This window comes from Salvia hispanica, chromosome 2, assembly GCF_029641045.1.
Source record: "Salvia hispanica isolate PSC_SH4W2 chromosome 2, Shi_PSC_v1, whole genome shotgun sequence".
Classification (NCBI taxonomy): Eukaryota; Viridiplantae; Streptophyta; class Magnoliopsida; order Lamiales; family Lamiaceae; genus Salvia; species Salvia hispanica.
Genome location: NC_142693.1, coordinates 42,743,195 through 42,804,142, shown reverse-complemented (window position 1 = coordinate 42,804,142; position 60,948 = coordinate 42,743,195). Strand labels below are relative to the sequence as shown.

Below are 60,948 nucleotides of genomic sequence, written 5' to 3'. Positions count from 1 at the left end.
GAATTTTGAAGTATTTTTATTTCAAACAAAGAAAAATCCAATGTCAACTTAAGAAATGGACCACTTACCCACTTAAAATGTCTTATAAAGCGAGTATTATCTACATTTATATAGATTAGATGAGATCTTCACTAATTGATAGGGCACAAAATTTAGACATTTACCAAGATTGCTTACTACATGCAACAATTTGATTGAAATGAAACTATCAGCAATTTATGAATTTGAAGGTCAATGTTTGTTGGACTCTGGATCTATTTTGAACACATGCATACATGTCTTTATTATTAATGATGGTGAAGGCCAATTTTATTGCAAGAGACAACAAAGCAAGTCAATTAAACTTTCCACAATCAAATCGGATATTCCCATTTGTGGCGGTGAGGCGGCCCAATTTGGTGATGGCTTGGATGAAAGCAGTGTTGAAAGATTGAGGATTAGATGCCCACGTTGAAACTGTGTTCTTGGACCTAGAATCTGTGAACAGAACCTGATCAGATGTGAACAATCCCTTGCCTTGTACAAGGTTCTTGAAGTAGGCGTTGTCGAAGATCCGAGGAGTGGCCGGGTCCATGTTGATGGCCACTCTCGGATCCACGTTCTTCGGGCACATCCCCTGAAGCTGGGTCGCGTATTGCGGGTCTAGGGTCGGGTCGACCGGGTTCTGTCGACTGAAATTGTATATCCGGTTCGCGAATCTACTACAGTGTGAGAATCCTACCGTATGTGCCGCTACAATCAAGAGAACGATGAAAGTTAGAAGCAGTATATAAGTGTTGTCTGACCCCAATCAATTTAAGATGTTTTGAGTGTGGATTTGTCCTAAAGCAGACAATATGAAACTAATGTGCTGACAATTCAAACCTGAGAGAGCAATCATGTCGGTTTGGGAGAGGCCTTTGGAAGCAAACATTTTATTTAGTTGATCCAAACTGAAACTTGGTTGAGGAAGATTGCCCTCCACACTTGCTGATGTTGAACTCAGCCCATCCAGTCTCCCCAGTTCCACTGGATACGTGGGCCCACCAGCCTACATGTACACCACACTTAATTAGTTTTCGTTCCTTATTGTTGGTTTGCAAATCCATACCACATCGGAGAATGGAAGAAAGATGAAAAGCAGTATATAAATGTTAGCCAGCCCGAGTTAGTTTAAGGTCTTTTGAGAGTGACCCAAAAATAAATCTGTGCGTGCTTAACCCAAAGTAACACTTATAAAAAACAAAGTAAATGAAATTAATGGAATGAAATCGAACCAAGACGATTGCGTCACGCGTTGCGAGAGCGAGAATATCTGCGCAAGAAACCTTGTTCTTGCAGCTAGACACAGCGTCCACAGCAGCTTTCGCTTTGATCACCGTATCGAATCCATCGCCGGCCAACGATAAGTTATCGGGGTGGTCCTTCTCCGCCGTATTCCCCGCCGTCGATGCCACTATCACAGACGCATCACACCCCTACATAATTCCATGCAACACACCATTTAGATTCAACCATACAGTGTATACTCCATCTGTCCCATTATGTTCTTTTTTTTTTGGATTGTTTCATTAAAAATGAAAATAATTTATTAACTCAAAAAACAACACTATGTCAAATCCAGTGTGAAAAACATACGTTTCATATTTATTGGGACTAAAGGAGTAGTAGTATATAATATAGAAAGGATAAGAGTACCGAAACGAAGCAATCATGGAAAAAGAGACGTATGGTTGCCGGGACAGTGACGAACGTTTGGGAGAACTTAGCAGAGACAGCTTTTTTCACAATATTCTCCACGTCAGGACACACCTTGGCGTAGAAGTTCTGACTCAGTTGTGCTGAGCATAAACCTAAGCCCCACAACAATATCAAAATTACTCTCAATATCCGCATATTCATTGCTGTCACACTCTAATTTCATACCCCTATTAACGTTGTCGCAGGGAACTCAGATATATAGAGGGGGAGAGCTCAAACAATGATATGCTGAGACAGAGCTAGAAATCATATTCTTAGCTCGGTCCTACAAATAATTAATGGGAAGGGCAACGATGTATTGGTGTGGAAGTAATTTATTAATTTGGAGATAAATATTGGTAAATAACGAGGTTCAAACTGATACTTTTTAATTAATAAACTGAAATGCAAAAATAATTAAAGAATGTGAAAATTAATAAGTTTTGAATAGGCTGTGTTTGATTGTTTGTCCTACTCCTACTTGTTAGGTGCCACAAGACCTCGTGGTTGACTAATAATAGTAGTATGCATTTTAGTTGCATGCGTTGAATGTGACAACCTTGTCTCCTACTAGAATGAGATGATTTAAGACAAAGGATAGGTGAAATTTTGAAACGTAACACATAATTACTAGTATAATTTTTTGCAAGAAAAAAGAAATTAGCAAACTACTATAAAACCGTCTAAAAATGAATACAACTCAACTATCTACAGATGGAAGAAGTATATGAAAACAGTTCGGCCATGAATTGACATAACCGTGACTAATAATTAGTAGGATACAATATTTGTATTTTTTTAATTTCCCTCTTTATCTCAGTATTTAATAAAACTAATTGTTAATTAATTACTAATAAAGGTACAAACACTTAAAATAGATTATCTCAAATGCAATAATGAGAGTGACTTATACACCACAATTTGATATTAGGATGATTCAATCAAAGGTGCCCACATATACAATACGAATGGATAAGCTTATGGTGTTAGGAAAAAAGATTCTAACTAATTTGATTGAGATATAATCATATAATAGTAGTATATTACATTTGTGAAGATGGAACAAGTTCCCTGTTTGATTAGTGTATAGCTAGTTTCAGCTGTCTCGGTCTAACTTTTCTTGCACTATATAAATTCAATTCTATTATTTTAATAAAAGTGATTGTGTTTGTGTTAATTATTTAAAATCTGTTTTGAGCCGCTACCTAGCTAGGTCTGCAATTTAGATTGTTATTGTGCCTTTTTAAAAAAAGTTTATTTATAAAGAAAAACAAACTTCAAAACATAATAATCTAATAAAGTGATGCTTGTTCAAAACTCATGAAACTCTATCCAGCATCACAGTTGAAGTTCCAATGACTAGCTTCGATAAACTTACCAAAATATGCAGAAAGAAAAACAACAATCACAGTTTCTTGTGAGCTCTACGCAGACATGATTTTTATAGCATTATAGAAGATGGTTACTCGAAGCAATTGGAAAAAATTGTCGTAAGAAGAAGAATTTAGAATTCATTTCCTGCAAAATAGAGAAACATAATTCCACCAAACACACACTGACACACACATACAGAATAACAGCTTGGCATAACATTTTTAGTCATATTATGCACCAATTCACAACAAATCAATCTCTCATAAAACTCCCAAAAAAAAAACAGAGAGACTGCAATACAACGGAAAAAAACTGACAGATCTTTTTTGAATGCATAATCCACCAACTCGTATTCTTCATACACAACCAGTGACGGAACTAGAAAATCTTATACAGTTCTACTATACAAAACTCTATTTTATATTGAGTACTAGCTAGTTGTTGTACATGTTGGGAATCTAGGGGTGATAATATTGGTTTGCTCTTTTGATGAATCTTATATTTAAGCAAATATGGGAGACTCATATCGTTGTAAAAGTTCCTATGACTTGAGTTTGCTCTAATATGTTTCTGCATGTCCCGTCCTTCCAACTTCAATCGACAAATAATAGAAGTTTGAATTGGTCTATTGCCATGTTTCGTGTACAAATAGCAATGTGATTGTGTTACGGACTCAATGTCCCACATCAGCCGTAAAAGCAACTGGTGTGGGGTTTATAAACTAAATGAGCTCTCTCTGCTAATAGACTAGTCTTTTGGGATGAGTTCTCCTATTTGGTCTGTAACAGATTGGGCATGCCACAAAGCCTAAAGGCTATCATGACGACGTAGATAGTCAGCACACGAGGAGGAGAACGACTTCAGACCAGGGTATTTGTGTAGGGCCGAAGAAGCAATGAAACGTGAATTTAAAGGTTTGTCCACATATCATCTCCAAGATAACTACATGGAAGATAGCTACTACTCTCTTTTCTTCTGAGATTTCTTAGCTAGAGTGTTGTGGTCCACATTGTCCACATATGGCTTCCACTATTGATTCTGAAATTGTGTTGCATGTGGATGAATTATTGTTTAATTGTTTGAATCATGAAATACTTATACCATTTCTCACTTGTTGGTTGACGGTAACGCACGCTTTATGTGCAATAAATCGTGGCCACTTTGGAAGAACTGAAATTATGCAGTACGGAGTAGTATTTGGCAAAGGTTGCGTTCACTGTAAAATTTCTTGCTCCTCGGAGCTTGATGTGTGGACATCACCCATTCACCCCTAATTTTTATAGTTACTCTTTTTACACTTCTTTCTGTTTATACTCCCTCCGTCCTATTATAAATGAAACGTTTTCCTTTTCAGTTAATCCCATTAAAAATAAAACGTTTCCTAAAATGGAAACATCTCCATCTCTACTTTTTCATATCTCTTACTTTACTCTCTCTTTATTAACTCACAAAACAACACTACATAAAAGTTCGTGTTGATTCCCAAACATTGCATATTTAATGGGACGGATGGAGTATTAGTTATTCCTTTTGCCATTTCTCCGTCCCATTAAGATTATATACTTTCTTTTTAAGTTTGTTCCAATTAAGATGACAAATTTCTACTTTTGAAAACTTTCTATTTCTAATTAATACGCTTAACCACTTTTTCTTCCATCAATTAAATATTCAACTCTCTTTCTCTTTCCATTTAATACATATATCCACATTTTCTCTCTCCAATTAAGCACATTAACCAACAACTCCTAAAATCCTATACGGACTAAGAAATGTGTTATCTTAGCTGAGACAGAGGGAGTAATACCCATTAATTATTCTACTCCATTTAACTAGTTTGAAAGACATGTTAAGATAGCATATGATTATTGAAATAAGATGAACTTTAAGAAAAGATCAAGATAAAATTTCTAATAAAAATTTAGTTGACTTGTTTGGTTGAGTAGATAATAAACAAGATAAAATGTGGAAGTGTTCCATAGACAAGATTGATTCATGGATTAGATTTGTAATGACATTTACTTCCCTTATAATTATATGAATTTAATTTCATATTTTTGAAATTAGTGTTTCTAATATTCATAAATCAGTGGTTATCTATTCTAAACCACAACTAAATTAATTAATCCTAAGGTATGTTAGTCATTACAACCTCCGTACCACTTTAGCAGTCTCAGTTGAGTTATGGGTGGCTTTTAGGAAATGTAAATGATTGTTGGTGTAAAAAATAATGGAATGTAGGTCTCATTATACTTCCTCTGTCCCATAAAAATATATGCACTTTTCAATTTCGTCTGTGCCACAAAATATGTTCTATTTTTCAAATGTTATCCCAATTTATTACCCATATACATCAACTTATACCACCATTAAATACTCTTAATAATGTGGGTCTCACTGTCCACTAACATTACTTTAACTATTCTCCTCCTCCTCGCTCTTACTTACCAATTTTATCTTAATTCTTGGCTCATATTTTTATGGAATGAAGGAAGTACGTGAATGGAGTTGAGTTAGTGGAATATGTGGCTTATTCTCATTTATGGAAGATTCTAACTTGGGCTATTAATATAAACTGTACTGAAATGGAAAATCAAAACTTCTGAAGTGGGACAAAGGGAGTACTTATAATACTCCATCAAATTGGAGAAGATAGAGTCGGTTCACCTCTAAATTGCTGATCAATGTATTCATCAATAGGAATCGTTTACTTACTGATCATTCTTTAATCACTTACCCTGAAGGGCCGTGATAAAATAATGCGGGCTTTACTTTTTGTTACTTGGGCTACCAAACATATGATAAACTAAAACTAGAGCTAAGTGAAAAGTTGGTGAATGGAAAAAAAATAAAGTTAAATTCCTTTTTATACAATTCTTCCAAACTTCAAATGTTGTGCTCGCTTTTTGATCCCCAAAGGATGTGGTGGGCGTATTTAGCGAAAATGCAGCTTCCTCTTTTGGTGGTTACTTTAGTGGTGGCTTCAAGCATTTTGAAGTCCGTTCAGATTGGCCAAGCTGACAATTTCCGCAGTTTGAAATTCTTTTATCTTGCCTTCAAAACATTCTGGGCCAAAATGATCATCTTCTGATGCAATCTCTGCTTTATTCTTCCATATTATTTTGTTCTCTCCACTTAATGCAAAATAAAACTGCGTAAAATCTCAGTCACTCAAGAAATGAGTCATCCCTCTTAGAACAAATAGAATAATAATACTAATACATAAAACAATGACTATATTCCATTAACTTTTCAACCCTCACTCTATTATATTTTTTAAAATCCGTGTTGTGTCAAAGTTATTATATTTCTTAAAATCCGTGTTGTGTCAAAGTGAGATACATGTGAAAGAATAAAGGAGGTATATAAAATTATGGTTCACAATACACTTAACTTTTTCATTTTTTTTTTCTTAATAAAATCTAACCAATTCTTAAAACTCGGATTAATAATATACTATGAGACTACTAATGGGGACATGATGAAATATTATTTTTATTCTTTAGTGGTTATAGAATCGTTTTCTAGTCGTATAATTGTTTTTTATCCGACATGACCAGTCAAGCGAATTATATTCAATCTTATTTGTGACCCCTCTCTTGTTCGAGTTATTGACATTGATCAAGAGACAATCCTCTTGACATTCTGAATAATGAACTATGATAATTATGGATAATATGAAATAACGAGAAAGTCAGATGTATTGCATTCTATCTGCAATGTTTATAGACTGAGGATATTGATGAGCTGGAAATTGGTTTGACCCAACAAATTGTCTGACAACTACGGTATTCTAATAATTATATTATAATAATTTTTTATTCTTTTCAATAATCGCCCTATAAAAATTTGATAAATTGGTTGACCTCCTACATTTTCTTATTGTTTTGATAATTAAGGTATTCAACTTTTACCAAATTTTTATTTTCAAAAACTAAAAATTGTGTTTATTTAATACATGAACTTTCAATTGTTTGAATTTTCAACCAGTTATAATTTGCCTGAACACTTCAAATGTCTACTTATATAGGGCTTAAAAAAAATCGATGCACTAATTTGCCAATTCAACTACTTACAATGTAGTCCATTCGTCTGAAAGTCATAACTTGTTCAAAATTAGTTAAAAGTTTGTGTATCCGGAGACAAATTTAGACTGAACTATATATCAATGAGAAAATAAAAATTAAAATTAAATGGAGTAAAAAAATAATTGAATAATGCACATCTTTTTTCCCCTCCATTGCTAGGTAGATAGGGGGGGTAAGATATGCCAATCAGATTGAAACAGTAGATCAAGAGAAAATGACTCGTTTCCCTTCACATAATTATTATGACTAATCTATCAATTATTCTAATATATATTTATATATATATATATACACCCCCTGCATTATGTTCATCAATTATCAACATTCAGCCAATATTGATGATCAATTACAGTCAACTCACAGCTTCATCTCTTTCACCCTGTGACATATATGTACAACTTTATCATAAGTTATTATGACCAAGAAAACGTTTTTATGATCACAAATTGTAATAGTATTTACTTATATGAAGAGTTTGTTGAGGAGGAAGTTCACAAATAAAACAAACAAATATAATAATCAACATATGAATTTGATGTAAAAAATAATTAAAACTATAGTAATTCATAACTTTCGCGTGCTACTCTTCTAACCAATGGGTCTTAAAATAAAATCTCATAGAAAATTAGAAGAGAAAGAAAAGACAGAAAAATCATTACCTTTTTCCAATCAGGAATTGCCTCCGACAATGTGGCTATATATTTCTCCATCGCTATCTCCTCACTTATACTCCCTACCTTCTTCCAAGCGTTCCTGTCACATAATTAATCAAGGTGTTTTATTTTTTCCTAGTTATGTTTAATTAATAATCAGCCCAATCAAATTAACATACTTCTGTTACAAAATAAGTATCGAACATTCGAACTAAATCCGTAGTATGAACTACTCCCTCCGTCCCACTTAAGATGACACGTTTTCCTTTTTAGTTTGTCCCAACTAAGATGACACATTTCATTTTTTGGTAACTTTCTCTCTCCAATTAATACACTCAACCATTTTTTTCTCACTCCTATTAAAATATTATCTTTCTTTATCTCTCTACTTTAATAGGTACACCCACATTTTCTCTCTCCAATTAAACACTTTAACCAATAACTCCTAAAATCCCATGCCAGCTAAGCAACGTCATCTTAGCCGGGACGGAAGAGTACTACAAATTAATTTTACACAAGAATAATACAACAAATTAATAGTCATATCTCCGTCCAAAAAAAAAAGACTAATTTTATCTTTTTGGATTGTCCCTCGTAGTTACAACAAGTCTATATATAGAAAGTTTTTAACGAATTACATGTCTCGTGAATCCTATAATCCACTAACAATACTTCCATTATCGTTTCACTCCCTTTCCTTTTTTTATCCCTCCCTTAATTTCAAATTGCACATTATAACCCTAGTCATTTACGAGTCTATCTATAAAAATTCTCCTAATGTAAATTATTTAATTCAATTCACGAGTTTAGTGGAGTAAATAAGAGTCGAACCACAAACTACTCAAATTCTTGAATAAAAATTCTCTACTGCAAAACTTTGAAAAACAAAATACCATTTGGATCGAGCAGATAGGTGCAATGCAGTGGGCCGCGATCCATAGCAAGGCCCTTGAAGAGCAGCCTTCTGAAGCCCATAGAGCTGCAGCTTCACATCTTCACCAATGCTTTGACATGATTCCACATAAACCATAGCCTCACCAAATATCTTCTCCAATTCGCTTCTCTCAACTCCCTCCCAATCCCAATCATCATTGATCCGATTACCCTCCGATTCCAGCCGCTTCTCACCCGCACCGACACTTTCAACTTCTCCTCTCCTCGCAATTACTAAATCAGAGCCGCTCTGTTTCGAAGATTGATGCGAATCGAGGGTGTCGAGAATCAGGAAAACCAAAGCAGATAATCCAACCAGGGCTAGCAGTAAAATTTGCACCAAATCCATGCGTTGTATGTATCTAGACTAGAAAGAGAAAAGAGAGAGATGGGAATAATGGGGAACACGAACAAAATAGAAAAAAGCGGTGGGTTTGAAGGGATATGGGCAGAGTATATTCGGGTACAAGCATTCACCGAGTGGGCCCCGCGGCCCAGGTGATAACGATTCGATTCCGTTAAATTTAATCATTATTTTATGTTGCGGTTTGCAGCAGACATTGTTAATTGCTGATGATATATATGGTTTGTGTTGTTTCCTACTGCTCAAGCAACACAGATACAGATTGAATAGATCACGAAATCCCGCAAAATCAATGTATATCTTCGATAATTAATAAAGAGATTAATTTATTAAAACCACTACATAGTAGTAGTAATTCAATATATTGCACACCCTGGCCTCATTTTGTATGCTTATTTAATTATTTATAACTAAAAATCAAATAATCTTTCTGTCTTTTAAAAATTACGTTATACTTCCTCCGTCTTTATTCTTTATGAACTATTTACTTTTACGTCCATTCCCTAAAAAAATGAACATTTGAATTTTGAAAAATTCAAACAACATATTACCAATACGCATCATTTTGTTTACTCTCTTCGTCCCAAGGAAGATGACCCTTTCCTTGGGCGGCACGGGATTTTATGCAGTTAATTTTTGTGTTAAGAGGAGAGTAAAATAAGAGAGAGGGAATAAAGTAGAGATAAAGTGTTTCCATTTTAAGTAATAGGTCATGTTGGTTGGGACAAACCAAAAAGGAAAGTGAGTCTTCTTCAATGGGACGGATGGAATACAACTTATACTATTACCATTAACAACTTTTAATACTATTATAATAATATTGACCTCACTTTCTATTAAAATTATTTCTACTACACTTTTTCTCTCTCTTGCTTTTCTCCTTATTTATTAAAATTCATGCCGAAATCATTGTTCATACTCTTTAGGGACGGATGAGTAAGTTTTAATGTACAGTTCGAAAAGTAAGAGCATCCCCATCCGTGCTCTTAGCTAAGAGCACGGAAGTGGGCCCGGACCCACTTTTACTGCTTGTCCTTAGCTAAGAGCACAACACCCACATCCGTGCTCTTAGCTAAGGACAAGCTCAAGGGTCCCACCATTCTATTATTCAATTTAAATATAAACATTCCCACAATATTAAAATGCATTAAAATATCCGAAATACTATTACAAATTACAAAATAATTAAAAATTACATAATTAAAATCCTAAAAATTAAAAATTACACAAATAAAATCCTAAAAATTAAAAATTACACTACTCGTTGCCGAATTTCGCCCAAATGTGATTGATTAGATCTTTTTGTAGCTCAGTGTGGGCTCTTGTATCGCGCATTGTGTGTCTTCTTTCCATCCTCTCGTTCACCGTCGTATGCACACCTCGACGTGGGGGAGACCTCGCGGTTGAGCTTCCGGCTTCATCCTCGTCGTAAAAGTTACCCGCCATCGGCCCTTCGTCAGCTATAATCATGTTGTGCAAGATAATGCACGTGTACATGATGTCGGCGATATTCTTAACGTACCAAAGCCGAGAAGGGAACTTCACAATGTTGAATCGGCCTTGAAGGACACAAAAAGCTCTTTCGACGTCTTTCCGAGCAGACTCTTGACGCTGCGCAAAAAGAATCCGTCTCGGCTCTTGTGGATTGCTGAACGACTTCACGAAAGTCGACCACCTTGGGTAGATACCATCGGCGAGATAGTAACCCATGTGGTATGCATTTCCGTTGACGGTGAAGTCGATCGCCGGTGCTACACCATTCAAAACATCATCGAAGAGTGGTGAAGAATATAGCACGTTCAAGTCGTTGTTGGATCCGGCAACACCGATATATGCATGCCAAATCCATAGGCGGTAGTCGGCGACTGCTTCAAGGATAAGCGTTGGGCCGCCACCTTTGTGGCCGCTTAAGTGTTGCCCCCTCCAAGCAGTCGGACAATTCTTCCACTTCCAATGCATGCAGTCAATGCTGCCTAGCATACCGGGAAAACCGTGGACTGTTTCGTGAAGACGAAGCAACCGTTGACAATCGTCGGTGGTGGGTGCCCGAAGGAATTCCTCGCCGAAAGCAGAACGAACGCCATCGCAAAAACTCTTGAGGCATAGGATTCCAGTTGACTCACCGACATGCAAATACTCGTTGAAGAGGTCAGCCGTTTGCCCAGTAGCAAGTTGTCGGATGGCACAAGTACACTTTTGCAATGCCGTGAGACTTTGCCGACCGGTTGCGTCTGCACCTTCTTGAAAGTATTCAACGCGGGTGGACAATGTGTTGACAATACGCATAAACAACTGTTTTGACATGCGAAAACGGCGCCGAAAGTAATCTTCTGGATACCGCGGCTGGTCGGAAAAATAGTCGGCAACGAGCCTTTCATGGGCTCCCTCTCAATCACGAGGGATGTAGCGACGTTTTGCTCTAGTTGGTTGAGGAGAAGGGGCGGGGGTATTGGCGGCGACATAGGCTTCATAGGCGGCATGATATTGTTCATAATATTCTTGTTCTTCGCGCTCCGCTTCCGCAATGAGATTGGTGAAATCCATTTTTGAATTTTTTAGAGAGAGTTTGGAAGATGTAGATGATTTAGTATGAAAAAGTATGAATGAGAGAGAATTTGATGTGAAAAGTGGATGATGAATGTGTGTATTTATAGATGATTTTGGGATTAAAAAAAAATAAAAAAATTCACAAAAATCCAAAAAAAACGTCTATAAACGGCTCTATTTTTTTGGGAATCCAAAAATATATTTTTTTTAATTTTTTGGTATTATTTTGAATTAATTATGAATTTTATAAAAAAAAAAATTAAAAATCGAATTTGCCAACGGCATAGCCGTTGGCCAATAAAAACACGCTGCGTATGGCTGCTCAGCGGCACGGACGTGCTCTTAGCTAAGAGCAGCGCCGTGCCGCTGGCATGGACGGACGAGCTCCAGCGGCGGACGGACGAGCTCTGTCCAGCGGCACGGACGGACAAGGCGACGGACGAGCACCGCTGCGGATGCTCTAAAAGAGAAGTGGAAACAAAAATTTATTATAAATATTGATAGTAGAGTATGGTTCTCATCTCATTAAAGAGAAAATATTTCTTAAAATAGAAAGTCTTTATTTTAAGAGACGGACAAAAATAAAAATAATATCTATTTTTAAATAACAGACGAAGTATATTATCTACATTAACAGAAATAAAATATTCTCTCTGTACCACAAGAGTATGCACTTTTTTCCTTTTTATTCCGTCCTACAAGAGTATGCACTTTCTAATTTTGGAAACTCTTTTATCTCTATTGAGGTGAGATTCATTTTCCACTAAAAATATTTAAATTACTTTTTCTTTCTACTTCTCTTTTACTTTACCAATTATACATTAAAACTCATGGTTGACTATACGAAGGTACCACACGAAGTTCTTAAGAAGATGAAAATATTAGTCTTTAGAAAAGTGAGTTTGAAAATTCTTGGATTCATTTATTTGTTTACTTTGTCTTGAGTTACTAACTGCGCTCCACGCAGCTCGACCCCTAGTTTGAAGATTGAAAAACAATTATAATACGGAGAAAGAAACAACTATGCATTGTATTTTATAATGGAATAAAAAATACAATGTCATATTTATAATACTAAGACCCTATACTACGTGGTTCGACGTCCTATACGTTTCGGGAAGAACTGACAAAGAAAATCCGAACGAAGCTTATTAATTTGCTTGACACTAGACATTAAATAAAATCAAAATAAAATTAATTAAACATAATAAAAAGTGATCAAGGAGAAACATAGTCCTCGTAGCGCTCGGGACGACGCTTTAGGCATCGCAACCTCTCTACTCAGGCGATCGTTTCTTCTGTCTCGTCTCCAATCATCATTTTTTCTCGGCGAGTCTCAATGCTCATTGTCATGGTCCCGTTGATCACTCATTATTGGACTTGTATCAGTGTCTGATGTTGATTCAACAATAATACTCTTATAACTTCTTGTCCACGTGTATTCATTGTCTGAAAATGTTGTGCGCATATCTTCAAAATCTCTCACATCTTGTGCTTCATCATTAGCTGTAGACTTTTGAGACATCCTTAAACTTTCAAGTTCGGTAGCCACTTCCTTCATAGTTGATCTCATTTTTCCTTTGAAATTCAAACAATTTTGTGCAAGCCTTGCAACTAAAATCACCTCTTCCTTTCTATCTTCCTCGCAAACCTTAGGATCCAAAATTGTGTCAAGACAATTTTCATCCATGCATGTAAGAAATCGTGCAGCTAGGCCCCTTTCGTCATATGTTTCATCAGAAGATATTGGTCTTTGTCCACTAAGAAGCTCGAGAAGAACTACTCCAAAACTATAAACACCACTTTTTTCAGTGAATTAACTCGCCTGAAAATACTCTGGATCTAAATATCTAAATGTACCTTTAACCATTGTAGTTAAGTGAGTTTTATTTGAAGCAACTGATCTCGACATTCCAAAATATGCCAGTTTGATAACATATTTTTCATCTAGAAGGAGATTACTAGACTTGATGTCCCTACGATATATAGGTACAAAAGATGCAGAGTGTAAGTATGCTAGCGCTCCTGCTATATCTGTTGCAATTTTTATACGCATGGTCCATGGAAAAGGAATCTCATTATTCGGATCATGAATGAAATCAAAAAGAGTACCATTGGGTAAGAATTCATACACAAGCATTGGAACCTCTGTCTCCAAACAGCACCCCAACAATCTGACCACATTCCTATGATTGATTTGCGATAGTATTGCAACCTCATTTATGAACTGATTGAGTTGGTTCTCTTCAACCAACTTTGATTTTTTTATTGCCACAATCATACCATCGGATAACATTCCTTTGTACACCGTGCCTTGCCCTCCACGTCCCAGAATTCGGTTTTCATTAAAATGATCAGTGGCTACCTCCAACTCTTTTGAAGGGAAAACTTTTGTTTTTCCAAGTGTTCCCTCATTTGTTTGTTTTTGTAAGAGAAGACCACCGTTTCTCTTAAAAAATTTCTCTTTAACAATTTTTTCCCTTCTATTTTTCAACATCTTATACAACCGAAAAGACATTGAAATGAGTAGTAGAAATCCTAATCCAGAGCCCATACCTGCATATATATTTTCTCAATTTAGAAAATAAATAGATAAATATATAAGATTATAATCAAAACAAGTATACATCTTATTTTAGATTGCAAAACCAATCATTTTTAGATAAGTCGAAGGTCATTTTTAGTTCGTTTTTAATTCATTTAGAAAATCCATATTTGAAAAATAAGGAAGTCATTTTTAGCTTATTTTAGGTTATCTTTTTTAAAATCACCTAAATATGAACTAAAAATGACCTATATGTTATTTAAAAAATTACTTGTTTATTCTGGTTCTATGTTTTGCATTAATATTGAGTTTATCATATATCACATTGATTTGAATTGATTCTTTTGGATGGTAAGAATTGTGTTGCATGTACGAGCTTGTATATTTCAATTTACATGATATTTTTGCTCGTTCCTTATATGTAGAGATGATTTTACTTGTACAATTTATGAAATAAGAAGATATTCTTACCTATAAAAATTATTGTCTTGGTCTTGGAGGGCGGCAACTGAAAGCAACCCCTGCCATCTTTCCTTCCATCACCATAATACCCTTTTGGATATGAGCAGTAAAATGATCCAAGAGTATTGATACAACTTGAATTTGAGTCACATGGATTAGTTGTGTTATCAGCACACTCATCAATATCTGGTCAAAAAGGAAAAAAAAAAATGCATAAAGAGATACACCATGATTTTGAAATGTTAATCATTTGATGACCTAACCTAAAAGTGAATGGTGACTTTAGTGTAAAGATTTGAATGTTAGCATGCTGAGGATCAATTGATCTTAATTTGTTGGATAGGTCGTTAGAAATCAAAATAAGTTTGAAAAAAATTAAAATAATACCAACCTTGACATCCCGGAGCAAGGTAGGGATCACCTTGATATCCTTTGGAGCACTTACAAAGGTAGCCTCCAATTGTTGCATCAAAATCAACACAATCAGTGTTATTTTGACACACAAAAGCAGTGGGGTCCGATTGCGCTTGCTTGCAATTAAGCGACCCAACCCTCCAATTCAGCGGGAATATTGAATTCTGTCTGTTTCTTTTTAGATGATAAGGTGAAATTTGTGTTCGATTATTGAAAATACCATATGATGCTGCAGATTGATCCTTGTGTCCAACGAAGGCAATGCTGCAAGAGAAATTCATACGTGGCCATAGTCCAATAAATTCACTCAAATTTGCTTCCACGTAAGAGGTGCCTGCAAATATCGACCATGATCTTGTCTTAAAAGAAATCTCTAAGGGTCCGTTCGGTACACGAAATTTAATTAGAATGTATGGAATTACTCCCTCCGACAGCTAAAGTGATTAACTGATTTTCGGCACGTGCTTTGAAAAATTGATAATAACTAGTTAATGTGGAGAGAAAATAAAGCAAAAGAAAGAGTAATGCATACTGAGGAAGTCTTCTTCTACATTATTCTCTCTCTTACTTTACTTTCTCTCCATTTTAACAAGCTATTACTATCATTTTTTCTGAAACAACGGCCAAAAAGAAATAAACCACTTGAGTTGGGACGGAGGGAGTATAATTCAATTCCAAATCCTTGGTTTGGAAAAAATGATGTAATTAATATGAAATTGAATTAAAGAAATCATGCATACACACTCACATGAGTGTGCAGTATGTGTAGTGACTGTGTGGGTGTGTGTGGCAGAGCTATGTGTGTGTGTGTGACTGAGATTGTGTGTGTATGTGTAACTGTATGTGTATGTGTGTGTTTGTAGTGACTGTGTGTGTGTGTGAGTATGTGTGTGTTTGTAGTGACTGTGTGTGAAAGAGACTTTGAGTATGTGTTTGTGTGTCCATGTGTGTAGAACTATGTCTCTGTTCATGTAGTGACTGTTTGTGTGAAAACTACGAGCGTGTGTGTGTGTGTGTCTTTGTGTGTAAGTGTGTGTGTGTTTGTGTTTCTCTCTGTGTGTGATTGACTATGTGTGTAAATGTGTGTGTGTGTGTGTTTTACTCTCTGTGTGATTGACTAAGTGTTTAAATGTGTGCATGTTTGTGTGTGTAACTGTGTGTAACATGTATTGTGTTTATATAATGTGTAAAACTATTCAATTTTATAACTATTAGAAAGTTTAATTTTTTATTTTTGATATGGAATTCAAAATGTGGACTTGGCTTCAATTTCAATTCCACAACCCCGATTCCATAATACCTAACGAAGCCTAAAATTGATGAATTAAAAATATATTACCTCCAAGAATGGGTGCCCTGCAACAGCCGTTGCCAGGATCATATGCATATGGACACTCTGCATGATAATTTGTCAGAAATTTCACTTGATTGGCAAAAGGCTGCGCAACTGTTCAAACTAGAAGTTCGATTGGCATGTCGAGTAACCCCAACCACCACATCATCGCATCCAATCATGGTGATCCAACTATCATTGGTCAATGTAAATTGAGTTTTGGAGAAGTCAATAATCAGGCTTCGATGCTCCGACATAGTAACTCTGCGCTCACTATCTGACCAATTGTAGCAGGAGAGACCTAGGTTTGGATAATTCACCCAAACCCTCGATGATTCAAATCGAATGACTTCTGCCTTCAAAATAGAGAGGTAGGCTTTTCGAGGGTTGGTAGATGTATTGCAAGTTATGTCAAAAGATGGCTCCAAATAGCAATTGGGCCCCACTCCAAATGGAAACGGAATTGGCAATTCTCCACATCGATCAAGGCATCTCTCTTTCGCAATTGAACTCAACAATACTTTTGCTTGTACATCAATTGTAAACAACATTAATTACTTTACTTTGTATATACAAAATTAATGCTTCCTCAGTATGAAACAATTTCCTAACTATTTCATCCCTGAAAAGCATGTACTTTCTAATTTTGGAATAGCAACACATTATCCCTACATTATTTTATTTAGAACTTATACCATTACACTGCACTACTAAAGATGTGGAGACCACTCCCCACTAACACTACTTACACTACCTTTTATATATTAAAACTCGTACTGAATCAAATGTTTATATTTTCCAAGGACAGATGGAGTAGTAGCGATTTTATACAACCCATTAATGGCACAACTGGTCATAGGAGAAAAGAAAAACAGAAATATTTGTTTATACTAAACCCCAAAGCTATAATAACAGTTATAATAACGAATAAAAGACGCATTTTACTACTTTGAGATAACATACATACGGAGTATTTATTTTTTTCTATTAGTGGTAAGTGGACATCACACCACACATAACTCGAAGGTAACAGAGTAGGTATATATAGCTTCTAAACGCTTGAAAAACCATTTTATAATCTGAAAATTAAAGAATAAAGCATTAAATGTCTTACATTTACAGCCTCCAGGCAGGTAGGGATTGCCCGAGTATCCTTCTTGGCAGCTGCATTGATATCCTGGTGCACCAACATCAACACAATCACTCTTGTCATCACGACATGCGTATGCATTGGAATTCAGCCGCGCTGTGCTGCAGTTCTTACTCCCAATCAGCCAGTCCAGCCGCACCACAGGTGGCCTCGTCGTTGATGCCCAATTATCATTTTGCAGTACCGTAGAGTTATGGAGGTAATACAGCGGATATGAAAATGCTTTTTCCTTACCAGGCTCCAATTCCTGGATAAAGGCATAGCTGCACTGGAAAAGCTTTCTAGCTCTTAATTTTCTGCTCATGTCAAACAATTGTGCTCCCACTGTCCCAGTGTCTATGATTAACATGTTAAGTTAGATTCAAAAATATTAATGAATCAGCACTGATACAGTTCTTATGTCATAAAATGATTACTTGTGGCGATTTTTCAATATTTACAATAACAAATTAGTTCTCCACTGCGGTAGTTGAGTCATTTCTTTCGACAAGGGATTGAGAAAGAGATGTATAGTGTATTAAATAAACACTCCCTTTCTTCCATAAAATATGTGTATTAAAATGACACGAGAATTAAAGAACAATTGAAAATGTAAAAGAGAAGATGAAAAATGTAGTTAAAATATTGTTAGTAGATAGTGAGATCAACATATTAGTATTTAATAAGTTGTAATAGTGGGTCATGGTTTACGTATTGCTTTGTCCATTTCTAGTTCTATTTTTTCTACAATAGAGTTATGGAACAAGAGCTAGATCATTGTACTTTTGGCATGACAAAAAAAAAACTTCACTCACTATAACATTCCTTATGATTCATTGAGAAAAGTGTCCTGTTATATCATCCTTGTTGCATAGCTTACAGTCATAGACTCTCATATTACTCATTCACTTCTTGCTATATTGTTCCTACATCTCATTTGTAGTGACTTATGGGGACTGCATTAGTTTTATCAAACAATGTGTATCCATACTATGTAACAATTGCTGAGGTTTGAACTACTATTTCAACACTTCAAATTGTATGTGGAAAATCAATCCAATCACAAAATAAAGGTGGAAAAATATCATGGTCTCATATCCTTAATGCAATATTCTAGGATCCAAAACTGAGTTTCCTTCCTTATACAGTACTTCCCAACAAAATGGGCTAGCAGAGAAGAAGCATTGTCACATTATTTGGAATTGCTTCTCAGTCTAGTCTTTCCAGTATTGGATACCCAATACTTGTTGGGTAACACATACTACCCGGTTCGCAAACCCCTGCTAATGTGGAACTCTGCTCACTTAACATAGTATAATATACAAATTAAAGTTCGTTAGTGAACCTTAAAAATTCTAATCCTCTATCTTTAACTCAATCCGTTCAGATATGAAACATTTGGTTTTCGATACAAGATTTTATATAGTGTTGTTTTGTAAATTAATGAAGAGAGAATAAAGTAAGAGAAAAGAAAAAGTAGTGATGACATTGTTTTCATTTTAGAAAACATTTTATTTTTTTATGGGACAGAGAGAATACTATTTATTTGGGTCAACTTGTCGGGAATAGTACCAAGTATCTCAGGATCCACTTTTGTGCCTCCCAACGTTATACATCGATATAACAAGATCCTCCTCATGCACAATGTATAATCTTGTACGCATCACAACATATACAATGCTACCAATGAGTGAATAAGAGCATCCACAATAGAAATCGGTCAGCCATAGGCCACTCTCTCTCTCTGCCACGTCAGCAGCACTAAAATTCCACCTGCCACGTCAGCATTTACTCAAATAGGTCAGCCATAGGCCAGCCGCAATAAAAATAATTCAAAACAACTACATTTACAGAATTAAATTAACGATTAAATTACGGAATTAAATTTATGAGACATATACGAGAAAATTCATTAATTTCATTTAAATTAAAAAAGTGCATCATAAAAAAATTACATAATTAAAAAAAACAAATAAATTACAATCACACAAAATACGGAATTCAATTTACGACACAAATATGGAATTAATTTAAAGTTAAATATGTCCATTTATTAAGATTCACTTTAATATTCATCTTTAAAATTTAACTAAATAAATTTAATTTGATAGCCCAAAAGCCCAACTTTAAAAGTCCATTTATAAAGTCCACTAAATCCATTTAAAACCTAAAAATAAAAAGTGCCGTCTTCTCCATCTCGCTTCTTCATCTCTTCTTCTTCTTCTTCTCCATTTCTGCATCTCTCCTCTTTCTTCCATTTCTTCGAAAAGACAAAGTAAAAATGGGCTGGCCGATTGCTAGTCGATGGGGCGCCTGCAATGGCGGCCAGCCGACCGGCTAGCGAATCGGCCAGCGCCCGTAAACAGGCGTGGGCTCGCTGATTTCTTCGCCGTTTTGCCGCTCGCCGCCTCCAATGGTTCGGCTAGCGGACCAGCCAGCGCCGAAAATCGGCTAGCCGGCCCGCTAGCCGTCGTTGGAGATGCTCTAATATAAAATCTTATGCATACGGCCATATGGGTGTGTTCCTCTTTTGCTACCATTTTCTCCAAAGCTCCTCCAAAACTCTCGATGTAACTACCAAACTGAGGGATAAGATCGGATGCTTTGAATATTAAATATTTTGAAGACATTACTTAGCTTGTGAAGGATATAATTTTTCGATTGTTTTATCTTGTTCAATTTGTATAGCCAAAATTTGTTTAGGCTCTTAAGATGACAAGATCTATCATGAAGAACCGTTGGTGCAAACGGTTGAATCCAGATCCCAAGGGCCCCTCACATTTTGAAGACATTACTTAGCTTGTGAAGGATATAATTTTTCGATTGTTTTATCTTGTTCAATTTGTATAGCCAAAATTTGTTTAGGCTCTTAAGATGACAAGATCTATCATGAAGAACCGTTGGTGCAAACGGTTGAATCCAGATCCCAAGGGCCCCTCACATCCCGGTCTGACAAGGCGTCTAGGAGGATGCAAGAGTGTCCACTATATTCAACCCCAAGGGCCCCTCACATCCCGGTCTGACAAGGCGTCTAAGAGGATGCAAGAGTGTCCACTATAGGCGAGCCGTGGTGGCCGCCGCCTCCTCTGCTTTTGAAGCATCTTTTGAATGCTTTGTATATGTAATAATTCTTTTATCTATTTTTACCATTTCATAAAAAAGAATATTTTGTTATAATGTCTTTTGTTTGGGTATGTTGAAATATGTTTTAAATAGATAGTTTAAGCAAAATGAGTCTAAGTGTTCTGCACAATAGATAAGTTGCGAGTGGTGTTCACAGTAAGTAACTTGTCGGTTCTTGCAGAAGGAAAATTGTTTCACAACCTAGATAGGCTTTGAGTACCTATCATGAAAGGTTGCGACGTCAGTCCAAAAGTTTCCTTACCTAAGGAAATGAATGACGTCGGTGTGGTATAGCACTGGAAGAATCAAACAGTGAGATAAGTCTTTATTGACTATTTACTGAATGATGAGGTCTCGGTGATTGTCATAACATTGAACATACGATATTAATTGAAAACTACTTTGACTTTTCAAATAGTGAGGGTATTTTGTTGATAGATTGGGTAATAAGTGATGCTAGTATGGTTATTGTAATGAATCGTGTGCTGGGAGAGAAGTCAGTATGATAATATCCCCAAGAGGTGTTTAGAAAAAAGTTTTATTATTCAAAAAACTAGCCAGTTGGAATTTATTCCATGAATAATAAATAATGTTTCTAAACTAGACCACTCTTGGAAAAAGAAATTAATTAATAAAAGTCCAATAGCAGACTTGATATTAATTAATGGATATTTATATCTTATACACGGGAAATGATTCAATTAAAGAGGAAGTCACGGAATACTCGTAATTTAGATTTGGACGGGCAGTCAATATTATATCTATAGTGGATGATAATAATATTTAAGTTTGGGCTTGAATTAAATTACTTTTAATATAATTAGTGAAAGCGTGAACTGTGACCTATTCCAATCTGCCACAGATCCCTGGTCTGGCCCAAAATAATTAACTTAATATTAAAGGGAGAAGAAGAGAATACAAACGGTATTAATCATAAAAAATTCGATCTCTACATTTTTGAAAGAGAAAAAAAAATGACAATTAAGTTCCAGATTTATGTCTTCAATTCTTCTCCAGCTTTTGAGGATTTGACAAGCTTTGCCCACACAAAGGTCAACTCTGAGTTAAAGGGAATAGATCAGAAGATCAGAAGATCAGTGGTAGAGATCGACTGGAGAAGGAGTTTGAATTCAATTTATTGAATTCATACGGTAAATCGTTGTTTTTAATTGCATATATATTTTCAGTATGATCTGTGATTATACGCTTATGAACATGTTTATTTGTTTACAATCGGAAAAAACATGTTTAGATGTAAATCTTTCAATCAAACTAAATAGATTTCCACTGCAAAACCAACAGTTGGTTCTAGAGGGTTAGATTTGCACCAATGAGCAATGTTCAAGTATCACAACATGTCCCTTAAGCAGGCCTCTGAGTACCTTTTAGAGAGTCCACAATAATGTGGACACGGCCAGTGGACAAGCCACAAAAAGTTGTCCACAGCCACAAATCACATTATTTTATCAATTGTTGGTATATTTTTGTTCAATTCAAATAAAAATTATCGGACGATAATAATTAGAAAAAACACATAATTTAATTTTTAAAAAATTAGAACCAAATATTCGTTGTATTATAAAAAGAGGAAAATTATACAACGAAAATTATCGACATCATACAAACAACACTGCATCAAACACCGAATGTGCCCCCTCCCATAAGTGCCCATATCTCTTCAACCAAATCGGCCTGGAGTTGGGTATGTGTTGTTTCCCTGCGCATATCGGTGAAACATTGGATCAAGTATTGATCACAACGTGGTACACCCATCCGTATCAGTGCACTGTGGCAACACCGTGACTTGAACTAACACTCTCGTCCGATGCCCAGCGCTCTGCAGCAAATCCTTCATCATCTATTATCACGTTATGCTATATGATACTCCCTCCGTCCGCCATTAGAAGTCTCATTTCATGGCGGCACGAGTTTTAAGAAATGTTAAGAAAAGAGGGCGGAAAAAAGTTAGTGGAATGGAGTCCCACTTGTATATATTACTTTTAAATGAAATGTGAGTAGAATGAGTTAGAGGAAGGTGGGGTCCTATTACCATTTATTGTAAAAGTGAACAACAGGTCGAACTAAAATGGAAAAACAGGACTCCTGTTCGCGGACAGAGGGAGTACATGCATACATGATATTGGCGACATCATTTTCATGCCAAACTCATGCCAGACACCGTGTAATGGCCCATCGCGCTTGGAGCACACCAAAACCTCGCTCAAGATCCTTCCTAGCACCCTCTTGATGTCGCACGAAATAGGATTTTTTTCGGAGCAATCGGATACCGGATTGTCTTGACAAATATGGGGCAACGAGGGTATATCCCATCTGCCAAATAGTAGGCCTTGTTGTACTACGTGACGTTGGCCACGAATTTGACCTCCGGACCCTCACCCCAGCACTCGTCATTGAAGAGATGCGACAACTGCAGAACGTTGATGTCGTTGTTCGACCCTGCGACACCCAAATACGCATGCCAGATCTGCAACGGGTAGTCAGCAACGACTGCCAGAATCATCGAGGGGTGTTTGCCTTTGAATCCAGTAGTGAACTGCCCTTTCCAAGCCACCATGCAGTTCCTCCACTCCTAGTGCATACAATCGATGCTGATAATCATATCTGGAAAACCGTGCACCCTCCCGTGCGTATCTAGCAGTATTTGGCAATCCTCGGCGGTTGGCTTTCGTAGATACTCTGGCCCGAAGATGTCCTATATGCTCCTGCAAAACTGCCTCCAAACCGTTAGGCTAGTCGTCTCAACCGTTTGTCGGTATTTGTCGAACATGCCAGCCGGTCCGGCATAGGCAAGCTACCTAATTGCAGCGGTACACTTCTGAAAGGTCGACAATCCGATCTGGCCGCTGGCACCACGTTGGAGGGTGAAGCACATGTACCGCCCCGCTAATGACGTCTCTATATGGGTGAAGAGCCGCTGAGACATTCTAAAATGCCGACGGAAAATCTCTGGTGGATAACGGAGGTTATCGCCAAAGTAGTCATCCATCAGTCACTGGTGAGCACCGGCATGGTCACGTCGGATTATCCGCCGAGGATAGATCGGACGAGGGACCGCCGCTGCCGCCTCCCACTCCGCTTCCTCATCAGCTTCCCGCTCCGCTTCCTCATCAGCTTCTCGCTGCATCTCTTCAACCACCGCATAAAACGCCTCATCCCAAAATTGTTGATCGTCATTGTCCATTTTTTGAAAGTGGTTTAGAGAAAAATTAAGAAGAGTAGAGATTGGAATTGTGTGAAAATAATAAGGGGAATAGGGGATATTTATAGGAGAAAAAATGAAAAATAAAAAATTGGTGACCGGCACCGCCGTGGATTGTCGGGCCGTGCAATAGGCTGCAATGGGCAGCACCGCGGCCTCGGTCCCACCGTCCTGTCCTCGCCGTCTACTCGGTGCGGCCCCGTCCTCCCCTCCGCTGCGGCTGGACGCGTCTAGCGCTGTAGAGCGCCGCGGCGCCGCAGAGGAGGCGGCGGCCACCACGGCTCGCCTATAGTGGACACTCTTGCATCCTCCTAGACGCCTTGTCAGACCGGGATGTGAGGGGCCCTTGGGGTTGAATATAGTGGACACTCTTGCATCCTCCTAGACGCCTTGTCAGACCGGGATGTGAGGGGCCCTTGGGATCTGGATTCAACCGTTTGCACCAACGGTTCTTCATGATAGATCTTGTCATCTTAAGAGCCTAAACAAATTTTGGCTATACAAATTGAACAAGATAAAACAATCGAAAAATTATATCCTTCACAAGCTAAGTAATGTCTTCAAAATGTGAGGGGCCCTTGGGATCTGGATTCAACCGTTTGCACCAACGGTTCTTCATGATAGATCTTGTCATCTTAAGAGCCTAAACAAATTTTGGCTATACAAATTGAACAAGATAAAACAATCGAAAAATTATATCCTTCACAAGCTAAGTAATGTCTTCAAAATATTTAATATTCAAAGCATCTGATCTTATCCCTCAGTTTGGTAGTTACATCGAGAGTTTTGGAGGAGCTTTGGAGAAAATGGTAGCAAAAGAGGAACACACCCATATGGCCGTATGCATAAGATTTTATATTAGAGCATCTCCAACGACGGCTAGCGGGCCGGCTAGCCGATTTTCGGCGCTGGCTGGTCCGCTAGCCGAACCATTGGAGGCGGCGAGCGGCAAAACGGCGAAGAAATCAGCGAGCCCACGCCTGTTTACGGGCGCTGGCCGATTCGCTAGCCGGTCGGCTGGCCGCCATTGCAGGCGCTCCATCGGCTAGCGATCGGCCAGCCCATTTTTACTTTGTCTTTTCGAAGAAATGGAAGAAAGAGGAGAGATGCAGAAATGGAGAAGAAGAAGAAGAGATGAAGAAGCGAGATGGAGAAGACGACACTTTTTATTTTTAGGTTTTAAATGGATTTAGTGGACTTTATAAATGGACTTTTAAAGTTGGGCTTTTGGGCTATCAAATTAAATTTATTTAGTTAAATTTTAAAGATGAATATTAAAGTGAATCTTAATAAATGGACATATTTAACTTTAAATTAATTCCATATCTGTGTCGTAAATTGAATTCCGTATTTTGTGTGATTGTAATTTATTTGTTTTTTTTAATTATGTAATTTTTTTATGACGCACTTTTTTAATTTAAATGAAATTAATGAATTTTCTCGTATATGTCTCATAAATTTAATTCCGTAATTTAATCGTAAATTTAATTCTGTAAATGTAGTTGTTTTAAATTATTTTTATTGCGGCTGGCCTATGGCTGACCTATTTGAGTAAATGCTGACGTGGCAGGTGGAATTTTAGTGCTGCTGACGCGGCAGAGAGAGAGAGTGGCCTATGGCTGACCGATTTCTATTGTGGATGCTCTTATTCACTCATTGGTAGCACTGTATATGTTGTGATGCGTACAAGATTATACATTGTGCATGAGGAGGATCTTGTTATATCGATGTATAACGTTGGGAGGCACAAAAGTGGATCCTGAGATACTTGGTACTATTCCCGACAAGTTGACCCAAATAAATAGTATTCTCTCTGTCCCATAAAAAAATAAAATGTTTTCTAAAATGAAAACAATGTCATCACTACTTTTTCTTTTCTCTTACTTTATTCTCTCTTCATTAATTTACAAAACAACACTATATAAAATCTTGTATCGAAAACCAAATGTTTCATATCTGAACGGATTGAGTTAAAGATAGAGGATTAGAATTTTTAAAGTTCACTAACGAACTTTAATTTGTATATTATACTATGTTAAGTGAGCAGAGTTCCACATTAGCAGGGGTTTGCGAACCGGGTAGTATGCGTTACCCAACAAGTATTGGGTATCCAATACTGGAAAGACTAGACTGAGAAGCAATTCCAAATAATGTGACAATGCTTCTTCTCTGCTAGCCCATTTTGTTGGGAAGTACTGTATAAGGAAGGAAACTCAGTTTTGGATCCTAGAATATTGCATTAAGGATATGAGACCATGATATTTTTCCACCTTTATTTTGTGATTGGATTGATTTTCCACATACAATTTGAAGTGTTGAAATAGTAGTTCAAACCTCAGCAATTGTTACATAGTATGGATACACATTGTTTGATAAAACTAATGCAGTCCCCATAAGTCACTACAAATGAGATGTAGGAACAATATAGCAAGAAGTGAATGAGTAATATGAGAGTCTATGACTGTAAGCTATGCAACAAGGATGATATAACAGGACACTTTTCTCAATGAATCATAAGGAATGTTATAGTGAGTGAAGTTTTTTTTTTGTCATGCCAAAAGTACAATGATCTAGCTCTTGTTCCATAACTCTATTGTAGAAAAAATAGAACTAGAAATGGACAAAGCAATACGTAAACCATGTTCTAAAGAAGCTGAGAAAGCCAGAAGTGAGACATTGCAATTTGGAGAACTTGGAGAAGTAGCATTAACCGGGCAATACCCGATCTCATACTCCTCCCCGCAAAACGCTAAGCAGCCGCCATTGTTGTCGGATTGTACCACCGCGTCGTCGCACCCTATGGCTGTGAGTCTATTTTTGTGACGTATACGGAGTCCCCGACAAGTTCACCCTCACATGATCTCTATATGTTGCATGTCCACCTTCATAGCAAACTGCAGCTAAATTCAGGTACTTGACCCGAATATATGTTTCATTTATTTCAACAACTTGTTTATCAATAATGGAGAGGTAGGCTTTTGAAGAATTGCAATTTATGTTAAAATGTGGGTTGAGGGAGCAATCCAACCCGACTCCGAATGGATATGGAACTAGCAAATCCCCGCAGTGATCTGGGCATCCGGGTTTCGCATTTAGAGCGGTGGAAAATGCTGGTGAAACAAAGAAGAAGAAGATATAAAACAGTTGCCAAAACATTATTAGATAGTTGATACTGGGTTATCGAGTAGTTACTTATATATACAAGTAGAATATTAGATTATCTACTGAAAAAAATATTTTCATGCAATTCTAGTCCAATAAACACATCCAAAATTTGTGTCGACTTCTTCACTTTTTAAAACTGTTTACTTTTTCTGTGTTTCGTATACAAGTTTGAAATCTGTTCTAGTTGGTGTATTTTTTGGTTTGACTATAGTGTTGGTTCTTTTAGTTTTTATATTTAGTATCCTTCATTCATCTCATTTTAGGAGTCCCGTTTTACTATTTTTGTGTCCCAATTCTTGGTTGGAATATTCTATAAATAGTATTAGGCTCATATTCCACTAACATTTTTCCACTCGCATTTTATTATAAAACTAATATAATCCACATTCTATTATCTTTTTTCACCAACTTTCCTTTACATTTCTTAAAATTCGTGTCGAACTCAAATGAGACTCCTAAAGTTGGACGAAGTAGTATTTATCATCAAAGGTATTAATAAATTAATTTGTGACTACTAGATTTATCATCTTCGCATATATATTTATTATTTGATCAAATATCTAAATTCGCGTGTGTAAAACTTACCATTCTACTAGAATTATTAAATACCGAAATGAGGCAAATATTTTTAGCGTAAATCGCATTTTCAAGTTAATTTGATCTAAGCTGTTACACAACGACTATATGCTGGTATATTATAAATCAAGTAATTTTATTTTTAAATATTTTTTTAGCGTATCCCACACTCCAATATGTTAAGGTCAATATAAAGATATATATTCCAACACACGGCCATCAGAAGACTTTGAAATTTGAATAATAACTATATGTATGGGGCCATCTTAAAATGCTCATACTATTCCAATCTAAAACTAAGATTAATTTTACAGCATAAGATATTAAAATAAGTAGATAGAGATTAGATTTTACAATAAAATATCAATAAATAAATGAGTAAAATTATGAATCTGTCATAACATGATAATTTTTGGGATTTTTCTAATATGAACAATTGAACATAGTGTTTTAAAAATATCAATACAAAGATATAGATATTCCAACACAAGTACACTAAAAGTTATTTTTATACATTTATTGATACATAATCTGCTTATCAACATATACGAATAAGATATAGTATAACTGTATCATACCCCCTAGGTCATGGACTTGCGCTCTTTTATTTTCATCAATTTGTTAAAGTCCAATTATAATTAATTAATGTCCAATATCCTAATGTAGTTTATATATCTTTCAAAAATCATTGCCAACTTCAAAATTCTTGTACCCCTTGAAGCTGTAAAATTGAGGTGAAGTTTTAGTTTGAGGGATAAGATCACCTGTTGGTATATTACATGTTCAAGGTGGAGATTTCTTGGGTTTTTTGTGATCATGCAAATAACCACAATTGTTGGGTTTAAATGCAATTAACATAAGTTTGACAGTTAAATGAGCTTTTTGAATGAGCTTTATTGAATAAGCTTTTGAATAAGCTTATTGAATGAGCTTTTGAAGCAACTTTTCGTCGACAGGCGCTGAGATTGAGATATAAAAGGGATTCCATAGATGAGATAGATCACAGAAGAGAATGTACTTCAAATTTATGACTGATAATAGCTTGCGGTTTTGATCTTCATAGTAAATTGAGTCTTCGTTGTATACTTCTTTCTTGTTCGAGGGAATAATAAACGATTAATCTTTTTGATCTTCATAGTAAATTGAGTGTTCGTTGTATACTTCTTTCTTGTTCGAGGGAATAATAAACGATTAATCTTCTTTCTCGTGGATGTAGACTTACCACGTAATACTATTGTGTAGGGCTGTCAAAATGGATAGCGGGTATTGGATACCCGATATTCGAACCCGAAAAAATCGGATAATTGGATACCCGAAACCCGATTTTTCGGGTTTCGGATCGGGATCGGATAGTGAAAATTTTGGATTATCGGGTATCGGGTTATCCAATATCCAATCGGGTATACCCGAATTATCCGATTTTTTTAAAATTAATAATTATGTTTTTTTTTAAATGTAATTTTCTTTCTTAATTATATTTTAGTTAATACTTACTGTAATAGTTAGCATATTGGATTAGATTATACCCCAAAATTCACACCGCCCCCCTCCCCTCTCCTGCTTTCTCGCTGCGCTTAACTCCGTCGCTGGTCGTCTCCTCTCGGTAGTCTCTCCATCTCCTCTCAGCCGCCACCAGCCGCCCTCCCTTTCTTCCATCCTCTACTGCCCAGTCTCTCCCTCTCCTCTCGGAATAGTAATTCCATCACTACCTCAATATTTAAAATTGTTGACACTACTGTTTAATAATATTTGGCAATGTATGGAGAATTGGCTGTATATAGTACTATAACTTTAAATATTTGGTCGTTCATGGAGAGTTGGCATTTTAAAACTTGACGGTATATATTTTTAATAATTGTGGAATGCTCATTTTGTATTTAGTTTTTCTCTTAAATATTACTTTAATTTTGTATTAAATTCTAATTAAATAATATTAAATAAATTCTTAAAGTTTGTAGTTAATTTTCTAAAATCAAAATCACAATCGGGACTGGATACCCGAGTCGGGTATCCGGGTACCCGAAATTAAATTCGGGTCGGGTATCGGGTATTGGATTTAGAGAATTCGGGATCGGGTATCCGAAAATTTTGGATCCGGTATCCGCGGGTATCCAATTTGACAGGCCTACTATTGTGTTTGATTTGTTGTTTACATATCTTGGTACCTCATTTTTATTATTCATGCATCAGTTGATTAAGATATACTCCCCCACTCCCTAAAATTTTGTCATATTTTTTCATTTTCCTCCGTCCCACAAATGTCACATTTCACTTTTTACTATTTTTGACTTTGTAGTGGCCCCACATTCCAATAACTTATTTTCACTCACATTTTATTATAAAACTAATACTTTAAAATAGGATCCACATGCTACCAACTTTTTCAACTCACTGTCTATTACATTTCTTAAAACTTGTGCCCATCCAAACTGTGACAAAATTTTGGGGACGGAAGGAGTGCTATACCTGTCAAAAAATATACTCCCTCCGTCCCAAGGAAGATGACCCCTTTCTTGGGCGGCACGGGATTTTATGCAGTTATATTTTGTGTGTTGATGAGAGAGTAAAGTAAGAGAGAGGGAATAAAGTAGAGATAAAAGTGTTTCCATTTTTAGTAATGAGTCATCTTAGTTGGGACAAACCAAAAAGGAATGTGGGTCATCTTCAATGGGACGGAGGGAGTACTTATTAATTTTACTATTTTGGGATATCCATCAAAATTAGACCAATTTAGATATTGAATGTTTTAAACAAAACCTTACCCATTATTCTAAATGTGGACCTCATAATCCACTAGCACTACTTTCACCTCAATTTCTCCCTCGTTCTCTTACTTTGCCAATTAAACATTAAAGCTCGTGTCATTTACCAATTGAGCATTAAAACTTGTGTCAATCACACCTATGTCTATTTTTTCTGGACGAGGTTATTATAAAATACTCACCCCGTCCAATTCAAGATGTCTATTCTTCATTTCTAGCGTGTCCTACTCAAGATGTGCACTTTATATTAGAAAATAAATCTCTACTCATTAAAATATTTAATTAAATATTTTTTCTATAATTACTCCACTTAACAATTTCTCTTAAAATCCGTACCGCTTGAAATAGGATGGAGTGAGTAATATTTATGATTAAAATGTATAGTGTTGAAGAAAAAATTGAAAAAGAAAGTAAATAGTTGATAAAGGGAATGGAAAAAACTAAGAATGTTAGAAATTTAAGTCATAAAATGATATGAAGCGATATCTTTAAGCAAAAACATGATATGAAGCGATATATGAATATCATGTGTTATAAATGTCCTGTCTCATGCATTACTTGTAACGTCCCGGAATTTAAAACCCTAATCTTAGAGCCCTAGAATTAATTGTTGATGACGTGGAATCGAGAATGCTTTAACTTCGTGAGATGAGTCTATGTTGAAAGTTTGAAAAGTCAACCTTGTTGATTTGATGATGTGGCATGTGTTTTATTTATTGTTTATGTGGCAATTTAATTGTTTAAGGGTGAGTGAGAATGTTGGAGAAAATTTCCATAAATACTTGTCACCCTAATTCTTGTGAATTTCGAACCCTAGCCCCTTTTGTGGAGGATTTCTATTTTTCCGGATTTAATTTAATCCTTGGGATATTTATTTAAATTAAGTTCTAAGAGCCAATTATTTCCTTGTTTAGAAACACAAAAATCGAGCCCCCTTATTTCATAGTGATTTTCGAAAATCACTATAGTTGGGAAGGAATGAATTTAATTGATTTTATTTGATCCCTTACTTGATTTCCTTCCATACCTATAATATATTTATTCTACCAAATCTTTCCATACTTCAAGAGATCTTACCTTACTTTATTCTAATTAATATTCAAAAATCCATGCCTTATTTAAAAGGGCATAGAAATCGCCCCATACCTTATTCCATGGAGGATTTTCCTTATTTTTATTTTGCTCCATAATATCTTATACTATATGGGAAAATACCAAAACAAAATCTTGGCTTTATGGAAAGCATTATTTTCGAAAATATTGGGGATTTGCCATCTTCTATTTTTGTTAATTCTTCTTCCCTACTTCACAAATATTATATCATTTTATTTAATTTATGGAGAATGAGATCTTACCAAATATTCTATTCTTATTACCTAAAGATCTCATTGGACTCTATAAATAAGAACCAACCCCAACCCTAGCCCCCATAGTTTTCGAAAATCCCTCCCCCATATGCTCTCTCAATTTTCTTCCACTTTACTCCATAAATCCTTCATATTTTGAGAAGAAATCGAAGTTTAATCCGTGGATATTGAAGAACCAAGCCTATACTTTGTTTCTACCGATTGATTTTCTCTAAAAAGGTATTTTCGTTTAAGAGTTATGTTGTTCTTCTTATACCTCTCCTTTTCTTTTTCTTCCAACCGATTTAATCGGTGTTCTTGAACCTTCATGCATATTAATTGAGAGAAAAAGGGATAAGAAGGGATATGGAACATGTGTGTGTGTGTGTGCCGAGAGGGTGAGGTGTGTGTGTGCCGTGTGTGTGTGTTATGCGTGTGATGTGTGTGTGTTGAAGTGTGTGTTGTGTAGTATGTGCTTGATGGCTAAATACTTTTGCATGACATATGATGATAGATCTAGGGTTGAGACGCTAAGAAATATATGTATGTTAAGCATGACTTGAAATTAGTAATTCTTGGTGAGTGTGACTTGAAATCTATAGGTTATGAAGAGTTAGGTGAATCGTTGGGAAAGAGAGAAGTAACGAGACATGCATAAGTTAAGAATTTATAATTGAACCTAATTTGTGAATACGTGCCTATGTGAATTTAAAGGTGAAACCTCGGTTGCGAAGCCAGTTATCGGAAAAAGCGAAACTACTTGAAATCTAAGCAGTCAAGGTGGGCTTTACTCTCAAAAACTCTCTTTTATTTTGTCAAAGATAATTATCGGAGCTATAAGGGTGGTTTAACTGTTATGCCATGCCTATGTTTGTTTTATTGTGAGATTGTGTGCCTGATGCCTAGTTTGTGAGTTCGCTCCATTGGGCTATAGGGCTATGGATATGATATACGAATTCGGGTCTGAGTATGGGCCGCAAACCCTACCAGGCTGTGTACACGAGGGGATCGTGAGCCGTCCTAGCTAGTCGGCCGGTCTCGTGGGCGAAAAGCGTGGCCACGCTTTCGTCGCATCATGGAAAGATTGTGATATGTGATTGTGGAATTTGATGAGAAAATGGGGAATTATTTTGACTGGCCAGTCTATGGAAAATATTTTTGTGATACTCGTGATATTTCTCTTAACTGCTTAAAACTCGAGTTCACTTGGTAAGGGTGGCATAACTTTTGAAATAAAATGTTTTGGCAATGAGCTCACTGAGTATTTCAAAATACTCAGCCCTGCATGTGTTTTCCTATGTGCAGGTTGAATGATGACGAGCGGTGGCGGGTGTTGAGCAGCTTACTTAATGAATATGGATATGTTGAATTCTAAGTGTAGTTGTGTCACCATACATAGCTATGCTTCTCTCTTGGTCGTTTTCCGCTGAATTTTGATACTCTTTGGAATTTCTTTTGGGGATATTTGCATCTTACGTTTGTTTGTGGCCTTAGCCCTTTTCCTTATGATTTTGTCTGGGATACCATGTCGTACACTTAAGACCTTTGAATCATTTATGACATATTCTTTCTTTAAAATTTCTAGGTCAAGTCTTTACTATTAATTACTCTGATATTTCTCTCTAAATGTAACCCTGGTCTATATTTACATCTTTAGAATCGGTTGGGTAGCAATTCGATGCATTTATTGTACTCTAGGAGGGCGGGCTGTTACAGTTGGTATCAGAGCCTCAGTTCTTTCCGCTCTGGACCCAAGAGTCTTTTCGAACTTTAGGTTGTCTTTGTAGTCGTGTCGTTAATAAATTAAAATGTGGAAAAGCTCAACACCGCAACTCGTATCATTCAACCGCGAAGAAAGAGGTACTAAATATTTTGTGATTTATGTTTGAAACTTGATGCTTTTGGAAACGCTGTGAATAAGAAGTAACGTTTTCCTAATGAGGATATGTTGAATATGAGAACTTGTGAAAAGCATGCCTTATGTGTTAAGAATTTTATGAATGCGAAGCGATGCTTCTTGAATGTTTGATGAATGTTCTATGAGAACTTGAAATGCGAATGTGATTGTCTGGGACTATGTTGGCTTGTTGTGATGCCTAGACTTGGACTTTCGAACCTAGTATGCGTTAGCGAAACGATCACAGCGCTTGAACCAACTCTAGGAACGCGAAAGAACTAGCTTAAGGCCGTTTGTGTACAAGAAGACTCGACGAAACGTGAACAGAAAACGCACGATTAGTTATCTAGGGACGAGAACCTTGGACGCGACGTTTTGAACTACCATCTTTTGACTCTTATCCACTTTCACAGCACCATTTGAGAACACGCACTATCTATTCTTTTCTACTTTGGTGATGGTGCTGACTTGTTCCTTTTTCCCTTTTGTAGATGGTCCAACCCTATCACGCCCTTATGCGCAACCGTTACGCTAAGAACAGAGACTTTCCGGTAGAGCGCTTTAGAGAGATGGAATGGGACGGAGAGCAGTTCCTTCTGAACTTCGTCACCGACTTTTATGGTCATTGGCTGGACGCCTACGCGTACGGGACTACCCATCACGAGGGAATCATGCGACTTATCCACATACTACCTTCCCCTTGGAGCGAGTGGACCGCTCAGGCCTCAGTATCCTACGTCTGGTTTAGTCCGCCCAAGTATACGCCTCGAGGAGACTTCGTCGGCCTTATGAGAGTTTTGCTTCCGGCCATGTCGACCGCAGTTGACGGACCTCCGCTCCATCCGCCAACGCAAAAGTACTCGCCAGGAGCAGCACGCCGAATGAAGTATCGCGATGATGAGGAACCGCACGTTGCTCGCGTACCCCGTAGAAGGACCCTTAGGATGCGCGTATCAGCCCCTCGAGCAATCATAAGAGAGTCCGGAGAGATGCTTACCTCGATTCCTTCGCCCCTTAGCGACGAGAAGGAAGACGAGGGGATGGGACAGTTCGAGAGAGGAGAGCGTTCGAGCGCCGAGAGTGTTGGAGAGTCGGAAGAACCCGAGGAGGACGAAAACAGAAGTGGCTAGTGCTCGAGTAGCGATTTTGTTTTCCCTTTCCCCATGTTTTTTTTTTGAATTCTAGAACCTTTAATTCCATTGTTGTTTTCACAATTTCTTTGCACTTCTTTTCTTATTCATTGTACCAAGACCTTTTGAAATCTTTATGAGATTTATGGGGAAATCGTACCTTTTGTTCTATTGTTTGCCAATAGACGTCTTCACTCTTTCTCATCCTTATTGAGTGAGCATAATTGCTTGTTCTATCAATTTTCAAGTGCTTACCACCTCATGGTGCAACCTTATTATGTTCTCTCTTGCGCACTTGTGTACCTCACAAATGTTAGTATATGGTCTTTCTTTAGACCCTACTTGAAAATGAGTCCAAATGAAAATCTTTGTATATACACATCTTTGTCTCAAAGTACCCTATCGCTACCTTGAAAAAAAATAGTGCGCTAACAATTCGAGTGTGAAAATCAGGATGCCGCCAAGACGTAACGTGAGGAATGAGGAACGTACCTCCCAGGTTTCGGTAGAGGAAAGTGTGACGCAACCAAGACAGCCGTCACCACCACCACCACCCCCGCAAGTGGACAGGGAAGTTGTGAAGCTATTCCTTGACCAGAAGCCTCCTACCTTCGATGGGATGGGTGATCCTGCACGAGCTGAAACTTGGATACGTGCCTTGGAACGCATCTTTAGGACCTTAGTGTGTAACGACGCGGAAAAGATGATCTGCGTGACGCATCAGCTGACCGGATCTGCCGATTTTTGGTGGGACACCAAGTTGAAGACCATGTCCCAGGATCATATAGACGGGATGACTTGGGAGGAATTTAAGACTGAGATCTACGACAAGTACGTACCCAAGAGTTACCGAAAGGCGAAAGCCGCTGAGTTTCACAATCTCACCCAAGGACTTCTGTCTGTAACCGAGTACGACCGTGCACTTTGTGACATGACCCGCTACGTGCCGGAATAGACCAATACTGACGAGAAACTGGCCGATAAGTTTCGTGAAGGTCTTAGGCACGAGATTAGGATGACTTTGGCAGTTCGTGGAACCCTTACGTACGCCGAGGCGTTAGCCCTCGCTTTGGATGTAGAGGCAGCAATGCCAAAGGAGAAGAGCGTAGGGAACACCGTGACGACACTGCCCCCGCCGCGACCCAACCATGATAAGAGGAGATGGGAGGGGAGTAGGGTTCCCTACGACAACAAGCGATACCGCCCCACTCAGAACAGGCCGCCGTACGAAGGAGGACAGTCTTCGTTCAACCCAAGGAGTGACCCCCGTGCTAGACCACCCCAGTGCAGCGTTTGCACAAGGTACCATTTCGGGGAGTGTAGAGGACCGAACCCGACGCGGTGTTTCAACTGTGGAGGAAGCGGTCATTTCTCGAGGGAATGTCCGAGCAAGGGAAACGGGTCGAGACAGAACCACCAGGGTTTCCGTCAGCAGCAGAGAACGCCACCTACATGCTCGGGAGTGAGCCGGAACCAGCCCCTGCGGCTGCAGCAGCCCGACCGCCCAAGACTTCCTGCCCCGGCTAGAGCGTACGCAATAGAGCAGAAGCAGCCCAAGGTCGAGCAAGGAAAGCCCGAAATAGGCGAAATCCTTGATACCCCCGTTGTTGTGTTGTTTGACACAGGCGCATCTCATTCTTTCATATCCGAGTTGTGTGTTCAAACCCTAAGCTTGCCTACTAGGAAATCCGAACATAAGATGATGGTGTCCTCACCAGTAGGAGGAATGATAGAGATCTCTCGTTTTTGCTTGAACATAGAAATCGTACTAGGAGAACGTAGGTTAGTGGCTCGCGACCTGCAAGTTATGGCGATGAAAGACGTTGACGTAATCCTAGGAATGGATTGGTTGACTGCGAATTTTGCGACAATTCGCTGCAAGGAGAGGCTAATAACCCTGCAAACTCCGGGTGCGAAACCCATCGTTTACCACGGAATCTCGATGAACCGACGAATAGCTATAGTCTCCGCGTTACAAGCCACCGCAATGTTGAGAAAAGGACGCCCGGCCTATCTTGTCTATCTCCACGGAGAAGAGAAGGAGGAAGCGAGGCTTGAAGACGTTGCTGTCGTACGAGATTTTCCCGATGTCTTTCCCGAGGAATTACCTGGACCGCCGCCCGATAGGCAGTTAGAGTTTGCGATCGATCTCGAACCTGGAGCCGCACCCGTATCAAAGGCGCCGTACCGCATGGCACCTAAGGAGTTAGAGGAGTTAAAGATTCAGCTGCAAGAGCTCATGGACCTAGGTTTCGTTAGGCCCAGTGTTTCGCCATGGGGCGCACCGGTGCTCTTCGTTAAGAAGAAAGATGGGTCAATGAGAATGTGTATCGACTATAGAGAGTTGAACAAGTTGACCCTCAAGAATAAGTACCCGTTGTCGAGGATAGATGACATGTTCGATCAACTCCAAGGAGCCGGAGTGTTCTCTAAGATGGATCTGAAGTCCGGATACCACCAGCTGAAAGTGCGAAAAGAGGATATCCCTAAAACCGCTTTCCGTACCAGATATGGTCACTATGAGTTCGTCGTGATGCCGTTCGGTCTAACCAACGCCCCAGCCGTGTTTATGGACTTAATGAACCGCGTTTTCCACCCGTACCTAGATACGTTCGTCTTAGTGTTCATAGATGATATCCTAGTCTACTCGAAGAACGAGGAGGAGCACGCGGAGCACCTACGGATCGCACTGGAGACGTTGAGGAAGGAGAAGTTGTACGCCAAATTCAGCAAGTGTGAATTCTGGCTGAAGGAAGTCAACTTCTTAGGGCACATCGTGTCAGCAGAAGGAATCCGAGTGGACCCCGCCAAAGTTGAGGCGGTGCAGCAATGGAAGTCGCCATCGACGCAGAACGAGATTCGGAGTTTCCTGGGTTTGGCAGGATACTACCGAAGGTTCATAGAAGGATTCTCTAAGATAGCGAGACCCATGACCCAGCAGCTCAAGAAAGGAATCAAGGTGAGTTGGACGCCGGAGTGTGAAGCGAGTTTCCAGCTGTTGAAGGAAAAAACTGACCACCGCACCAGTGTTAGCCGTGCCAGAGCTTGGAGTCGACTACGTAGTTTATACCGACGCTTCAAAGGTCGGATTAGGATGCGTGTTGATGCAGAACAACAAGGTGATCGCTTACGCGTCGCGACAGTTGAAACCGCACGAGTTGAACTACCCCACCCACGACTTAGAGTTAGCCGCGGTAGTGCATGCCCTAAAGATTTGGAGGCACCATCTCTACGGAGTTAGGTGTGAAATCTTTACGGACCACAAGAGTTTGAAGTACTTCTTCGAGCAGAAGGACCTGAACATGCGACAACGGAGGTGGCTCGAGCTGGTGAAGGACTACGATTGTGGTATCAACTACCACCCTGGCAAGGCAAACGTGGTAGCAGACGCTTTAAGCCGTAGAGACCATTCGCAACTCGCTGTTTTTCTGACATAAGAGGAAAACTTAGTACGAGAGTTGAGTAAGTTGCGGATAGAGGTAGTTAGAACCCCCGAAACCGTGGAAGGTCTGATTACCGCGTTGATAGTGGAACCTGATCTACGAACGAGGATCGTTGCAGCTCAACGGCTAGATGAAAGATTAGAAGAGATTCGAGTCGAAGTGAGAACCGGTGAGTCCGGAAGTTTTAGTGAGGCTTCCGATAACGCTCTTACCTTTGAAGGGAGATTGTGTGTGCCGAACGACGAGAGTCTTAGGAACGAGATCTTGAGCGAAGCGCACGAAACCCCATACACTGCTCATCCCGGGAGCACGAAGATGTATCAGGATCTGAAGAAGTCCTTTTGGTGGAGCGGCATGAAGCGAGACGTCGCAGCTTTCGTGGAGCGCTGCTTAGCCTATCAACAGGTGAAAGCCTTACACCAACGACCGTACGGGAAGTTACAACTGCTGGAGATACCCGAGTGGAAATGGGAGCACATCGCTATGGACTTCGTGACGGCGTTGCCAAAAACCCTTAAAAGGAATACCGCGATCTGGGTGATAATCGATCGACTTACCAAGAGCGCGCATTTCATACCAATCCCCGTAACCCGCGGATCGGATAAGCTGGCTCGGATCTACATTCGAGAGATCGTGCGACTACATGGAGTTCCAGTGACGATTACGTCTGATCGTGACCCGAAGTTTACCTCAAAGTTTTGGATTAGTTTACAACGCGAGCTTGGAACGCGTTTAAACTTTAGTACCGCTTTCCACCCCCAGTCCGATGGACAATCCGAGAGGACGATACTAACTCTCGAGGATATGTTAAGAGCCGTGGTGCTCGACCGAGGCGGAAGTTGGGAGACCGCACTCCCATTGATCGAGTTCGCCTACAACAACAGTTTTCAAGCAACGATCGGCATGGCGCCATACGAAGCACTCTACGGGAGAAAGTGTAGATCACCGCTTTATTGGGACGAGGTTGGCGAACGAAGAGCGCTTGGACTCGATGCAGTCGAAGAGATGGTCGGAATCGTTCGACAAATCCGCACGCGAATGAAGGAAGCTCAGGACAGGCAGAAGTCGTACGCCGACGTCCGACGGACGGATTTGCAGTTCCACGCTGGCGATAAAGTTTTTCTCAAGGTATCCCCGTCGAAAGGGATAACGCGTTTCGGAGTCAAGGGCAAACTGAAACCGCGTTTTATCGGGCCGTACGAGATTCTAGAAGGAGTAGGACCCGTAGCTTATCGTTTAGCGCTGCCGCCCAGCCTTGGGAGTGTACACAACGTGTTTCATGTATCGCAGCTGCGGAAATACGTGTTCGATCCGAAGCATGTGATTCGTAATGAGGATATTGCTGTAAGCCCGGATCTGAGCTACGAGGAGCAACCCCAGATAGTCTTAGATCGAAAGGTTCAAACCTTGAGAAATAAAACCACAGCTTTCGTGAAGATTCAATGGAGAAACCACGGACCCGAGGAAGCCACGTGGGAACAGGAGGATAAGATGATAGAGCTATACCCGGAGCTCTTTCCGTGAAAGGTAGCAAATTTCGGGACGAAATTTTCTTTAAGTGTGGTAGGATGTAACGCCCCGGAATTTAAAACCCTAATCTTAGAGCCCTAGAATTAATTGTTGATGACGTGGAATCGAGAATGCTTTAACTTCGTGAGATGAGTCTATGTTGAAAGTTTGAAAAGTCAACCTTGTTGATTTGATGATGTGACATGTGTTTTATTTATTGTTTATGTGGCAATTTAATTGTTTAAGGGTGAGTGAGAATGTTGGAGAAAATTTCCATAAATACTTGTCACCCTAATTCTTGTGAATTTCGAACCCTAGCCCCTTTTGTGGAGGATTTCTATTTTTCCGGATTTAATTTAATCCTTGGGATATTTATTTAAATTAAGTTCTAAGAGCCAATTATTTCCTTGTTTAGAAACACAAAAATCGAGCCCCCTTATTTCATAGTGATTTTCGAAAATCACTATAGTTGGGAAGGAATGAATTTAATTGATTTTATTTGATCCCTTACTTGATTTCCTTCCATACCTATAATATATTTATTCTACCAAATCTTTCCATACTTCAAGAGATCTTACCTTACTTTATTCTAATTAATATTCAAAAATCCATGCCTTATTTAAAAGGGCATAGAAATCGCCCCATACCTTATTCCATGGAGGATTTTCCTTATTTTTATTTTGCTCCATAATATCTTATACTATATGGGAAAATACCAAAACAAAATCTTGGCTTTATGGAAAGCATTATTTTTGAAAATATTGGGGATTTGCCATCTTCTATTTTTGTTAATTCTTCTTCCCTACTTCACAAATATTATATCATTTTATTTAGTTTATGGAGAATGAGATCTTACCAAATATTCTATTCTTATTACCTAAAGATCTCATTGGACTCTATAAATAAGAACCAACCCCAACCCTAGCCCCCATAGTTTTCGAAAATCCCTCCCCCATATGCTCTCTCAATTTTCTTCCACTTTACTCCATAAATCCTTCATCTTTTGAGAAGAAATCGAAGTTTAATCCGTGGATATTGAAGAACCAAGCCTATACTTTGTTTCTACCGATTGATTTTCTCTAAAAATATATTTTCGTTTAAGAGTTATGTTGTTCTTCTTATACCTCTCCTTTTCTTTTTCTTCCAACCGATTTAATCGGTGTTCTTGAACCTTCATGCATATTAATTGAGAGAAAAAGGGATAAGAAGGGATATGAAACATGTGTGTGTGTGTGTGCCGAGAGGGTGAGGTGTGTGTGTGCCGTGTGTGTGTGTGTTATGCGTGTGATGTGTGTGTGTTGAAGTGTGTGTTGTGTAGTATGTGCTTGATGGCTAAATACTTTTGCATGACATATGATGACAGATCTAGGGTTGAGACGCTAAGAAATATATGTATGTTAAGCATGACTTGAAATTAGTAATTCTTGGTGAGTGTGACTTGAAATCTATAGGTTATGAAGAGTTAGGTGAATCGTTGGGAAAGAGAGAAGTAACGAGACATGCATAAGTTAAGAATTTATAATTGAACCTAATTTGTGAATACGTGCCTATGTGAATTTAAAGGTGAAACCTCGGTTGCGAAGCCAGTTATCGGAAAAAGCGAAACTACTTGAAATCTAAGCAGTCAAGGTGGGCTTTACTCTCAAAAACTCTCTTTTATTTTGTCAAAGATAATTATCGGAGCTATAAGGGTGGTTTAACTGTTATGCCATGCCTATATTTGTTTTATTGTGAGATGAGATTGTGTGCCTGATGCCTAGTTTGTGAGTTCGCTCCATTGGGCTATAGGGCTATGGATATGATATACGAATTCGGGTCTGAGTATGGGCCGCAAACCCTACCAGGCTGTGTACACGAGGGGATCGTGAGCCGTCCTAGCTAGTCGGCCGGTCTCGTGGACGAAAAGCGTGGCCACGCTTTCGTCGCACCATGGAAAGATTGTGATATGTGATTGTGGAATTTGATGAGAAAATGGGGAGTTATTTTGACTGGCCAGTCTATGGAAAATATTTTTGTGATACTCGTGATATTTCTCTTAACTGCTTAAAACTCGAGTTCACTTGGTAAGGGTGGCATAACTTTTGAAATAAAATGTTTTGGCAATGAGCTCACTGAGTATTTCAAAATACTCAGCCCTGCATGTGTTTTCCTATGTGCAGGTTGAATGATGACGAGCGGTGGCGGGTGTTGAGCAGCTTACTTAATGAATATGGAGTTGAATTCTAAGTGTAGTTGTGTCACCATACATAGCTATGCTTCTCTCTTGGTCGTTTTCCGCTGAATTTTGATACTCTTTGGAATTTCTTTTGGGGATATTTGCATCTTACGTTTGTTTGTGGCCTTAGCCCTTTTCCTTATGATTTTGTCTGGGATACCATGTCGTACACTTAAGACCTTTGAATCATTTATGACATATTCTTTCTTTAAAATTTCTAGGTCAAGTCTTTACTATTAATTACTCTGATATTTCTCTCTAAATGTAACCCTGGTCTATATTTACATCTTTAGAATCGGTTGGGTAGCAATTCGATGCATTTATTGTACTCTAGGAGGGCGGGCTGTTACATTACTAGTATAACCACACCAAGTTGAAAAGCCAATCTTTTAGAACAACGAAGCATGCAGAAAGAAGATGATACGTTTATGGGCAAACGGCTACATTTAGAAATCAGATACAGTGGGGATGAGTGTGTTTGTGCAGATCAGCAAAGCCTTAATCACCGCCGCTCATTGGACCTCTCCTTGCCTCCACTGTGGTCCCACCATTCCTACGTTGCCAACTGTAATGTTCATATGAGACATACACATATTCTAATAATATCACTGCCCATTTACCTAAATCAATCTCAAACAGAGGACTTCTTTATCTGGATTTTTACCTTTTTGGGGAAACACTATATCACATTTTTAAAATCTTCAAACTAATAAAAGAAAAGAGCCGTTGGTGAGGTGGCGTTAGTCACATGCAAATCGGGCCCACTCCAGTCTGTTTAATCGCCACATATTTGTTCGCTCTCGCATGGCCCCATCCCCACCTAGTTGTCGAGCCTATCTCTCTGTTCCTCAATTCCTTAAGAGTATCTTCAACCATTTGCGTTAAACTCAAATTTATTTTTAGTGTAAATGTCATATTAAATATAATTTTATTCCAACTATTTATGCTAAACTTAAACTTAAAAGTATATTACGCTTCTTTTACTCATAAAATTTCAAAAACTTTTAGGTTTGGGTTTAATAATACGTACTCCATCCGTCCCACTTAAAATGAAACATTTGGAAATCGGCACGGGATTTTATGCAATTTGTTTTGTGAGTTAAAGAAGAGAGAGTAAAGTAAGAGAGATGAAAAAATAGAGATAGAGTTATTTTCATTTTAGGAAACGTTTCATTTTTAATGGGACAAACAAAAAAGAAAAACGTTTTATTTTTAATGGGACAATTGAAGTATATTTTTTCCAAAAATCAAAAATAGAATTAGTTTTAAAATACTATTGGAGCTAATTACCTATCTTATTTTTAAATTTTAGTGTACCATTCGAGACGGTGTAATTCCATCGGTCTATCCTTTATTTATGTAGCTCACCCTCTCACTCGTTAGATCATCACCATTGCACACTCTCTCTTATCAAAGTCCTATATAGCTCACCCTCTCACTCGTTAGATCATCACCATTGCACACTCTCTCTTATCAAAGTCCTATGGATAAAGGAAGCGCAATCCTAGTGGTATTCATCTGCCTCGTCGCCAGCGTCGGCGCCATTTCCCCCTCCTCCGCCCCAGCTAATGCCCCTTCAGCCGCCAAGGCCACTCCTCCTTCCAACCCCACCACTCCAGCCCCAGCTGAGGCGCCAGTCTCTACTCCTCCTGCTACAGCTCCGGCCTCAACTCCTCCAGTCGTAAGCTCTCCCCAACCAGCTCCAGTGCCAGTGAGCTCTCCGCCGACAGCCTCACCCCCTGTCCAATCGCCGTCGACTCCCGCACCCGAGGCCGCCGCCTCCTCGCCAACAGAGGCGCCAGCACCGAGCAAGACGAAAAGCAAGAACCACGCCGCCCCGGCTCCTGCTCCTGAGACGCCCGGACCACCAGCACCCCCGGCCGAAGCTCCCGGACCTGGCGCCGACGCCTTCGCCCCTGCCCCTGTCTCAGTCGGTGATTTGGTACGTTAACTTACCAACCAAAGTACATGTTGTTAATGGTAATTAATGCATATCTAAACTCATTAAAACACTTCCCATAAAGCACTCCCAAATTGTTTTGTTCCTAATCCTATAGGTTACATTGGTCATTAAAGCAATATCCAATTTTTGGTTATTTTGATTTTATGTTTCATATACTTGCATAGTTTGAAATTTGAATACTTTACTGAACACTCTTGAAAAAGAAAGTGCTTGGGTTTCATTACTTAATAAAAAAACTTGACCAAGTCATTGTAAATAATTTGGAAAGTAGATCTCTTCACATTTTGTCGGTGAATCCATTGTAGCTTAACTAGCAATTAAATGTGGTGGTTATATGCATAAAGATGGTGTCCCATTTTCTGTTTTTGTCAAATCTTGAATATAACATAATTGCAAAATTTGCTTCCAATTATAGATTCACTATTCGAATTAAAGAAAAGAATATTTTTGTCAAATCTTGGAACATGGCTGCTTTGTGAAATGTAAGAATAGTACTAGTACAAACTACAAACTAATTATGTGTATTTAAACACATTTATTAACGAATTGATGTGGTCTTTGCAGAGTGGGGCTGAGAAATTGATGAGCGTGCAGAAGGTGTTGGCTAGTTTTGCATTGGCGTCAGTGTTTGGGTGGATGTTGGCCTAGAAACTTTATTCTTTTTAGTGAATTTGCGGCGTTGAGTTTCTATGGGAATTCGCCAAATATTTGGCTCTCTTGGATTCTTTGTTTCGGTAGAGAGATTGAGAGGCATAGACTTCGAGAGAGCCCTTTTGTATTCTTCTTTGCTTTAGTTCTGTTAATTTATTGATTATTTTATGATTAATTTAACTTTTCAAGTTCCTCCAAGTTCTCCAAATTGCAATGTCTCACTTCTGGCTTTCTCAGCTTCTTTAGAACATGGTTTACGTATTGCTTTGTCCATTTCTAGTTCTATTTTTTCTACAATAGAGTTATGGAACAAGAGCTAGATCATTGTACTTTTGGCATGACAAAAAAAAAACTTCACTCACTATAACATTCCTTATGATTCATTGAGAAAAGTGTCCTGTTATATCATCCTTGTTGCATAGCTTACAGTCATAGACTCTCATATTACTCATTCACTTCTTGCTATATTGTTCCTACATCTCATTTGTAGTGACTTATGGGGACTGCATTAGTTTTATCAAACAATGTGTATCCATACTATGTAACAATTGCTGAGGTTTGAACTACTATTTCAACACTTCAAATTGTATGTGGAAAATCAATCCAATCACAAAATAAAGGTGGAAAAATATCATGGTCTCATATCCTTAATGCAATATTCTAGGATCCAAAACTGAGTTTCCTTCCTTATACAGTACTTCCCAACAAAATGGGCTAGCAGAGAAGAAGCATTGTCACATTATTTGGAATTGCTTCTCAGTCTAGTCTTTCCAGTATTGGATACCCAATACTTGTTGGGTAACGCATACTACCCGGTTCGCAAACCCCTGCTAATGTGGAACTCTGCTCACTTAACATAGTATAATATACAAATTAAAGTTCGTTAGTGAACCTTAAAAATTATAATCCTCTATCTTTAACTCAATCCATTCAGATATGAAACATTTGGTTTTCGATACAAGATTTTATATAGTGTTGTTTTGTAAATTAATGAAGAGAGAATAAAGTAAGAGAAAAGAAAAAGTAGTGATGACATTGTTTTCATTTTAGAAAACATTTTATTTTTTTATGGGACAGAGAGAATACTATTTATTTGGGTCAACTTGTCGGGAATAGTACCAAGTATCTCAGGATCCACTTTTGTGCCTCCCAACGTTATACATCGATATAACAAGATCCTCCTCATGCACAATGTATAATCTTGTACGCATCACAACATATACAGTGCTACCAATGAGTGAATAAGAGCATCCACAATAGAACTCGGTCAGCCATAGGCCACTCTCTCTCTCTGCCACGTCAGCAGCACTAAAATTCCACCTGTCACGTCAGCATTTACTCAAATAGGCCAGCCATAGGCCAGCCGCAATAAAAATAATTCAAAACAACTACATTTACAGAATTAAATTTACGATTAAATTACAGAATTAAATTTATGAGACATATACGAGAAAATTCATTAATTTCATTTAAATTAAAAAAGTGCGTCATAAAAAAAATTACATAATTAATAAAACAAATAAATTACAATCACACAAAATACGGAATTCAATTTACGACACATATATGGAATTAATTTAAAGTTAAATATGTCCATTTATTAAGATTCACTTTAATATTCATCTTTAAAATTTAACTAAATAAATTTAATTTGATAGCCCAAAAGCCCAACTTTAAAAGTCCATTTATAAAGTCCACTAAATCCATTTAAAACCTAAAAATAAAAAGTGCCGTCTTCTCCATCTCGCTTCTTCATCTCTTCTTCTTCTTCTCCATTTCTGCATCTCTCCTCTTTCTTCCATTTCTTCGAAAAGACAAAGTAAAAATGGGCTGGCCGATCGCTAGCCGATGGGGCGCCTGCAATGGCGGCCAGCCGACCGGCTAGCGAATCGGCCAGCGCCCGTAAACAGGCGTAGGCTCGCTGATTTCTTCGCCGTTTTGCCGCTCGCCGCCTCCAATGGTTCGGCTAGCGGACCAGCCAGCGCCGGAAATCGGCTAGCCGGCCCGCTAGCCGTCGTTGGAGATGCTCTAATATAAAATCTTATGCATACGGCCATATGGGTGTGTTCCTCTTTTGCTACCATTTTCTCCAAAGCTCCTCCAAAACTCTCGATGTAACTACCAAACTGAGGGATAAGATCAGATGCTTTGAATATTAAATATTTTGAAGACATTACTTAGCTTGTGAAGGATATAATTTTTCGATTGTTTTATCTTGTTCAATTTGTATGGCCAAAATTTGTTTAGGCTCTTAAGATGACAAGATCTATCATGAAGAACCGTTGGTGCAAACGGTTGAATCCAGATCCCAAGGGCCCCTCACATTTTGAAGACATTACTTAGCTTGTGAAGGATATAATTTTTCGATTGTTTTATCTTGTTCAATTTGTATAGCCAAAATTTGTTTAGGCTCTTAAGATGACAAGATCTATCATGAAGAACCGTTGGTGCAAACGGTTGAATCCAGATCCCAAGGGCCCCTCACATCCCGGTCTGACAAGGCGTCTAGGAGGATGCAAGAGTGTCCACTATAGGCGAGCCGTGGTGGCCGCCGCCTCCTCTGCGGCGCCGCGGCGCTCTACAGCGCTAGACGCGTCCAGCCGCAGCGGAGGGGAGGACGGGGCCGCACCGAGTAGACGGCGAGGACAGGACGGTGGGACCGAGGCCGCGGTGCTGCCCATTGCAGCCTATTGCACGGCCCGACAATCCACGGCGGTGCCGGTCACCAATTTTTTATTTTTCATTTTTTCTCCTATAAATATCCCCTATTCCCCTTATTATTTTCACACAATTCCAATCTCTACTCTTCTTAATTTTTCTCTAAACCACTTTCAAAAAATGGACAATGATGATTATCAACAATTTTGGGATGAGGCGTTTGATGCGGTGGTTGAAGAGATGCAGCGAGAAGCTGATGAGGAAGCGGAGTGGGAGGCGGCAGCGGCGGTCCCTCGTCCGATCTATCCTCGGCGGATAATCCGACGTGACCATGCCGGTGCTCACCAGTGACTGATGGATGACTACTTTGGCGATAACCTCCGTTATCCACCAGAGATTTTCCGTCGGCATTTTAGAATGTCTCAGCGGCTCTTCACCCATATAGAGACGTCATTAGCGGGACGGTACATGTGCTTCACCCTCCAACGTGGTGCCAGCGGCCAGATCGGATTGTCGACCTTTCAGAAGTGTACCGCTGCAATTAGGTAGCTTGCCTATGCCGGACCGGTTGGCATGTTCGACAAATACCGACAAACGGTTGAGACGACTAGCCTAACGGTTTGGAGGCAGTTTTGCAGGAGCATATAGGACATCTTCGGGCCAGAGTATCTACGAAAGCCAACCGCCGAGGATTGCCAAATACTGCTAGATACGCACGGGAGGGTGCACGGTTTTCCAGATATGATTATCAGCATCGATTGTATGCACTAGGAGTGGAGGAACTGCATGGTGGCTTGGAAAGGGCAGTTCACTACTGGATTCAAAGGCAAACACCCCTCGATGATTCTGGCAGTCGTTGCTGACTACCCGTTGCAGATCTGGCATGCGTATTTGGGTGTCGCAGGGTCGAACAACGACATCAACGTTCTGCAGTTGTCGCATCTCTTCAATGACGAGTGCTGGGGTGAGGGTCCGGAGGTCAAATTCGTGGCCAACGTCACGTAGTACAACAAGGCCTACTATTTGGCAGATGGGATATACCCTCGTTGCCCCATATTTGTCAAGACAATCCGGTATCCGATTGCTCCGAAAAAAATCCTATTTCGTGCGACATCAAGAGGGTGCTAGGAAGGATCTTGAGCGAGGTTTTGGTGTGCTCCAAGCGCGATGGGCCATTACACGGTGTCTGGCATGAGTTTGGCATGAAAATGATGTCGCCAATATCATGTATGCATGTACTCCCTCTGTCCGCGAACAAGAGTCCTGTTTTTCCATTTTAGTTCGACCTGTTGTTCACTTTTACAATAAATGGTAATAGGACCCCACCTTCCTCTAACTCATTCTACTCACATTTCATTTAAAAGTAATATATACAAGTGGGACTCCATTCCACTAACTTTTTTCCGCCCTCTTTTCTTAACATTTCTTAAAACTCGTGCCGCCATGAAATGAAACTTCTAATGGCGGACAGAGGGAGTATCATATAGCATAACGTGATAATAGATGATGAAGGATTTGCTGCAGAGCGCTGGGCATCGGACGAGAGTGTTAGTTCAAGTCACGGTGTTGCCATAGTGCACTGATACGGATGGGTGTACCACGTTGTGATCAATACTTGATCCAATGTTTCACCGATATGCGCAGGGAAACAACACATACCCAACTCCAGGCCGATTTGGTTGAAGAGATATGGGCACTTGTGGGAGGGGGCACATTCGGTGTTTGATGCAGTGTTGTTTGTATGATGTCGATAATTTTCGTTGTATAATTTTCCTCTTTTTATAATACAACGAATATTTGGTTCTAATTTTTTAAAAATTAAATTATGTGTTTTTTCTAATTATTATCGTCCGATAATTTTTATTTGAATTGAACAAAAATATACCAATAATTGATAAAATAATGTGATTTGTGGCTGTGGACAACTTTTTGTGGCTTGTCCACTGGCCGTGTCCACATTATTGTGGACTCTCTAAAAGGTACTCAGTGGCCTGCTTAAGGGACATGTTGTGATACTTGAACATTGCTCATTGGTGCAAATCTAACCCTCTAGAACCAACTGTTGGTTTTGCAGTGGAAATCTATTTAGTTTGATTGAAAGATTTACATCTAAACATGTTTTTTCCGATTGTAAACAAATAAACATGTTCATAAGCGTATAAGCACAGATCATACTGAAAATATATATGCAATTAAAAACAACGATTTACCGTATGAATTCAATAAATTGAATTCAAACTCCTTCTCCAGTCGATCTCTACCACTGATCTTCTGATCTTCTGATCTATTCCCTTTAACTCAGAGTTGACCTTTGTGTGGGCAAAGCTTGTCAAATCCTCAAAAGCTGGAGAAGAATTGAAGACATAAATCTGGAACTTAATTGTCATTTTTTTTTCTCTTTCAAAAATGTAGAGATCGAATTTTTTATGATTAATACCGTTTGTATTCTCTTCTTCTCCCTTTAATATTAAGTTAATTATTTTGGGCCAGACTAGGGATCTGTGGCAGATTGGAATAGGTCACAGTTCACGCTTTCACTAATTATATTAAAAGTAATTTAATTCAAGCCCAAACTTAAATATTATTATCATCCACTATAGATATAATATTGACTGCCCGTCCAAATCTAAATTACGAGTATTCCGTGACTTCCTCTTTAATTGAATCATTTCCCGTGTATAAGATATAAATATCCATTAATTAATATCAAGTCTGCTATTGGACTTTTATTAATTAATTTCTTTTTCCAAGAGTGGTCTAGTTTAGAAACATTATTTATTATTCATGGAATAAATTCCAACTGGCTAGTTTTTTGAATAATAAAACTTTTTTCTAAACACCTCTTGGGGATATTATCATACTGACTTCTCTCCCAGCACACGATTCATTACAATAACCATACTAGCATCACTTATTACCCAATCTATCAGGATTTTAGGGCAACAAAATACCCTCACTATTTGAAAAGTCAAAGTAGTTTTCAATTAATATCGTATGTTCAATGTTATGACAATCACCGAGACCTCATCTTTCAGTAAATAGTCAATAAAGACTTATCTCACTGTTTGATTCTTCCAGTGCTATACCACACCGACGTCATTCATTTCCTTAGGTAAGGAAACTTTTGGACTAACGTCGCAACCTTTCATGATAGGTACTCAAAGCCTATCTAGGTTGTGAAACAATTTTCCTTCTGCAAGAACCGACAAGTTACTTACTGTGAACACCACTCGCAACTTATCTATTGTGCAGAATACTTAGACTTATTTTGCTTAAACTATCTATTTAAAACATATTTCAACATACCCAAACAAAAGACATTATAACAAAATATTCTTTTTTATGAAATGGTAAAAATAGATAAAAGAATTATTACATATACAAAGCATTCAAAAGATGCTTCAATATACTAAATTCTAACAACAACTAGGCTGAAGAACATGTTCATATTGTTATATACTAGAACAAAAAAATGAGAGCAGGTTAACAAGATCTATCATGAAGAACCATTCATACATGATACAACTTGCATGCTCATCTTACCAATTTAATGTACTCCATGTTTATTGTTATTGAGGTCCACTTCCAGACTCTTTCCATGTTTGATCTCTACCACAGATTAAAAAAAAAGATCTTAAAAAATAAAAAATCCTCAATTGTGAACCCCAGTCAACTTCATGTCAACGTAATCGACTCTTACTTCTCTACTGTTTCCAAATTCCCTTTTCTCCATTTCCTGCAATAATTGTAATCATCCATGGGATCCAACTATTACTTGCTACTCTCTATCACTTTACTTGTTATCATCTCCCCCGCAGCCTCTTACACTCTCCCCGACAACTACTTCATCAACTGCGGCTCTGCTTCCAGCCTCTTCACCTACCAACGCAACTTCACCGGCGACGAGAATCCCGGCAAATTCTTCCTATCACCGAGAGACAGAGACACCACTTCCGCCGCCACCAACGAAACTCTCCCAGCCCCCTCGCTCTACCAAACCGCCAGAATCTTCCGAAAATCATCCTTCTACGAGCTCGATCTCGACCAAGGCGGCACCTACGTCGTCCGCCTCCATTTCTTCCCCTTCCCCTTCCTCGGAAACCCCCGCTTCCACGTCTCCGCTTCCAAATTCACACTTCTATCGAATTTCACCGCGCAGAGCGACGCTTTCCCGCTCGTGGAAGAGTTTTTTATTAAGTTAGCCGCAGGGAAGCTGAAGATCGAATTCAATCCCGATGAAAAAGAACGATCTTTCGCGTTCGTCAACGCGATTGAGGTCTTCCTTGCGCCGCCTGAGCTAATCCAAGATGCTACTGCGCTTCCTCACGTGACGCAGCGAGGGAGTGAGGGAAGCTTTAACGGCGTGATGGACTTCCCGCCGCGGGTTCTTCATAGGATTAACGTCGGAGGGGGGAACGTTACGCGGGAGAGGGATACGTTGATGAGGTATTGGATCCCCGACGATGCGTATATACTGTTTCAAAATACTGCTAAGAACAGTAATTATAGTTCTGATATTAAGTATGGAGATGGAGCTACGGTGTTTATAGCTCCTGATTCGGTATACAGTACTGCTAAAGAGATGAAAATTCTTGGTGGAGGCGCTGCGAATAACTTCAACATGTCGTGGCGGTTTCAAGTCGGGAAGGGCGTTCTGCATCTCGTTCGGTTTCATTTTTGTGACATTGTGAGTGGTAATACCACGAGGGACTTGTTTAAATTCAATCTGTATATGTACGGGGCTTATGTTGTTGAGGTGTATCCATGGAATTCTGTTCCGCAGTTTGCAGCTCCGTTTTTCAAAGATTACGTGGTGGAATCGGATGATTCCGGTTTTATGAATGTAAGCGTTGGCCCGAACTCACAGTCGTCTTCTAAAACTGCGTTTCTGAATGGTGTGGAGATACTGGAGCTGCTTGGGGAAAAAAAGGCCGATAAATCGAGGAAACGCTTGCTCATCGTTGTAGGTTCGTGTCTTGGCGGATTGGTGTTGGTTGTGGTAGTGTTTGCATTAGTATGTTTTGGATTGAGAAAGCGGAAGCTGAGGCTGAAGGCGGAGGAGGCTTTTGATTGGCCGTTAGGGCGCTTGTACGGGGGGAGTTCGTATAGTAGGACTACAGTCAGGACATCTGTGACCGGATCTCCATTCGCTGACCTAAACCTCGGGCTGAAGATCCCGCTGTCCGGGATTCTCTTTGCCACGAAGCAGTTCGACCCGAAGCTGATGATCGGGGAAGGAGGGTTCGGTAAAGTGTACAAGGGGACGCTGAGGAACGGTGCTAAAGTTGCTATAAAGAGAAGTGAGGCAGGGCACGGGCAGGGGCTTGAGGAGTTCCACACAGAGATAAGACTGCTGGCCACGATTCGACACCAGCATCTCGTCTCTCTGATCGGATACTGTGACGAGAGAGGCGAGATGATACTTGTTTATGAATTCATGGAGAAAGGAACTTTGAGGGAGCATTTGTATGGGGAAGGAATTGATGATAACGCTTCAACGTGCCGATTCTCATGGGACGAGAGGTTGCGAATCTGCTGCGACGCGGCCAAGGGGCTACACTACCTCCACACGGGCTCAACCGGGACGATCATCCATAGAGACATCAAGTCAACAAACATCTTGCTGGACGAGAACTACGTGGCGAAGGTTGCTGATTTCGGGCTGTCTCGGTCTGGGCAGCTTGATCAGACGCATGTTAGTACTGAGGTGAAGGGGAGCTTCGGTTACTTGGATCCCGAGTACTTTAGATGCCTTCAGCTAACGCAGAAATCGGATGTGTACTCGTTCGGGGTGGTGCTTCTTGAGGTGCTGTGCGCGAGGCCGGCTGTGGACAGGGAGCTGCCGAGGGAGGAGGTGAACTTGGCGGATTGGGGGATGGTGTGGCAGAGGAGGGGGGAGCTGGAGAAGATTGTGGATCCGTGTCTTGTGGGGAAGATTAATCCGAATTCGTTGAGGAAGTTCGGGGAGACGGTGGAGAAGTGCTTGCAGGAATGCGGGGCGGATAGGCCTAGTATGGTGGATGTGTTGTGGGATTTGGAGTACTGCAGGCGGCTTCAGGAATCGGCGGTGCCGAGGCAGCCGTATGAGGACAGCACGACGGAGGTGTCGTGGGTGTTGCCGATGGGCGTGCTGCAGCGGCTGCCTACGCAGAGCTTCTCTGGGGATGGAGACGAGTCGATTTGTGGCTCCTTTAGTGGTGCGGTTTCTAGTCTTAATGCGAATGAGGTGTTTTCCCAGCTGAATATGAATGGAGCGAGGTGATACTGATGCAAGTGTGGCCTCTTTTTTTGTTTTTTGATGGTGTTGTGTTTGTTTGATTATTCTAAATCCTTGTATTTTTTGTGGAGTGATCTGCTTTGGATGTCTCTCTACTGTAGTACATTAATTTTGCATTTGTTCCCAAAAACACCGACTTCGCATATTGTAATTTGCTCTATATTTCAAAAGTTTGTCTATTCTCATTGGCAAGGCAGCTTCAAATTTAAAGGTTGCGAGCAAAACCAAAATCGACCCAACTAAATCATAGTAGTACTGTATTTCAAACTAATCAATCCATTTTTTCCTTTACAAAGAGAATATAGGAGTATATATTTTCTTCAAATTCACAAAACCGCAGTTTAACTTCACCCAACAAGACTGACTATTTCTTAGTATATATTTAGATGTTCAGATTAACAAGAACAAAAGAAATGAAATGTTTAATTGGTCCACCAAAACCAGTAACTGTTCGCTGGAATCAACTTGGATTTACTTAGTTATTGATGACGTAGCCTTGCATAAGTTTGAGTAATGTAATTGTGGTCTAATTGACTCAAATTACTATTAACTACTCCCTCCATCTTTATGATTTATTTTTAGGATTTAATAGTACTCTATTTAATTTGATATGATTTATTTCCGAATGTCACATACGGAATTTGATCAAAACAAGAATTGATCTTAATACAAAACGCATGTCAAATCTAGACTATGGAATTTTGTTAATTTGGTGCTCAACAAAAATGTACTCCCTCCATTCCATAGTAATGCAGGCGAAACTTTTTGGCATAGAGATTAAGAAAAATTGTGCTAGGTGAATTAAGTAAAGGAAGAATATAGTGGAAAATGAAAAAAGGTATAGAGATGAAGAGAGAGAAAAGGAAGAGAGGGTAAAGTAAGTGTGAAAAAATGTGTTGACTTTGACTAAAAAGGGAGAAATGACTCTATTACTATGGAACATACCAAAATGATAAAATGATTCTATTACTATGGAACGAAGGGAGTATCTTGTACAGATGTCATTTTAGTTAGTTTTTAAGTCATTTTATAAAATTCGAATTTAAGTTCCTTTTTAAAATTATTTTAGATCATATCTTTCTAAAATACCTAAAACTTACTTACAATAACCTCGATTATATCTAAAAATGACATTTATATTTTGATTTTTTATTTTGTATTAAGATTGAATTTTACATAGATCACAATCTTTTTGTAGTAAACCATAAACACATGTAATCTTTATTCAAAATCGATGAATAAAGAATGAAATACAGAGTACTACTTTTTTTAACTCTGTCGATCAAAGTTTTCTCTATTTCTCAACTATATGGGTATTTCCTTCCTCGGCATGATTTCTCCTTATTCTCCTTTCTTCTCTTTGTATCACGCACTCTGTGATTCTATCCAATATAGTCCTAGAAGTCCAAAATGTTTATGTTCCAATGATGAATTATCCTCACATAGCAATTTAAAAAATAATTTGCGCACATGTTTTCTCACGCCATATTTTATCTTACTCAACTGAAAAATTAATCGCAAAACATTTAAAATTAATTAATTTAGTATGTGTATTGATTTTTCATAATCATTACTGTCACATACTATTTATGTTGAATATTGGTTGCCATGTGGAAAAAGTTAAGTAGAATATTGGAATTTATTAAATTAATTTAAATTGAATATATAATGTGGTATTTCAATCTGCATGTGGAATAATAGTTACATATATTGGTGGTGAAATGGGTAGCAGGTAACGGGTAATTTTCATCCCGACCTGATACCCCATACCCGACGACAACAGGAAACAAGACGGGAACGAGTATTGTGTGTTTTGCGGGTAGCGGATATACTCGATACCCAGGCGGGTATACCTGCTAACGGCTAACCCCGATATTATTAGTATTAGACATACCATCTTCGATGCTTTATGTTTAATTATTGTTGTGAGACTCACCGGGAATAAGTATACCGTGACGAATAGAAAATAAGCTACCAAAATTAATACCGTAAATCGGGAAACATTGTTGATTATTATTATTGAAAAAGAAAAAATTTCAATATTTTTTATGCATGTTGGTATATTATTTTTTTTTCTCACAATAATCAAATTTTAATAATAGTACAAGTTGAATTAAATACAAATTAAATATTATAAAATATAAAGTTTAGTATTATTATTATTGGTGCAAATATCACAAGTTGGTAATCATTAATAAAATTAACCCTGATGTTATTATCCCGTTACAATTTATATACTACTAATACGTAGTAGATAATTTACTACGTAAAACTATAACGTATAAAAAATCACGGTCAAACATAACCAAGTCATAGATAATTTTATCAAGACCAACATTATGTAGCAGCCAGCAGTAGGAATTGCCCACGTGGATAATTGACCGGCAAGCATTAGATACGTTTTACTCAATTTTATAGTCTAAATTCCAAAAAGTTGAATTCAAATATGTGGTCGTTATAGAAACCAAATACTAATATAGCATGAATTGAGATCATGCAGCCTCAATCAAAAACTAAACCTCAGCTCCTCAAATGAAAAATGCTACCCAAATTAGACTCATTAACTTGTTCCATTTTCAAGACTCATGAAGCTCCCATGCAGCTTCCAAAATAATTTCACCTCTCTCCTACTACTCAATAAATCCTTAGCATAAATACTTGCAGCCTTCGATCAACTAGATCATCAAGAAAACAAATAAATTCACTATTACTCTGATTTTCCTGCATCCACTACCTCTCTTAAAATAATCTGAAGCTATACCATGGCAATCAAAGCTATGAACATATTAATGATCCTCTTTCTTTTGGCTAGCTCGATCGATGCACGTCGTTTGAGTGATGTACCTTCGCCCGACATAGTGAAGGATGGGCCGAGTCCGGGAGACGGGAACACGGTGGTGAATGGGTTTACCTTCGGGGGAGTGAAGGAGTCAGGTCCGAGCCCAGGTGAAGGGCACAAGTATGCCGAGGCTAAGCCCCTCGGGGGAGTTAAGGATTCGGGTCCAAGCCCTGGGGCTGGTCATTGAAGATTTATATATGCATATATGCACTCTCATTCTTTATTTTTATATTTAAACCATATTCCAATTCTAGAATATTTTGTGTTCTTTGATTTGTTATTTCTCTCCAGTCTTTGTTCTTTTTTGTATCCCTCACATTCTAAGGAATGTTATTGTTACCATCCAAATTATTGATATCAATATAATTATAATTCTATGTCCTTTAATTAGATGTTAAACCTTATAACTAGATGTCGTTACAATTAATATCCAAATTATTGAATACTCCATCCGTCTATAAAAAATAGATTATTTTTGCCATTTTGGGACGTCTACAAAAAATAGATCACTTTTTAAAAATGAAAAGTTTATCTCTCATACTTTTCCCACTTTTTCTTCTCTCTCATACTTTACTCACTTTTTCTCCATATCTCTCTACTTTACCTACTTTTTCTCCTCATCTCTCTTACTTTACCAATTCTACATTAAAACTCGTGCCAAACAACAATAGATCTATTGTTTGTGGACGGAGGGAGTACTATTATTATATCATAACTATCTAGATTAAATATTTGATATTCGAACTAATTATCCGTCAAGGGAAAATTAGAAAGAGAATATATAGATAAATCAAAAAAATCGTGGTACGTAAAATACACATGCATATGAGGTAGTATATCTTTTGAAACATTATTATGCCATATTTTTCACGGAATTAAAACATTATAAAGCTATATCTTTTGAAACATATATTCCATCATTATGTTGAAAATACTATGCATGCGTATATATTATATACCTTCAACGTCGTGTCCATTGGATATAACTTGAAAATCATTGGAGTATAAATTTATTAAAATAAAAAAAAGCTAAAAATTGAAAAAAAAAAAATTGTATTATATATTTTCATATTTTTCGCTGTGTTTAAATACAAGAAAATAAAAGAAATAAAATGTTGAATTCGAACGGGAATTGGAACCACTGTTATCGATATTAAAACTGAAACTGACTAAACCATTCCTGGGTGATTCACTTGGATTTTACATGACTTTAGAGGGTAGTTTTACTTGGTTTTGATCATATATTGTGTACTTTGAGACATGGTTATAGCTACTTCTCTATTATGTTGGTATTTTGACCATTTTGTGAAGAATGTGTAGAAAAATGTACAAAATATGTGGATGTGCAACTGCTCAATGTTCGAGACAGCTTATCTGGAGATTTTGAAGTTCGATTCGCATGTAATGCATACCATTCTTTTCGTCTTCGAAAGAGCTTCGTGTGGATATCTTAAACGTCTCAATCGGAGTTCGGTAGAAGAAGTTATGGCCGTTTTACCAAGACTCCGCAGAGCAGTGACATAGCTGGCGACCCGCCAGGTTCGCATGCAAACGAACCTGGCGACCCGCCAGCAAAACATGAAAATAACGCCGTAACAGCTGGCGACTCGCCAGCTTCGACGCACACCCAACCTGGCGACCCGCCAGCTTCGTCGGACAGCTTATTTTGGGCCCAAAGTCAACCCTAGGTATATATATGCCTAGGAAACGCCTCCAAACACAATTTACACGCCTCCTACCCCAAAAATGCCACTTTTTCACCTAGAAAGAAGAGAAGAACGAGCAGAGAACGAGTATTCATCGCAAGATTGAAGACGAGACCTCTAATCCGCCAAATCAAATTCTAGGAGTTCATCTTTTAGTTTTAATCTTGTTCAAACAATGTTTTTGAATATTTCTTTGAATATTTCTTTGACTTTTGTGATGAACATGAGTAGCTAAATCCTTCGTAGAGTTCTACGGGGGGAGATACAATGATTCTTATGTTTAATTGATTTCCTTTTTCTATGCCTTGGCTCATGTGGTTATTTTGATTTCTTCTGTGCTTATACATTTATTTGACTGATCACCTAATAAATGCATGTGGGTTTTACTACAAGAACTGAGAAGTGAGTAGTTTAATTTGAAAGAGAAGAAATTGACGCCTTTGCCAATATAATCGAGAGATTTGAGCCTTTGAATGAAGCTAAGTATCTTAGGAGCTATTAGGAGTTGTTGCCTTAGTTCTAGGAAGGAGACTTCGGTTCTAGGTAGCAATCTACAAATTATATGCTTTGAGAAAAGATATAGTTTTACCTTAGTGATAGCTTAATAACCCTTGGGACCCTTTGTTGGCATAGTTAGGAAGTTAGTTGAGCATAGGATAGTTGTTATCGATCCCGTAGGATTCTACCTTCTCATCCTTGATCTACATCCGTTTTCTCTTATTTGTTGTTAGTTCTCTATTTGTTTTTAATTGTTTTTACCTTACTTTTAAGTAGATTTAGAAAACCAAAATTCCGATTCATCTAGATAGTAGTTGAGGTTGGTTCGTGGTAATTAGGTTGACACTCATTGGCTCTGTGGATACGATACTCTTTGCTTACTATTTGCTACATTAGCCCCGTACACTTGCGGGTATACTTGTGTTAAAAATAAGTTGAGTCACTAGGTCGATTTTGATTCGAAACCGACGACACGACTGTTACAAGATGAATAGCATGTAGGTCGGTACAAGATTTTACCCCTTCTAAGAAATACTCTGAATTAAGAAAAGTGAGTGCAAGAAAGTTAGTGAAATATGAATCCTACTTGTATATATTAGTTTTAAATGATATGCGAGTAAAATGAATTAGTGGAATGTGAGTCTCTTTACCAAAATGGAAAAACGAGACTCCTATTCGCAGACGGAGGGGAGTATAAATTAAGTGAAGAAAGAATAAAATAAAAGAAAATAAAATAGAGAGAGCGATATTTTTATTTTAAAAATATATGTTATTTGTGAGATATCAAAAATGAAAAATACTACTCTCTCTGCCCCAAATAACTTGAGTCAAAATTTTTCAGCATGGAGATTAAGAAATTGTGTTGAAAAGTAAAAGAGAAAAATAAAGTGGAAAATATTAAGAAAGAGCAAAGTAAGTGATGAAATAAAGTAATGGTTATTGAATGTTTTAGTATTTCTCAAAAAAAAACTGACTAACTTAATTGGGATATATAATAGGAATACAATTCTTAATTGAAAATGGGGGAGAGTACTGTCTGATTTAAAGTGGACGGGAAGGATACATTAAGGACGAGGGAGAGACACAATGGTATAAGGAGGAGTTTATCTCATATGGGCTTCCAGTCAAAATTGGAAATTGTTACAACGGCCCAGCCCAATATCTCACTTCGGCTCTCGTCACTGCAACCTTCTCTCACTCTCTCTGCCTCTGGTGTAACCGTAAGTCTAGGGATTGGGTTTCCACCGGAGCTTCCAACCTCAATCTAATAGCTATATGTATGGCATCTCCTCTCTTTCTACTTTTCCCTAATTTAATCATTCTAATATCTGCACTAGCTACTTCAATTTTTAATATCTAGTGCGTTTTGGTTGATTCAAGCTGTGAATCTTCATTTCAGCAACTCTTTTAGGGCTTCATCAATGTCAATCATCGAGGATAGTATCCTGAGACCATAACTTTCAGCTATTGCATTGCATTATAAGTTTTATGATTTAATCGAACATGGAAACGAATTCCTTGCTTCTGAGATCTTATTCTGTGAAACTTAATTCAGGGCATGGTGGATTGAGCTCCTTGCCATGTCTAATTACCCCTTTTAGAAATAGGAAGAGGCAAACTCTTACTCTCTTAGCCAATTCCTCCTCCGCTGATGCGGGTGATAACCATCAGAGTGAATCGAAGAGCCTGCTCTCGGTGGTTCTGGATGTTCCTAGGGAAATCTGGAAGCGAACTCTAAGGCCTTTGAGTGATTTTGGTTTCGGTGGGAAAAGCGTGTGGGAGGGCGGAGTTGGCTTGTTCCTCATTTCTGGGGCGTTTCTGTTGGCATTTAGCTTGGCTTGGTTGAGGGGGTTTCAGTTGAGATCAAAGTTTAACAAGTACTTGGCTGTTTTCGAGTTTGCTCAGGCTTCTGGCATTTCCACCGGAACGCCTGTGAGGATCCGAGGGGTGAATGTAGGAAATGTGGTTCGTGTGAATCCCTCGTTGAGGAATATTGAGGCTATAGTTGAGGTGAGACCTGTTTTCCAGTTGTGGCTTTGATCTGTGTGTTGTGTTCTGACAATCACGAGGTCTTTCTTTATGTTGATGCTTCCAGATAGAAGACGATAAGGTTATAATACCACGGAACTCGTTGGTTGAAGTCAATCAATCGGGTCTTCTCATGGAAACACTCATTGATATCACACCACAAGACCCCATTCCGGTGCCATCAGTTGGGCCTCTTCATGCTGGCTGTGTTAAAGAGGGTCTAATTGTGTGTGACAGACAAAAATTGAAGGGGCGCCAAGGGGTGAGCTTGGATGAAATGGTTGGGATATTCACTCGCATTGGGCGTGAAGTTGAAGGAATAGGTGTTGCGAATACCTATTCCTTGGCTGAACGGATTGCTGCTGTTGTTGAAGATGCAAGGCC

General features: G+C 38.6%; 5 protein-coding genes and 2 pseudogenes across 7 annotated transcripts in view; 4 read left to right on the top strand and 3 right to left on the bottom strand.

The window, feature by feature from the left end:
• Positions 1 to 255: 255 nt before the first annotated feature.
• LOC125214490 (peroxidase 51-like) lies at positions 256 to 2,013 on the bottom strand. The gene is made up of 4 exons (XM_048115542.2): positions 1,678 to 2,013; positions 1,257 to 1,457; positions 865 to 1,030; positions 256 to 732 (listed from the first exon to the last, which is right to left on the bottom strand). Exons 1-4 carry the CDS (start codon positions 1,879 to 1,881, stop codon positions 335 to 337), a joined length of 969 nt encoding a protein of 322 aa, XP_047971499.1. The 5' UTR covers positions 1,882 to 2,013; the 3' UTR covers positions 256 to 334.
• A 3,739-nt stretch (positions 2,014 to 5,752) lies between these two features.
• LOC125206123 (acyl-CoA-binding domain-containing protein 3-like) lies at positions 5,753 to 9,230 on the bottom strand. Of its 2 annotated transcripts, none has more exons than XM_089064095.1 (3): positions 8,725 to 9,230; positions 7,838 to 7,931; positions 5,753 to 6,241 (listed from the first exon to the last, which is right to left on the bottom strand). In XM_089064095.1, exons 1-3 carry the CDS (start codon positions 9,111 to 9,113, stop codon positions 6,074 to 6,076), a joined length of 651 nt encoding a protein of 216 aa, XP_088920221.1. In that variant the 5' UTR covers positions 9,114 to 9,230; the 3' UTR covers positions 5,753 to 6,073. The 2 variants fall into 2 exon arrangements, with proteins under 2 accessions (XP_088920221.1, XP_047961382.1); XM_048105425.2 differs by lacking the exon at positions 5,753 to 6,241 and adding an exon at positions 7,260 to 7,557 and having other exon boundaries at positions 8,725 to 9,201.
• Positions 9,231 to 13,011: 3,781 nt separating this feature from the next.
• On the bottom strand, positions 13,012 to 27,057 carry LOC125195533 (wall-associated receptor kinase-like 8; annotated as a pseudogene).
• Positions 27,058 to 34,138: 7,081 nt separating this feature from the next.
• LOC148932452 (uncharacterized) lies at positions 34,139 to 34,777 on the top strand. Its single transcript, XM_089065108.1, has one exon. The coding sequence runs from the start codon at positions 34,139 to 34,141 to the stop codon at positions 34,775 to 34,777; it is 639 nt and encodes a 212-aa protein (XP_088921234.1).
• An 8,544-nt stretch (positions 34,778 to 43,321) lies between these two features.
• On the top strand, positions 43,322 to 44,756 carry LOC148932451 (uncharacterized). The gene is made up of 2 exons (XM_089064294.1): positions 43,322 to 43,886; positions 44,472 to 44,756. The coding sequence occupies exons 1-2, from the start codon at positions 43,428 to 43,430 to the stop codon at positions 44,553 to 44,555; spliced, it is 543 nt and encodes a 180-aa protein (XP_088920420.1). The 5' UTR covers positions 43,322 to 43,427; the 3' UTR covers positions 44,556 to 44,756.
• A 6,139-nt stretch (positions 44,757 to 50,895) lies between these two features.
• LOC125211570 (putative receptor-like protein kinase At5g24010 pseudogene) lies at positions 50,896 to 53,685 on the top strand (annotated as a pseudogene).
• A 5,972-nt stretch (positions 53,686 to 59,657) lies between these two features.
• Positions 59,658 to 60,948, top strand: part of LOC148932450 (protein TRIGALACTOSYLDIACYLGLYCEROL 2, chloroplastic-like) — a 2,566-nt gene continuing 1,275 nt past the window's right edge. The window contains exons 1-3 of one of the 2 annotated variants that reach the window (XM_089063756.1): positions 59,658 to 59,813; positions 59,936 to 60,546; positions 60,632 to 60,948. The exon at positions 60,632 to 60,948 is cut by the window's right edge and continues 13 nt beyond it. In XM_089063756.1, the coding sequence (XP_088919882.1) occupies positions 60,040 to 60,546; positions 60,632 to 60,948 (824 nt within the window). In that variant the 5' untranslated portion in view covers positions 59,658 to 59,813; positions 59,936 to 60,039. Of the gene's footprint in view, positions 59,814 to 59,916; positions 60,547 to 60,631 lie in introns of both variants that reach the window. The other variant, XM_089063757.1, reaches the window with a different exon arrangement.

Coding starts and splice junctions, on each gene's coding strand:
- LOC148932452 (XM_089065108.1), top strand. CDS start 34,139: ATGGTCCAACCCTATCACGCCCTTATGCGCAACCGTTACGCTAAGAAC.
- LOC125206123 (XM_089064095.1), bottom strand. CDS start 9,113: ATGGATTTGGTGCAAATTTTACTGCTAGCCCTGGTTGGATTATCTGCT. Junction 7,932..8,724: donor CTATCTGCTCGATCCAAATG/GTATTTTGTTTT, acceptor ATTATGTGACAG/GAACGCTTGGAAGAAGGTAG. Junction 6,242..7,837: donor CAATTCCTGATTGGAAAAAG/GTAATGATTTTT, acceptor GATTTTACGCAG/TTTTATTTTGCATTAAGTGG.
- LOC148932451 (XM_089064294.1), top strand. CDS start 43,428: ATGGATAAAGGAAGCGCAATCCTAGTGGTATTCATCTGCCTCGTCGCC. Junction 43,887..44,471: donor CTGTCTCAGTCGGTGATTTG/GTACGTTAACTT, acceptor TGGTCTTTGCAG/AGTGGGGCTGAGAAATTGAT.
- LOC125214490 (XM_048115542.2), bottom strand. CDS start 1,881: ATGAATATGCGGATATTGAGAGTAATTTTGATATTGTTGTGGGGCTTA. Junction 1,031..1,256: donor CGCGTGACGCAATCGTCTTG/GTTCGATTTCAT, acceptor GTGTACATGTAG/GCTGGTGGGCCCACGTATCC. Junction 733..864: donor CGACATGATTGCTCTCTCAG/GTTTGAATTGTC, acceptor TCTTGATTGTAG/CGGCACATACGGTAGGATTC.